This window comes from Gossypium arboreum, chromosome 6, assembly GCF_025698485.1.
Source record: "Gossypium arboreum isolate Shixiya-1 chromosome 6, ASM2569848v2, whole genome shotgun sequence".
Classification (NCBI taxonomy): Eukaryota; Viridiplantae; Streptophyta; class Magnoliopsida; order Malvales; family Malvaceae; genus Gossypium; species Gossypium arboreum.
In genome coordinates this window covers 12557554-12629642 of record NC_069075.1, presented here as the reverse complement: position 1 = coordinate 12629642, position 72089 = coordinate 12557554, and the positions used below count along the sequence as shown (strand labels likewise).

At 32.0% G+C, this 72089-nt stretch overlaps 1 protein-coding gene and 1 non-coding gene across 4 annotated transcripts; one reads left to right on the top strand and one right to left on the bottom strand.

Annotated features, from left to right (window-relative positions):
* Nucleotides 1-16771: 16771 nt before the first annotated feature.
* On the top strand, nucleotides 16772-16878 carry LOC128294680 (small nucleolar RNA R71). The gene has a single exon (XR_008284987.1). It is a non-coding gene; the product is annotated as a small nucleolar RNA R71 (small nucleolar RNA).
* Nucleotides 16879-42176: 25298 nt separating this feature from the next.
* Nucleotides 42177-47148, bottom strand: LOC108486737 (aspartic proteinase). Of its 3 annotated transcripts, none has more exons than XM_017790942.2 (14): nucleotides 46986-47148; nucleotides 45398-45784; nucleotides 45226-45286; nucleotides 44476-44570; nucleotides 44278-44390; nucleotides 44017-44185; nucleotides 43878-43917; nucleotides 43678-43742; nucleotides 43462-43575; nucleotides 43263-43327; nucleotides 42983-43139; nucleotides 42781-42900; nucleotides 42573-42661; nucleotides 42177-42481 (listed from the first exon to the last, which is right to left on the bottom strand). In XM_017790942.2, exons 2-14 carry the CDS (start codon nucleotides 45767-45769, stop codon nucleotides 42397-42399), a joined length of 1545 nt encoding a protein of 514 aa, XP_017646431.1. In that variant the 5' UTR covers nucleotides 45770-45784; nucleotides 46986-47148; the 3' UTR covers nucleotides 42177-42396. The 3 variants fall into 3 exon arrangements, with proteins under 3 accessions (XP_017646431.1, XP_017646432.1, XP_052885635.1); XM_017790943.2 differs by having other exon boundaries at nucleotides 45398-45775; nucleotides 46986-47099; XM_053029675.1 differs by having other exon boundaries at nucleotides 45398-45775; nucleotides 46940-47036.
* Nucleotides 47149-72089: the final 24941 nt, after the last annotated feature.

Below are 72089 nucleotides of genomic sequence, written 5' to 3'. Positions count from 1 at the left end.
CACTCAATAAAGTTTCAGTATTTTTGTAATAGTTCAGATACTAATTATTACTAACTATATTTCTCACACATTAAGAGCCCAAACACAGTCCAAGTGTTGTCTAACCTGACTCTGATACCACGATGTAACACTCTAAACCTGACCTAGACGTCCAGACCAAGTTCGAGAGTTACGTAATGCATTTCATGAATCATGCTAACATTAAACAATCAAAATAAACTAGTAATTATGTAATATTCAACACAACAGTAAATTAAACATGCAGTTCTCCTGATTTCATAACATCATAAAATAAATACTCTTACTAGTAGTAACTATGCTAAGAACATCGTTTAACAATGGATCGAGCTTCAGTGAAATCGACCAAGTTTGATTACCACCTGAAATTCAAATAGTAACAGAGTGAGTTATGAAGTCAGAGTATCAAAAGGAACGTAATACAACATTGGTAACTTATAAAGGATTTTCCAGTTCAGAGATTCGGTTCAACACAAAGACATGTTCATTCTAAGTACAGAATAGATACTTTACATATATACATTGTTCCAGTTCAGAAATAATTCAGATCAGATTCAAATGCAATGTCCCTTTTCCATCCGTTACACATCAACTTCAGCCATCCCAGTACACCACTATGGACAATTAATGCCCATCCATCCCTACACACCTTAACAAAGTTCAATGACACTTTCACAGAAACGCAGCTTAACTGCTAGTTCAATAAGTAACAAGTGCCCAATTTAGAGTAACACTTATAGTGTCATAGCCACGATTTCAATACAGACTCCCCCATCTTCTTCCCAATCTCCCACCACATGATAATGCAGAATACAGTAGTCTATATAACATGTTTAGTTATACCAATACATTACATAACTAATAAAATAGTTCAATAATAGAATAATATCACAGTGCACTTTCAAGCATATGAGCCATAGTTCAGTGTCATGTAAGTGAATTCAGTCATTCATATATCGAGGAAACCAACACCAAAGTGGAGCAACCACCTCAGCCCCAAAATTGCTCTCGGGCCAAACATATTGCCACACTACCTAGGCACATGCCCATGTGCTTTGGATGTGTGGAGTTTAAGCACAAACAGAGTCACATAGCCTGGACACACATTCGTGTCCCTGGCTGTGTGGTTTTATATCATGAACAGTGAGTTACACGGCCTGGGCACACGCTCGTGTTCCTGGCCGTGTGATTTTATACAATGAACAATAAGTTACACAGCCTGGGCACATATGGCTCTTACACCCCAAACAGTAAGTTACACGGCCTGAGCACACGCTCATGTCCGTGGCCGTGTGAACCCTTCACTAGAATGGCCACACACGGCCTAATCCCACACCCGTGTGGTCGCCCATGTGGCCTAAATTTAGTAAACAGTGAGTTACACAGCCGTTTGCAAAGCCTGCCACATGCTCGTGTGACGTACACAGCCTAACCACACGCCAGTCTGCCTGGCCGTGTGTCGTTGACCGCCTCTATTTTTGGAGATTCGAAACTTGAAAAGAAGAGTTTCCAATATGCACCTATTCTGGTTTCGACAGAAAAACGATACGAAGACTACCCGGAACCTAATTATCCATTCCATAAACAATTACATCATCAATTTCAATGTTAAGCAAAAACTCACTTATCGTTAACATACGTTGAAAGGTTTGACACCATTCTAATCCAATTCGCACTCTTACCTCATACGACACAAGAGGAATCAGCCTCACATGGCATATTATTATTTTTGGCAACACCCTTACCTAAACAAAGTAGTAAATTAAGAATTTAACAATAAGTTAACTAAACGACAAAGTCCCATTTTGACAAAAAATGATAACAGAATGAAAAGTATAACGACAGATATTTACAATGAAATTACACTAAATTGGTCTCACAAACAACTAAACTTTACTACTCCACGAGATCGATTGTGGAAAGAAAAGAAAATGAAAAAAATTTTAGAAGAAGAAGCAAAAATTAAAGAAATTGAAGTAAAAGGGAAAGAACGATAACTTTTTCTTTAGAATACTTAAACTAACCACCCACTTCCCGATAATGCAAAAAAAATAAATTTCTAATATGTACAATGGGATTCGAACTTAGAACCAGACAGAATATAGACAGATGCTTAACCAGTAAACCAGTAAGCTCATCCTTGTTACCCTTTCACAAAGACTTGAACTTAAATGGGTAATACAGGTTTGTGGGTTGATTCTAAAACAATAAAAGTTTTAATGATACGACTCAAACTTCAGCCTTTTAACTCAATTGCAGAATACAAAACCACAAATACATAATTCTAATTATTGTAGATTTTCTCAAACAAGTTCTTAAGATTTTGGGGCATTACAATGTCAATTGAAATATGTAATGTGATATTGCCATTAGGGGGAGTCAAAAACGCGTTGCACTATTTTCCTTTAACCAAGGTTTTGTCCCACTGGGTTTTCCTGGAAAAGGTTTTTAACGAGGCTTAGAATGAATTTGGACAAATAGTTGTGTAGATTCATTTATATTTAAATAACCATTTATATAAATTCATTGTGTACATGAAATAAAAAATAAAAATCCTAAAATTCAAGAAAATTTTTAAAATAGAAAAACTAAAAATTTTATAAAATAAAATAGTTTATTTTTAAAAGAAAATTTTATTTTATTTTTATTAATTTTTATTTTATTTTTAAAATTTTAAAGATAAAATTACTAAAAAAAACTTAAAAAATAGTTGTCAATGTTTAAATGAACAAGGACAATCATTTGTCCAAGTTTATAATGCATGTAAAATAAGAAAAAAAATCTTCTTTTTTAATTTTTTTATTCTCGAAAAAATATTTTTTTATTTTTATGACACATGTTAACATTCTATTGGTTGTCATTCCAAAATCTAATGGTGTTAGTGTAACACCCCAAACTCGGCCTAGGAGTTTAGACTGAATTCAGAATGCTACATTGATCACCGAAGTGATCACAGGTAAATTTTACAAAACAAGTTACCATGTCAAATCAAAACATTTACTTATATAAAAACTCGAATCAATAAAAATTCAGGAATAAAAATGAGTAAAACTTAAATCGAAATTTGTACCACAGCTTTATAAACCAAATCATCCAAAGTCAAATATATAAAAAAAACTAGTAAACATAAACTAATACTCCAATTTTCCAAAGCTGTCCGAGACCTCCGCGTACTGAATTCAGCATCCAGAATCCAGAACTGTACCTGAAAGAGGAAACAGAAGAGGGGGTGAGTTACTCAAGCTCAGTGTGAGACCAAACCAAATAAACCACATAAACAGGAACAGGGACAAAACCGAAAGCCTGGACGTCGTTCAGCTTCAGATGTGAAGCAGAACTAACTTACAGAACTAATCAGAACCAGTCGCTATATGCAAAGCAAACTTACCGATAGATGACCGCTGAGCATACTCGCCCAAAATCAATATACCATAGGTACCTTTCGGTTACATGGAACAAGCAAACACACAGAGTCTCACGTTCCATTCAAATATAGTGGCAACAATTCACAAATCAGTCGCACAGTCACAATAACAGTACAGTCAAGCAGTCTCAGACAGAGTCTACAAAATTCGTATAGGCACTAGTGCCTTTCAGTCGATCAGTAACACATTTAGTCACAGTATCATATTCAGTCACGGTATCAGTAGTTCTCAACCATTTGCAAGTTCCAATTCAGTAAAACTGATCAATCAGATGTATATGAATGCAAATGAGTTATAAAATTCCCACTAATCTAGCCAACACACCTCTCCGTCCCCCCCTCACTCATCATCAAAGCTTTAAGCTCGTCCCACCAAACACTCCACTCGACCTCGTAAGGCCTATCCAACCCTACACTCCATATGATGTCATCCTGGGTTACCCAGCAACGATGGGCATCAGCATTGTCCTGACCCTCAGGGAATTGGGACTGCCCACGACCCTCTGGGTATTGGGGTTAACAGTAAGTAGATAAACTGCCAATCACATATATTACGCAACAAAGCTAGCGTATAAGCTATACAGTGCAATGCGGTAAACCGCAGTACATACATGTAGTATGAATTGCTAGATCAGATAGTAGTATGTAGTGTAGCTTACTACATGCAATACAATGCAATGCGGTAATCTGCTATACTGATAGGTTGTAGTAAAACTACCAGTTCGGTCAATAATATGCAGTGAAGCTGATGTATGTACTGTACAGTGCAATGCGATAGTCTGTAGTACAGTCAAATTGTCCACGATCCTCAGGCTATTGGGACCGCCCATGACCCTCAGGTAATAGGGCCATCAGTCACCAACAGACCAGCTGTCAATTTTATAAATCTCCCTTCTCTTCAAAATCCCACCTAAAATAGTTTATGCATATGTATGTATGTCTGCGAATGTACGTATGCAGATGTACCAATTCAGAACGCAATTCCAGACAGTCATTCACAACCAATTAATTAGCTACAGAAGTATATACACTCATACACTCAAATTCAGTACCTAACATATCACACATCCAATCACAACTAAAACATAAACCGAAGTCAAAACAGAGTCGTATCTACCCTTAGTAAGCTTAGCTTAGTTGAAGGTTGGAACACATAAAGTTGCAATTACACTTATATTTGACCTACAATCATTATCTAGCGAGATAAGGCCACACGCCCGTGTGCTCTGGCAGTGTGGAGTATTCCAGGTCGTGTGGGTGTCCAAACACCCGTGAAAGGTAGTACACATCCGTGTGACAGAGGCACATGCCCGTGTGAAGTAGAGACACGGCTGTGTGAATAGGCGGTGTAGCTCACTGTCCAATTTTGCTAAAATAAGATGTAGGGCAGACAAGGCCGTATGAAGGTCTCGCATGCCCGTGTGCCCGCCAGACACGGCCGTGTTTTCCTAAACACACACCTGTGTAGATTCCCCAATTCCCAAATCAGTCATACGACCGTGTGGCCAGGTTGTGTGACCCTATATCTTTAAAACCCTAATCCCCAAACTCACACGCCCATGTGGACCAAGGGATATGACTCTGTGAGAAACGACAAAATCTCCAAATCGGCCACACGGCCATGTGGCCAAGCTGTGTGGCACCAAAATTGGCCCAGAATCTTAATTCCTAAATCCACATGGCCATGTGCCAAGGCACACGCCCGTGTGGCCGTCAGGGAGGTCACAAAACCACTTCAAAATAACCCCGAAAACACCGCTTTAGCCACTAAATCGTCCCCAACTTAAGTAATATTGAAAACATATCAACAACTGGAGTATTTCTCTTATTTTCAACATTCAGAAAACAAAAACCAAAGCGTTAAAAACACTCATACACGATAGGTCAAATCCAAATTCGGGAAAACTAAAATAATGCAGAGAAATTTCGAATCCCATACCTGTTTTCGACGACGAAGGAAACGACAGAGGAGCGAAACTCCAGAATCCGCAATTAACCCGTTTTCACAGAAAGAAAATAGTAAAAAGAAAAAACGAAGAGGGGAAGAGGAACAGAAAAGAACGTGAAAAGGAAGAAGAATAAAAATAAAAATAAATAATAAAATTAAAAATAAATAATATTAATATTAAATAAATAAACTAAATAAGTATTTTAACTTAAAACAAAAATAAATAAAATGTTTTCCAAAACATCCACACAAAGACTTGAACCAGGGACCCAAAGTCAAGCTATCATACACTCAACTACCAGACCAACAGGCCTATTCTGCCATTAAATTACACCGCTAAATACATAAGTGCCACCTCCTCACTGACCCTATGCTCAAAACCCAAAATTTCTAGGCCCAAAATTCAGCGCGTTACAGTTAGTCATGTACCAATAAAAAGTACTATACTAACTTGGCTTATGATTTTCAATTTTAGATATCAATTAGGTCCAAATAAAGTTTAGTAAGTATAGGTAGCCAAATTCAGATACATCTATATAAATTAACCTTTATTCTATATCTTATAAATATTTTTTAAAGTTTATTTTATAAATATTAAATTAATTATTTAATTAGTTTCACTCATTGTAGACTAGCTTATAGGATACTAAATTATAGCACACCACTATGTGGGTGAAAATTTGTGTAAAATATATATTTATAAAAAAAGTAAAAACAAATGATGTTTTAGGATTTTTTGGGGGTTCAAACATCCATTTGATATGGGTATAATTGATGCTTTAGTTAAAATTATAAGTTTGAGATTTTCAAGTCTTATCATTGGTGTATTTGTTTTAAAAATGTATTATGGTTTAAACTTCTTTTCATAGTTCTTATATAAATATATAAAAGACAAAGCACCGTCATAGTAATATTTGTTGGTAAAATTATCAGTATATATTGATTTTAGAAAAAAATATTGGGATTAAGCCGACTTTTTATTATTGAGGGAATTAGGTTATTCTTGTTGGCGGGGCAAAAACGCATCGCATGGGACACACTTTTGAAAAACACTTAATACAAAAAGCACTTTTTATTAACTTGTCATTTGCCTTGGTCAATTGGTTAAATGTTAGCATTTTCATTCTTGTGGCTCAAATTTAATTCCTCTCTTATGCATATTTGGTTTTTTTTTTTAATTCATGTTGTTTCAAGGTTTTATATTTTATTTTAATCTTTAATTAATGTTCTTAATTAATAAACATGTTATTTTCCAGTTTTTCACAATGTTGTTTGAACCAGATAGGATCGACCGGTCAGACCAGCTGGACTAAGAACCGACTGAGGTACCAGTCTAGAAAGTGGCTTTGAACCGGTTAGATCAGAAATACTAGTCCGGAGAGTGGCTTTGAATTGATTAGATCAAGAACGTTAGAATATTTTCAAATATTTATAGTGTTCAATAACTATAAATAAATGGGTGTAATTAATCAAAAAATAAATCTTTTGGTCATTGGTCGAGAGTTATATCACTTTATTTTTGAAAAAAGAATTATAATTATTCAAACAATATTACTTGAATAGTTATAATATTAGATGAATAATTATATGTCTTTTTAAAGATGTTATTATTCAAAAAATTCCTATAAATAGGAATGAGATTTCATTTGAAAATTACACCAACAAGTTCTAAAAATTCTTTCTATCTATCATCAATTTCTAGTATTATTAGATTGTTTTATAAAGAGTTATTGCAGAAGTTCTTTGTAGAAATTGAGTTGCTTTTTATACATTGCTCAGTGCTTAGTGGACTATTCTCATCAGTGCAAAACACAAATCGTCATTGGCTTTATTGTATCCTTGAGACTAATTAGCTAGAAACTCTTTTGCACACCGAATATAAGTGGGGACGAATATAACCTTAAAGATAGTGGCTTGATACACGCCTTGGATTCTTATCCTATTTCTTCATTTTTTGTACGAAATATGTTCGTGTGTTTGAGATTTTCCTCACCAAAGATTTTTACTAACAATTTTAAGGTTATACTTCATGATGACTACCACAACACATGAAAGTGGAACATTAAGGGAGTTGGCTTCCAACTTTGTCAAACTTGATAGATTTGATGGTGGCAAATTCTGACAATGGCATAAAAAGATACACTTCTTATTATCAACTTTGAAGATTGCCTATGTTTTGGATACCCGAAAATTGAAAGAGAATGAAAACAAATTTGTTGTTGCAACCTAAGAAATGCGAAAATGGGACAATGTTGATTAAATATGCATAGGCCACATATTGAATGGTTTATCCGATGGTTTGTTTCGATACCTACCAAAATGAGGTCATCGCTAAGGAATTATGGGACAAGTTGGAGACAAGATACATGACTGAAAATGCTACAAGTAACAAATTTATTGTTAATTTTTTCAATAATTATCAAATGGTTGATGGTCATTCTTTTATGGAACAATTTCGTGATATTGAAAAAATGTTGAATCTATTTAAGGAATATGATATGAAAATGGATGAAATGATTGTTGTATCCTCCATAATAGACAAACTTCCTCCATCTCGCAAAGACTTTAAAAGAAGTCTAAAACATGAGAAAGATGAAATATCTCTTAAGGCTTTGGTAAATCATCTTCGTATTGAAGAAGAATATTGAAAGCAAGATCGGAACCTAGATTCTGAAAATGCCAAAGTGCATGTTACGGAGGAAGTACAAACTACTAAATCTTCCAAGAAAAAGTTCAAACAGACTGATAGAGAACCTAAGTTCAAAAATAAACAAAAGGGCTCATTCTATGATTGTGGTAAGTTGGGACATTCCAAGAATGAATGTCGATTTTTAAAAAACAAATCATCTTCTAAGGCTGATAATAAAGAAAATTTTGTTGCAATGATATCTAAAATTAACATGGCATAACATGATAATGCATGGTAGATTGACACTAGAGCAACCAAACATGTGTGCAAAGACAAAAGTATGTTCACAAAGTTCACACAATGTGAAAATGCAAATTTCTTGTACATGGGAAATGCTTCCACCACAGCAATCAAAGGCAAAGGGCCTATTGAACTACAATTCACTTCTAGAAAGGTTTTAACCTTCAATGGTGTACTTTATGTACCAGAAGTTAGGAAGAATTTAGTGTCTTGAAGTATGTTTAATAAGTTTGGTTCCAAACTTGTTTTTGAGGCAAATACTTTTATTCTGTTTAAGGGAGGAATTTTTGTCGGGAAAGGGTATATGTATGAGAGTATGTTCAAACTCAATATTATTAATAAGAATAAAAAAATTCTACTTATATAGTTGAATCTTCTTGTTTATGGAATTATAAATTAAGTCATTTAAATTATAGAAAATTGAACGATATGCATAAGTTAGATTTAATTCTTGTTTTTAATAATAATATTGAAAATGCAATACATATATATTAACTAAATTTTTAAGAAACTCTTTCCCTAAGGTTAAAAGGAAAACAAAGTTACTTGATTTGATACATAGTGATTTATGTGACATGTATAATACTTCTACTGATGTCCACAAAATCAACTAAAAATCTGACTAAGGCAAGTGCGCCTATCAATTAATAGTATACCTACGGTGAGAAATATATCATTCCCACCAGGACTAAAAGTACTAGTAATTACCGTCTTTCTATTATTTAACCGAATAATTGGAGCGATTGTTTGATAACTAAAATTAACTAAATTAACTAACTACAAATGGAACAAAGAACAAATCAGGAAAATAATTGAGTAAACAACCAAGAAGCGAAACAATACCCAAGAAAGAATTCACCTAGATTTCATCTGTCATTATCAATCTAAATTACGTAATTTCTTCACTTAGTATTTTGATCTATAGAAACCCCTAAATTATGTTAATATCTCTCTTCAACAATAAGAGAAACTGACTCTAGGTTGATTAATTAAAATTTCTTTCTAATTAAAACCCCTATTATCTCGCATTAAATCGATCAATGGATTCCCCTATTAAATGTGACTCTAATTCGGTAGATTTATGTCATCCTATTTCCAGGACTGCATGTAACTCCACTCAATTACTCTAGATCTACTCTTAAATAATGTCTATTCCTCCTCTGATTAAGCACATCAAATATGGATTAATAATCTAGAAATATCAAACCAAGAATTGAGAACAAAATCTAAGTCTTTATTGCGTAAAATAAAAATCAAATGACAAAATTCATCATAAGGTTCATCTCCCTAGGTATTTAGAAAATTAGTTCATGCTTGCAAATAAAAATATCCCAAAAATAGTATAACAAAAAGAAATAAAGAAACTCATTATAATCTCTTGAGAAATCAATTGGGAGTCTTCGATCTTGATGAAAATCTACTTCAAAATTAGATTCAATGGTATTTTTCGAGTTGTTTTCTTTAATATTCTATGACAGCTCACTACTATCTTCTTATTTTTGTCATATATAGGTCTCAAAATACCCGAAAAACCTAAATATCGCATTTTCCCGCAATTTAGAGTCCAAATTCGCCAAATTGACATGGCTTGCCACATGACTGTGTGGCTCACATGGCCGTGTGGTCAGGCAGTGTGGAATGGTTCAGCCCGTGTGGCTCCTATAACTCACTCCGATGTTTCGATTTTTGCTCGTTTTTCACTCCTTTTGCTCCCAAAGGCTCTCCTAAGTATAAAAGCATGAATTTAAAGGACTAGGAGCATAAAATTTACAATTAACATCGAATAATTACCCAAAAACGTATTAAGAATGAGATTAAAGCACATTAATTTAAGCTCCTATCAAATATCCTCACACTTAAGCATTTACTTGTCTTCAAGCAAAATCCTTAACCTACATTCGAGTTAAATTCTCTCAATTTATTGTTTCCACCGATAATGTCTTAAAATAATTTATAGATAATCATGCATTGGAAATTCACACTAAAATGACACTAAAAAACACAAGCAATCTAAGTAGAGAATTTTAAGCTTTAAAAACTTTAGACATCTCCCCTGTCTCAAAAATTACTTGAAATTCAAACTCAACAAGAAATAACATCCTTACTAAAGATTCACTCATAGTATTCAAAGTTTTTAAGGTTCAAATAATGTGCACTCAATAGTCAAATGAGAAATATTATTACTATAGGCTTACTTGAAAATCAAATCTTCACCACTATAAATGAAATGACATACCAATCAAAAGGTCTTTACAATAATGTAATGGGGCTAGGTTCAGGGTATGGAAAAGGTTAGAAAATTCCGTTAAAATCAAGAATTAAGTTGATAAGTTACCAAACTAGAAAAAAAACCAATTTCTGCATTAAAGGAATTTAAATCAACAAAAAAATAAAAAATGAAAACAAGCTTTTCAACAGAATATGAAACTAACGATTAAAGCTCAAATCTTTTATTTTTCTATTTTTTTTCTTGAATTTTTTCTTCTTTTTTTTTAAAGAACAGAGTAAAATTCAGTAATGCAAATAATGAAACATTGTCAGGCAACTAACCAAATCAAATCTCGACAAAAAGGGAGTCAATAAAAGGGATAATTTACAACATAGATATAGTTTACGAGTTAATATTAACGGGTTATAGAAAAAATGTGTTAGGATCAACAGGTAAGCTGATTAAAGGTTAAGTGGGTTAAATCCTAAGTGCCTTTGTCATCTCAGTATATCAAATCACTAATGTGGTCTCGACATGCATAACCGAAACAAGTTCTAGAATAACAAATCAAGTCGATATCTCACGACCAAAAATAAAATGAACACAAATAATTATATGCTATATAGGCTCAAAAGCTCACAAAAAATTATGGTTTTGATGTCAAACCTGCAAATTTAAAATTTAAAAATAATATTTCATTCTAGGGAGAAAACCTAAAACAATAATTTCTGAAAAATAGCTTATCATACTTGACTCTCTCATGTCTTAAAGTATAAATCATATAATTCAAAAAAAAATCCACAAATTAGTTCAAAACGAAATCAATAAAAATTGCAAATTAAAAAGAATAACTCTAATGACAGGTGTGAGAGAATTACTTAAACAAAAAAAAAAGTCAAGGATTATATCACATAAGCATATAAGTAAACTCCCCACACTTAAGATCTACATTGTCCTCAATGTACAAACAGATAGAAACAAAAAAAGCAAAATATCATTAACGAGTGAGAGAACTGAAACTGCCCTGAATTTGGATGAATTTGTTGAAATAGTGAAAACTGAAATCGTAGGCGATTCTAAATGAAGTACATGTCTCTGAGCAAACTAATAAGAAAATAGACCAAAATAAATAAGATTAAAAGATTAAAAACTAGAAAAAAAAACAAATGAAAAAGCATAAAAAATGCATAATATAATAAAAGATATAAGTCCAGAAAATAAAAATGAAAAATAAAAATAGGGATTGGGGTTGGGGTTGGGGTTAGGGTTGGGGTTGGGGTAGGGGTAGGGAGGAACAAAGGAACAAAAAGGAAAAAGTAAAAAATATCTTTAAATAGGAAGAAAAAAAAAGTACATGGCTATGTAAGCCACATGGCCGTCTGGCTAGGCTGTGTGGAATCACTCAGACCGTGTGATAAAAAAATAGGTTAGTTTTGTGTCTCACACGACCATGTATCCAGCATGTCTAACTCTCTATGCCCGTATGGGTTAGATTAAAATTGAAAAAGAAAATTAACTCCAGTACGCACACGGCTTGAGACACGCCTATGTGTCTAGGCTGTGTGTCCCACACTACCGTGTGGATCACCCCAGACCATGTGGACCTTTTTTTTCAATTTTTTTCAATTTTCTTTTCTTTTATTTTCTTTTATTTTTTCAATTTTTTTATTTTTTTATTTTTTATAAAAAAAATAAAATTAAAATGAATAAATAAGTAAAATAAAAACACTCGGGTTGCCTCCCGAGAAGTGCTTATTTAGAGTCTAAGCTTAACTTCCCTTTTTAAGCTAACAGTTAAGGCAGATCATAGAGTTGAAGCTTCTCTCTCTCGTTCTCAGTATTACTATAACACCCCAGATTTTGGGGCTAGAAGTTTTGAGTTTTGTAGTTAGGGTCAGTAAGAAGGTTACGCTATTGTGTTTGGTTGTGCGTTTAAGAGTTAGAATGGGCCTGCTGGTCTGGTGGTTGGTTGTATGTTTGTTTACCTCAATGTTATGGGTTCGAGTCTCTGTGTGTGTGCATTTCAAATAAACATTTTTATGTAATTTTTTTTGTTAAATAGTAGTTTTGTTTAAGATAAAATATATAACCATTTAGGTATATTTTATATGGGATACTATTTTTAAAACTTGCTGGATGTTCTTTTCTTCTTCCTCTTGTTTTCTTTTCTTTTTATTTGGTTTTTTCTTTTTCTTTTATTTTTCTTTCTTTCTCTTGGGAAACAGTTGTTGCTGCGCATATTTCGAAGAATTTCGTTCCTCCATCGTCGAATCAGGTATGGCTTTCATACTCTTTCTATTTTATTTGTGAATCTTAATTCGACTCTTTGGAGAGTCAACAATTGGTGTATAAGTGTTCGCAAATCTATTATTTTCGATGGGATACTGTTGTTTTATGTTTAGAACCTGTTAGTTTTGGTATAATCTCGAGCTGTTGAAGGCTAGGAAGTGCTTCATGGGTGAAAGCATGTTCTTCGGGGCTCTTTTAGGGTGGTTTCGTGACCACACGAGTGGCCACACGGGTGTATGCCAGTTCACATGGCCGTGTACATTTAGGAATTAGGGTTTTCAGGCCAGTATTGGTGCCACACGATCGTCTGCCTGATTTGGGGATTTTTGTGGTTTTCCACATAGCGATGTCCCCTGGGCTCACGAGCATGTGTGTTTGGGAATTAGGGATTTAGTGATTTGATGCCACATGGCCTGGCCACACCGCCGTGTGGCTAATTTGGGAATTTAGGGATCCCACACCAGCGTGTGTTTTGGACACATGGCCGTATTTGGTAGGCAACGGGCCTGTGAGACCCTCACACGGTCGTGCCTGCCTTGTACTGTATTTTAGCTCAATTGGACAGTGAGTTACATGGCTAGTTTACACGGTCGTGTCCCTGGTTTACACAGGCGTGTGCCTCTGTCCCATGGCCGTGTGCCTCCTTCCACACAGGTGTTTTGCCCTCACACGGCCTAGGTTTTCCCACACGACTAGAGCACACGGTCGTGTGGTTCTAAGTAACAAATTTTGGTTATATTGTATGTTTTGTTTTGATTATGATTCTGTGTGTTCCGACCTTTGGCTAGTCTTTCGTGAGGATCGTTAGGATTTTGATCTGGGCTTTGGCTTATAGGTTGATTATGACTATTGCGTGAGATGTTTGATTCTGAACCTGGTTTGTAGGGGGTGTGTGTGTATATCCGAAATTGTATGATTGTCTATTGACGTGTTCATTATTTCTGTGGAATTGAATGCATACATAAATTTGCATAAATTAAATTTTTTGGGTTAGTTGTGAAGAGAAGGGAGACTAAATCTAATCTGATCTGGCAATTCTACTGCAATTTTTGCGTACAGTTATTTACCGAATATACCGCATGTATGTTAGCTTGTTGCATACCATTATCTAATTTGGCAGTTTAAACTGCAATATGACTATACAGCAGATTACCGCATTGTACTGTACTGCATATCGCTAGCCCTGCTGCGTATTATATTCTGAGTGGCTTAGTCTACATTCTTGGAGTGTAGGGTTGGATGGGCCTTGCGAGATCCTATTTGGTGTGGTAGGTTGGATGAGCTTTAACAACTCTTTTGAGGTGTGATCGGGGGACAAAGAGGTGTGTTGGTTGGATGGGTGGGTTTTGGTACTTGACTACATTTATGTGCATCAATTTGGTGTAAGATTTTCTGACCATATTCTATTTGTCTGAACAACACATGTGTCAAGTATTCTGTGTGTACTTGGTATGCTCTGTTCTGGTTGCATGTTGGCGTTGACTCCTTCTCTGGTATCTATTTCTACTTACATCCGTAAGTATGTTTTGTTTTAAACTGCCATCTGGTGTTCTCTTCTGTAATCTGTTTCTAACCATTTTGGAATTCACACTGAGCTCATGTAGCTCACCCCCTTAGTGTTTCCCTTTGCAGGTTCGTTTTTAAACTCTGACGCTGGTAACGGTATGTGGAAGTCTCTGACAGTCTCGGTGAATAATAAATTATCAGTTCTTATTTCCAGTCTTTATTTTTTTATTCGATTTTAAACTATAAGGTTTTGTAAAAATTATGGTACAAGTTATGTTTTTGATCTCGTAAATCCTATTTTGATCACAAATTAAGCTTAGCTTAAATTTTCCTGATTGAAGAATAATGGTTAAATGTTCTTGGTTCATAAAAAGTTGGACATGTTTTGTAATGGAATTTAAGATAACTTGTTTTGCAAAATATTCCTATGATCACTTCGGTGGTCAACATCCTGAACTAGGTCTAATTTCTAGGTCGGGTTTAGGGTGTTACAATTACCACTAAAATAAAGTTCGAGACGATCACTGTTTACCTTGAATGTGTCGTAATTAGGATGTGTCACCTTAATGGTTCAATATGGAAATACGTTTTGTACAACAAATGGATTTGACCCTCTTGACTTAAGCTCTGAAGGGAACATTCGTGGATCTAACTTGTCTAGCAGCACGTTATCCCCAACTTTGAATTGGTTCGTCCTCTTTACATACACATTATGGCATTACTTTGTTACTTCCCTGTGCTTTCTCGGTTTCTTATTGGCCTTCACTCTCTATTCATCTGGTTCATCGAGCTGCACCATTCTCTATTCACTTATCCCTTAGTTTCTATCACCTTGAAACAGATGTTGTTTGAACATGTATTCATTAGTGATTCCCTGCAAATAATGTTGAGCCGCATGATTACTAACATTAATAGAATAACGAGTATCATCTCGCTCACTGGGAACTCTAACAAAATCACGTACTTGAATAGTAACCTTTTTATCACCTACACTCAGCACAAGTTCACCATTACCCACATCAATAACAGTTCTAGCGGTGGCCAAAAAAGGTCGACCTAAGATATGGGTACGTCAATATCCTCATCCATGTCCAATATAACAAAATCAACAAGGAATATAAATTTATCGACTTTAACAAGTACACCTTCATTAATACCCCTAGGATACCTAATTGATCTATCAGCTAATTGAATATTCATCCTGGTCGGTTTTGGTTCCCCGATACCAAGTTGTTTGAACATTTTATAAGGTATAACATTTATACTAGCCCCTAAATCAACCAAAACTTTTTCAACATTTAAACTACTAATAAGACAAGGAATAGTAAAACTCCCTGGATCTTTCAGCTTGTTGGGTAGTTTGTTTTGGAGAATGCCTGAGCAATCCTCATTTCGCTCCACAGTTGACAAGTCATCTAACTTCCTTTTATTTGTTAACAATTCCTTTAAAAAAAAATTCATTTTTTGGCATCTGCGAAAGAGTTTCAACAAAAGGTAAGTTATTATGCAATTTTTTTAAAATCTCAAGAAATTTATCAAATATTCTTTTATGCAGTCTTGCTTCAATGCTGCCAGATATGGAATTCATGATTTGTATTCTCTAACCATCGACTTATGTTTTTTCTTGCTTTCCTCAACCCAATCATTTTTCTCAACAGCTTCTAGATTCAGCTTTTTTTTAGGCTCGATTAACCCTTACACACTTCGAACAGTGATTATGTGGAATTTCTCCTTTGGGTTAGTTTCAGTGTTATTAGGTAAGCTACCTTGTTGTCTTTTCGAAACCAGTTTAGCAAGGTATCCAATCTAATTTTCAAGTCTTTGATTTGATGTTTGCTAATTTTTTAGAGCTATCTCAGTGTTCTGAAATCTAGTTTCGAACACTGAAATAAATTTAGCTAATGTCTCCTCAAGGTTTGGTTTCTTTTTTTGCTGATAAGGTTGTTGAAAACCCGGAAAGGGTTGTGACCATTAACTACCTTGACCACCCCAAGAAAAATTCAGATGATTCCTCCATCGTAGATTATAGATAATGCTATAGGGGTTATTTTGAGGTCTAGAATTATTACCCATAGAGTTGACTTGTTCATGCTCCATGTTAGAATCGAAGGGTAAACATTTCGAATTGATTGTCCCCACTCCAATTGCATCACATTGCATTACTGGATTCATCATGCTGCTGCAACTCAAACCATCAATCTTTTTACTCAGTGCTTCCACTTAACATGCCAACATAGGAACTGCATCTATATTAAAAAATCGACTGCTTTAATTGATTTTGTTCTCATGACTTGCCATTGATAATTATCTAGTGTCATCTCCTCAATAAACTGTTAAGCTACCTCAGGTGTCTTATTATTCAATGTTCCTCCAGCTGCTGCATCAATTAATCACTTAGCCAAGAGATTTAAACTGTTGTAAAATGCTTGAACTTGTAACCACAAATGTAACCAATGATGAGGACACATTCTCAAAAGATCCTTAAATCTCTCCCATGCATCATATAATGTCTCCAACTCAATTTGAGCAAAAGAAGAAATGTTGTTTCTCAACTTAGTTGTTTTAGCCGGTGGGAAGTACTTTAACAGAAACTTTTCAGTCACCTGATCCCAAGTCGTGATAGAACCCTATGGAAGTGAATTCAACCACTATTTTGCCTTGCTCCTCAAAGAAAATGGGAACAACTGTAAGCGTATGGCATTATCAGTAACACCATTGATCTTGAAAATGTCGTAAATCTCTAGAAAGTTAGCCATATGAACATTCGGATCTTCATCTTGCAACCCATCAAACTGAACATATTGTTGCAACATCTAAATTGTATTCGACTTGATCTCAAAATTATTCGTAACAACTATTGATCTGACAGCAACCCCAATCAAAGCACGCTTAGCATAATTATATTTAGTTCGAGTAGCAAGACATGCAAGAGGCTGGGGATTATTTTGATTATCATCCATATCCACAGTAATGTCCTTTTGCTCTTGATCGTCTATTAAAATCTATTGATCTTACTATAACACCTCAAAATTAGACCTAGAAGTTTCAAGGGTAAAATAGGAATTTTAGCTCAATCAGGTAAGAAATTTCATAAATATGGTAACTGAAAATGTTTTCGACTATAGCTTTTAAAAAATGAAATCAATTTTTGAAAAATATGTTCAAAGGACCTGTAATTTGGAAAGTAGACTGATTTGTAAAAAGATCCAAATTTTGAGCTTTTAAGAGGAAAATAAACCAAATTTAAAATAAGCCCATATTTCCCTCTTTTCACTTTAGTTTTGAAGTGAATAAAAGAAAAGAAAAGAAGCATTCTCTTCCTTTTTGTTGTGCAATCCCTTTGAAACCCTAAACCTCAATCACCTATTTTGATCTTTCAAACTCTAATCCTTTAATTTCTACCATCACCCAAGCCATAAATCTCCATAGAATTTCAACAAAAACAGTTAAAACACCATTGATTTTGTTATCTCTCAAGCTTGTGAGTTTTTTGGGTTTTTGACCAAACGTTTGGTTTTTTTTTCATTTAAGGTAACAATTCAACTCATAAATAGTTTTAAATATTATTTAGCCTTTAAAACTAATTTTTTTAGCCATTAAATCACATGTTATGAATAAAATCCAAATTTTGGCTCCTTAATGATGGATTTCAGGATTTTGGATAAAAACTTGGTTTCAAAGTTTTTTTTCAATTATGTTGATGTAATTAGAAGATTTCTAAACTTACATTGAAGTTTTGTTAAAGAATTCTTGAGTTTTAATGAATTTTCGTTAAAATTACCATGAACATGTCAAAAATTTTCATACCATGAATTGATTAGTTTTGTGTAGTTTAAAGGTTGAGGATCTATCGTAATTGAATAATTAGATGAACAGAATTAGTTTTAGACAAAAAGATTAAGTATAAACCGAGATATTTGGAATTTAAATTTGCTATGTCAAAGGTTTCAGTTACTTAAGAACTTAGCTTAGGCTTGTGTTTTTTATTGTTTGAGTTGAGTCCTGGGATGATTGTTGAATGTGTTGTTGTGTGATTTATTGTATTGAAGCTTCAGATTTGTTAAGACCGTCGATGAGTTAAGGGAAGGGTAGTTTGGGCTTTTGACATTTCAACAAAAGCATAATTGGTGAATGTTTGGAATCGCTACTTGTACACACTATTCAATGCGTTAATTGGGAATTTAGTAGTAGCCTAAACCCCTACTCTAAATTCTGAGTGTAAGCTTTCTCATACTCATGAATTCATATGTGAAATTGTGTTGTGAAATTGTGGAGTACAATGTGATATTGTAATATGTGCATTATGCTTATGATGGCTATTATGAAAGAGTTGAATATGGGCATGTTATTCGTGCCATATGACAGTGAATATGTTGTGATTATAATGTGATTATACAAAGATAAAGTGCAATTAATAGTAAGTAAATGTGTGTGCTAATAACATATATTTTGGCCCTGTGAACCTTGAGATCATTGGATATAGTTAGCATGCCATAGGATTGTGAGTACTCACCTATATGTGTTTTGTGATTTGGGCGTTTAGGCCCTGGGACATGTTGGAGAGATAAGGGAATGAGATCTAAGCTCCATTCAATGGGACATGTTTGGTGTGATAGAAAATGTTAGCTATATGCTTCACTTTTTGGATATGTTCGACTCTTTGAGTCTTTTGGTGTGTTGGAGATCCTTGTATCTAATGAGTGGTGATAGAGCCCAATTTTGTGTTTCATAGCTCAAGTTCCAAATTATTAATGAATATGTTTATGAATATTGTTGTAACAGCCCGATTTAAGGCCAAAACAGAACAGTGGTTTTGAAACCACGAATTTGAGGTTGAAAAAAATTATTTTGATTTAGTTTTAGTGTTTATATTATGATTGCATAATTGTGTGAAAATTTCGTTGCGAAATTTTATCGATTGGGTGTTTAATTTGACGTTTAGGACTCAATTGAAATAGGTGAAAAATGTGTGTGTTCTAGTTCATAAAGTACTTGATTGAAATGGGGGTTTTAAGTAGAGGTCCTTAAATGGAATTAGACCATTATACTTTATATGGACAAAAATTTGGACATGGATGGAATTTTTAGAAAGTTTAGTAGTAAAGGCATTTTGGTCATTTGTATATTAAATGAAATAAAATGGGAAAAACAACACAAAAATGTGTTCATCTTCATTCAAGCTTGGCCGAAATTTACATGTTCTCCATAGTTAGGGTTTTTCCAAGCTTTCAAGCTTAATAGTAAGTGCATTCAAGCCCCGTTTTTAATGTTCTTTACATTTTTGAAACCCTCGAAGCTCGGTCTACCTATTTCTACCATTATTTCGAGTTAGGGTTTATGTTTAAAAATTTACACATGAATGATATACATGTATTTTGATGTTTGGTGGTAGAATATGAATGTTTGAAGTTAGGAGGACGATCTTTTCTAAGCAATTTTTAGCGAAAACGAGCAAAACGGCATAATCGGTAAAAATACCTATTGTTCATAACTATGTGTTAGAGTGAGAATTTGATGTTGTCATAGAAGAGAAAAATGTTCAGCATGTCATAAAATATAAGAATAAGGGCTGAAATTAAATTTCTGAGCCTAGGGGAAAAATCATAATTTTGTAAAAGTTAAGGGGCAAAAATGTAATTTTTCCATAATGTGATTTTTGGATTGAAATAAATAGTATGGGTGTTAAATGAGCTAAATGTGTTGTTATAGATCAAGAAAGGTGTGGAATCGACCTTGAACGAGGGAAAGAAAATATTTTGGACTAAATTGCAAAATTCCCATATTTTGCACCAAGGTAAGTTTGTACGTAAATAATACATTAAACTCATTTACATTCTTATATTTCAGCCTATTATATATATTTTAGCTGATTTTGAACCATAAATCGACTATTGAAAGAATGGAAATAAGTAATAGAGAGAGAAATCCCGGTTGAACATTCGAAAAGATTGAATAATATAGATGGAACGTAGCTAGGTCACATGTATGGTGTTGAGTGCACATCATGTGTACAAGAGAGCTACGAGATACTATGTAGTAGCTAGGTCACATGTGTGATACGGGATGTATCCCATGTAGACAAGAGAGCTACGGGAGAGATAAATGTAGCTAGGTCGCATGTTATCCCAAGTGAAGGACACCATGTAGACAAGAGAGTTACGAGATAAATTGGCTAGGTCACATGGGTAGTACTAAGTGTTCACCATGTGTACAAGAGAGCTGAATTATATGATATATGATGGGTGGAGCTGTGTGCTGAAACCACCAAGTATCGAGAATTGATCCGAAGTGTTCAACGGGATGATTTTACGGTGACATTGTAATCATGGACCTATACTTGTGATCTATGAAATGTGGGGAAATAAATTGTGATATGTATGGTAAATGAGGTTAATACAAAGAAAGTGTGAAAGAGTGAATTTGCAATAATACTGTTTTGGACAGTCGCAGTGACGTGAATTTGAAAAATCACCAAAAATAGTATGAATTTAATTAGAGGCTAAATGAGATATTAAATTAAAGCTTAATGAGTCTATTCTCATGTAAGAGAAACAGGCAAGTAAAGGAACTCTATATTTGGAGATATTTATATTTGTGTGTGACTTGTTCAGAATGACTATGTGATCCCCTGTTCTAACTTTGATAAATCATTAAAAAAATTTAAAACATAATTACTAAATATAGTTTATATTTCTAGATTCCTTATTGAGTCTAGTTTTAAATGAAACAAATTTCATGGCTATTTTACTTTTTTACTGGGAGAAAATCAATTCGTAGTGAACAGAGGTCAGATCTATCAAGTTGTATAATAGGGGAAACTTTAACTAATAAACTGTACTAATTGGATAGACCAAAAATTCTAGAAATATTTTAGTAAGAAGTAATATGAGTCTAGTTTCAGGAAAATTTTATGGATTTGAATTTTGAGTTTTGTAACTCGAGTTATGATTTATTTAGTGAACATGACGCAGGAGAGATAGCTTGATCAAAGTGGAGTAAATATTGAAATTAAAAGTAGGTACACTTGAGTTATTGTGTAAACATATTAGATTCTTTAATTATTATTTATATACTTACTTACTAAGCTATAAGCTCACTTTCTTTTCTCTCTTTTGTCTTATAGTGTCATCCCACTTGCACAGGAGTTAAGGATCGTTGAAGATCTGCCCGCACTATCAATACTTTTGGGTATTTGAACTAAACATTTTGAATTATGGCATGTGTAGTAGGCTTCGTTATTTTGTCACGTGTCATAATTGCCTAGGTTTAAAATATTGGTTACATTATTTGACCAATTATTTTGTACAAAGCCATTGAAGTTGGCTAATATTGTTCAAGACATATGTTATAATGATACATTATCTATTTGGATGACATATTTCTATCTCGGTTTTGTTTAATGGTATGTGTTATGTTCTGGTAATACCTCGTACCCTGTTTCGATGTTGAACATGGGTAAGGGGCGTTACAATTGTGGTGTATGCTTAAATGATATGTGATTATTTTGAAAAAGAATCATCAAAAGATGCACGAACTAGTAATATGAAAATAAAATTGAGATGTTGTAATTATGCTAAATGGTTATTTCGTTAATGTTTGATGACTCGTTTGCATGGTAGTTATTCTGAGCATTCACTGAGCTTGTTAAGTTCACTTACTCCTTTTTAACCATTGTAGATTAGTTAAGTGCCGGTGTGAGCGGTGTGGTACCAAATGCGTGATCCAAGTGAGACTTTTGCTTTATCTTCGTAGGTGTTTGCTTATTCATTTATGTTGGGATTTTAAGGCAATGTGGTAGTCATTTTGCTAAATTTTGCTATGGTATTTAGGATGTTTTCATGTCTTACTTGCTTGGATATTTTGACCCATTAAACTTGGTTCCTAGTTGTTTGCTTGGACAATTTTGTGGCATTTTGAATTGTTGTTTCAGATGTTTTGATGTTTAAATGTTGATTTAATAGATGCATGTTGAATGGAACTAAGTAGGAATGGACCATATGTTGTATTTTTGTGACCTACAATGGAGGTATCGGTATTCAGGTTCTAAAAACGATACCTCTCAGATTTTGGAAAGTGTAGGGAGTCAGTTTTGCGATTTGGTATTGATACCATATCACGAGTATCGATACTTGGGGTAAAATTGTAATAGCCTGATTTTCGACCTAGTCAAAAAAGTGGTTTTAGAACCACTATTCTGAAGCCGGAAAAATTATTTTCATATTATTTTATGTGTGATGGCATGATTATAAAGGTGCATGAAAAATTTGGTGAAATAAATTTTAGCGTTTGAGAGTTTAATTGCGAAAAAGGATTAAATCGCATAAAGGGTTAAAGTTTAATTTCACTTGATAGACATACCAAATAGATAGAGAGCCAAAATTTAAGGTCTTTAAAGGACAAATAGACCCTTAAAATGCAGGATGGCCGGCCATAGGGACAAAGAATTATGCTAGTCAATGTTAGGTAAAAATTTGGTGACTTGTTTGACTAAAAAGAAATAAAGTAAACAAAAGATATCATCCATTTCACCTCTTCTTCTTCACTGAAATTCTTAGGAAAAATAACGGTTTTGAAGCCTTGAAATTTCAGGCAAGCTAGCCTCTTGCAAATCAAGAGAAACGTGATTCGGGTCTTGATCGAGAGAAGAACAAAATTTACGAGGAATAGGCTCGTTTCCATCATTTTGTGCCGAGGTAAGTACATATGTAAATAATGTGTCATTGTAGCTTAATTTTAAATGTTTTATTTTTACCATGTATGATAATCTACTCGATACCATGAAAGTATAAATAATGCAATTTAAGAGTAACCTACATTATGAACAAGTGCGACAGCATCAAGTTAGATACAAGATCCCGTCGAACCTCAGAAATAGTATAGGATACAAAAGGTAAGTCATGAGAAATTGAGTGGTCTGAACTCATGAGTTGAGTCTGAGTTCATGAGACAAGTGAAATATGTAATGCGAGTCCGGGTACTGACTTTGTGTGCAGAACCGTGAGTAGCTCAATGAGAGGGCATTACATGATAGAGCTATGGGGTCTGGGTACTGACTTGGTAAAAAGGCCTGTGAGTAGCTCAAATATGAAAGTATTACAAAGTACGAGGTAGCTTTGGCTACTTGTATAGTACGTAGGAGTAAACTATCTGTGTATTCATTGGTATTTCCGAGTGTTCAAAGGGGTAACTCAATGAATGGATTGGTGATACTTCCAATGCGGTATGTCAATAGAGAGAATGAACTTGAGTAATTTTACGGGTAACTACAGGTATGTATACTAAACTCTCGAACGAAGACCTTAGTATGTGATGAGATGTAGTACGTATGCGTAAAAGAAGGAAGAGCAAGATAGTGAAGTTAAAATGATATATTATTTTAAGTATGATAAGCCATTATTTGACGAATGTGTTTCTAATTACACTTATTTGCATATATGATACGAACCCGATCGTATCATGTTTCGACATAATTCGAAAACATCGATCATGGCCTAAGCTCGAGGGGCCTAAGTGTAAAATGAAGCCTGAATTTAATTCAACGAGCTCAATTCAGCTAATTTCCAGCTCAATGAGCTCGTGTGCTCATTCAACAAGATTAATTCAGTTTAAATAAGCTCGTTTGAGCTCAATTTAATTTATTTCCAGTCTGTTCTTTTATCATTCGAATAAATTCAGTATTAGTTTTAAATTTACTTAATTTGGTGCAGCTCAAATAATTATTGTTTGCTTTGAGTTTAAAATCTGGACATTTTAATTAAATTTAAATGTGTCTTAGTTTTTTGCATATTTAATTATCTAATTAAGTTGTCTAAGCTAGGACAAATTTATTTCTTGTTAAAGTGTCCAGCTAAAATTAATGTGCCTTAGTTCATACATGTCTTTATTGTGTCTTAGGCTACTCTGAATTTTAATATGTCTTAGTAAAACATGTTATTAATTTGTTACAGCCTATTTTTAATGTGTCTTAAGTTCCAGCCAAATTAATAAGTGGATTAATATGTCTTAATGCAGCTGAATTAATTTGCCTTAATTCCATTTAATGTGTCCTTGAATTGTTTTGCAGCTAAATGCATGCAAGGGAGCTGATCCAAGATATATGCTTCAAGTTCATGAATAATTAGCTCATTAATTCAGCCAATGTACAAGCACATACATGCATCGAAAGTAGGGGCTGAATCAGTTAAATGCCAGTTGCCCCTTTATGTGCTCAAGACGCCATTAAGAATCAATTAAAGGATATGCATGGCACGTTCACCTTCAAGAACGTCCAAGGGGTGAATTGACACATAACTTCAGCATATTGAATGAATAATGTACATGCACAAAGGGGAGAACGAATCTACAAGGTACATGCTACCATTCATGAACCAGCCCATCATTAAAGCTTCCATTAAGAGAGATGCATGTCCCATGCACCTAGCATTAGGCCAAGGGGGATTAAAGGGATCTTAAAGGCTGGACATTCATGGACTTAAAGATTCTTCATGGCTAAGCATGCATGCACAAACCAAGGGGGAAGAAAGTATCCATTCGGCTTGTGCATGAACCTGCCGAATTCATGAACCATTTTTAATATATAAGTGTGGACATTTTTATTATTGTGTGAACACATAGATGCCAAATTTGAGTAGTCATCTTTATGTCTATAAATAGCTCTCTTGTAAACATTTTCGGGTTAGACAACTTTTGATGAATTTTTTATTATCATATTACTTTGTGAGTGTTCATACTCTCATTGTTCTCTATAGACTGAGTTGACTTATCAAGCAACCCTTGTGGCGTCAAATCCGTTTATTTCTTGAACTTATCACTTGTTTTCAAGTGTGACGTTCTACATACCGAGGTTCCTATCTTCATAGATAGCGGGTCGAGGTTTATCATCAAATTATCGTTACCATTCTTCCCATTCCCTTTCATTATCCTAAGTGCCTATTTTGAGACTTGGGTCAACAATCGCTATTGTTGGTTCATTCTCTAGACTTAGCCATTTATTCCTATCCACCATCCTTTCATTTCGCTTGTTCAGCCAACTAATTTGTTTATCAAATCCCTTAGCCTAATTTTATCCACCATTCTTCTAATCCATTTTTAACCTCTTTGTTTAATCCTACTTTCTATCCATTTTTAGCCTTTTTCGAAACGAACCAAGACTTACCCAATTTATCGATAGGGCAACTCATACGACTCAAATCACTTTCGAGGTGAGTTCATATCAATATATGTACTTACTAAGCTCCCATGCTTACCCTTTTTCCTTTCCATTTCCTTTTAGTGCCGTCAAAGTAGTTCGAGGATCGTCGCCTACATCGGAGAAGCCAGTCACACTATCCTTGAAGCACTTGGTATAACTAGTTTTATCATTTTGATTATGGCATGTATAGGAATCTTTGATTTTATTTTTGTGTCACATTGTTTTGGGGCCAAAGGTGTTGGATTGTTTTAGCATTTGACTCATTTTGTGTAAGGCCATGAAAATGGCTAATATTGTAAGTCTTTATATGAATTCAAGATAGACTTTTGCGAATGTGAAATTGTTGACATGATTAAAGTTGTGAAATGTATATAGGCCTTAGCTATGGTTGTTGGTTGAAAACTCATATTAAATTAGACCTTGATATGTTGATTAGTATCAAATTTTGTTTCAGGGTGGCATAAGGCTTGGTAAATAGCCTTATATTGTCCACATGGGTAGACACACGAGCGTGTGTCTAGGTCGTGTGTGACACACAGCCAGCCCCATGGGCATGTTGTTCGGTCGTGTGTCCCCTGCACGTAAATTTTACAGGTCAGTATGCATGGTAGTAAACACACGGGTAGAGACACGGCCGTGTGTCTCAACAGTATGAAGGGCACAGTCTAGCACACGGGCGTGTGCCCCTAATTGGATGCTAACGTCAGAAACAGAATGTCAAGGTTTTTAGACAAGGGCTAGGACAGGGACGTGTCATGGCCGTGTGAGGGACACGGGTTATAGACATGGGCGTGTGCCAGGCCATGTGAAAACCCCTGTAGGTTTGAATTTAGAATTTAATTCACATGGGCATAGGACGCGGGCGTGTCCCAAGGTGTTTAGACAGTGTGTGCCACACCGACCATCAGCACGACCATGTTCAAGTTCCACACGGGCGTGTTGCCCATCCACACAGGCGTGTGCCCTGTTTCAAAGGTCATTTTCTTAATGTTCATTAGAGGACCCGAATTGGTCTCGAGTGATTTCCAAGAGATGCTTTGGACCTTATAGGCCCCTGATAAGAAGTTTTGGAAAAAGTTTGAAAAAATCTTGAATTTAATCAAGTCTTGGTGACTCGTAAATGTTTGGATGCATGTGTTTAAATTTAGTAACGCCTCGTATTCCGTCCCGGCGTAGGGCAAAGGTGTAGGGTGTTACAAAAATAATCGATACTTTAACAAAGTTACCGATAATTTCTGGGATTTTGATTTTGGACGAAAAATAGAATTCAATTTCGGTATCAATTTTCCAATTGATACCTATACCTTTTTAGTGAAATATCGATACCATTGCTACAATATCAATACCTATGTTCTTTTTTTGGAAATTTTGTTAAATGGCCATAAATCATGTATAATTGTTAATGTTAATTCAATTGAAGTATCTTGAGCATGTTTTAATGATGATTGATGTATATTTGACTTAAAATTTGCATGAATGCTAAAAAGGAATGATCTCTTAATAACCTAGCACTTCTATTGTGTGTGTGATGTGCGATGGCGGTATGACATCCTAATATCCAAGCTCGGCGATTGGGCTAGGTATAGGGTGTTACACTTGCCTTAATTCTCTAACTTCTCTCTGATTTTTGCAGCCAATTCTTTCAATCTTAATGTAAAAAATTAACGGTTCCAACAGGTTTCCTCTAGTCATAAACCAAAAGAACTTGTCATAATCAAACAAACAGAAAAATTAGAATGTAAATATTAAATTAAAAACAAAAATATTAAAATTAAAACAAAATTGGATAAATTAATAAAAATAATTTTTCCTAATACTTTAGTCCCCGGTAACGATGCTAAAAACTTGATGTATCGTAAACCAACTAAAAATCTGATTAAGGCAAGTACACCTATCAATTAATAGTATACCTACGGTGAGAAATGGAATTGTTCCCACCAGGACTAAAAGTACGAGTAATTATCATCTTTCTATTATTTAACCAAATAATTGGAGCTAATGATTGATAACTAAAATTCACTAAATTAATTAACTACAAATGCCACAAAGAACAAATTAGGAAAATAATCAAGTAAACAACCAAGAAGCAAAACAATACCTAGGAAAGAATTCACCTAGATTTCATCTGTCACTATCAATCTAAATTATCCAATTTCTTCACTTAGTATTTTGATCTGTAGAAATCCCTAAATTATGTTAATATCTCTCTTCAAGAATAAGAGCAACTGACTCTAGGTTGATTAATTGAAATTTATTTCTAATTAAAACCCCTATTATCTCACATTAACTCGATCAATGGATTCCCTTATTAGATTTGACTCTAATCCGATAGATTTGTGTCATTTTATTTCCAGGACTGCATACAACTCAACTCAATTACTCTAGATCTACTCTTAAACAGGGTCTACTCCTCCTCTGATTTAAGCATATCAAACATGGATCAATAATCTAGAAATATCAAAACAAGAATTAAGCACATATAATTGAGAATAAAATCTAAGCCTTTATTGCATAAAATAAAAATCAAACGACAGAATTCATAATAAGGTTCATCTCCCTAGGTATTTAGAAAATTAGTTCATGCTTGAAAATAAAAACATCCCACAAACAGTATAACAGAAAGAAATAAAGAAACTCATTATAATCTCTTGAGAAATCAATTGGGAGTCTTCAATCTTGACAGAAATCTGACTCAAAATCAACTTTAATGGTATTTTTTTCGAGTTGTTTTCTTTAATATTCTATGACGGCTTACTACTACCTTCTTATTTTTTTGTCATATATAAGTCTTAAAATGCCTGAAAAACCTAAATATTGCATTTTTCTGCAATTTAGGGTCCAAATTTACGAAATTGACACAACTTGCCACATGACCGTGTGGCTCACACGGCCGTGTGGAATGGTCTAGCCTGTGCAGCTCTTGTAACTCTCTCTGATTTTCCAGTTTTCACTCGTTTTTTACTCATTTTGCTCCCAAATTCTCTCCTAAGTATAAAAACATTAATTTAAAAAATTAGGAGCATAAAATTCACCATTAACATCGAATAAGCACCCAAGAATGCATTAAGAATGAGACTAAAGCATATTACTTTATGCACCTATCACTTACATTAGGTGGAAAGAAATATTTTGTTACTTTTATTGATGATTGTTCTAGATATTGCTATGTATATTTGTTACATTCAAAAGATGAAGCGCTTGATAAATTTAAAGTTTATAAATCTAAAGTTGAAATTCAGTGTGAATCATTTATCAAGTGCTTAAGATCGAATAACGGTGGAGAATATTATAATCCAAGTTATTTTGAGTCCAATGGGATTATCTATCAAGTTTCAGCCCATACACACCACAACAAAATGGTGTAGCTATAACAGCCCGTTTTTAGTCAAATCAAAACAGTGGTTTTGGGACTAAAAATCTGAGGTCAAAATAATTATTTTATTATTATTTTAATGTCTACAGTATGATAGTATGATCGTGTGAAAATATCGTTAAGAAATTTCATCGTTTGAGTGTTTAATTTGATAACAATGACTAAATCACGTAAAGTGTAAAGGTTATGTTCTAATAGTTAAAGGTGTCTAATAGCTATAGAACCTTAAACTAGAGGTCCTTATATGGTAAATAGCCCAATAATTTGATAGTGGATGATATTGGCTTGGCATTATAGAAATTTTGGATAAGTAATAAGGTTAATTAAGTAATTTAGTAAGTAAATGATAATTAAATAAAAGAAAACCTTATAATTGTGTTCATCTTCTTGAAATACACAATCTAATCCTATTTTTCATGGTGAAAGAAAGCTAGGGTTCGGCCATCTTCTTTTCTTTCAATTAGGTATGATTTTTGTCCCATTTTTAATGATTTCTATGTTTTTGAGAACATTGTAGCTTAATCTAGCAAGCCCAGGGACAAATTTGTAAAATTTTTAAAGGTTTAAGTTTTTTCCATTGATGATTATAGGTGTATTTTGATGTTTGATGACAGAAAATGTATGGTTGTTGTTGGATAAACAACATTTGTAGAGTGATTTTTGATAAAATTTCTAATTAGGGTTTAAATTAAGAAATGTGGAAATTTTGTGGTAGAAATGTAAAATAAATGAAAAATATGGACTGCTATGGTAATAATAGAAATTTAGCTAGCATGGGTAGGGACCTAATTGCATGAATTTGTGTTTTTATGAGCTAAGGACTAAACTGTAAAAATGTTTAAATATTAGGGGAAAAAGTGTAAAGTTGTCATAATATACTTGTTGGGCTAAATTTATTAGAATGAAAATTAAATAAGCTAAATTTGATTACATATAGATCAAGAAAAACGAAGTTCAGATCTAGATCGGGGGGAAAATAAAGTTTTGGACTAATTGATCCATTTCGTCGTTTTAACAATCGAGGTAAGTTCATATGTTAATAAGCATTGTTATAATTATGTTTTAAATGCTTTATTATTGAATTTAATTGTGAATTTGATCCTACGGATATGTTCGATGAAGATTCGGCAATGTGAAATCCCGGTTGAACCTTAGGAATAGATTAGGATTCGAATGACATGTCATTAGGGGTTATATGATTTGGGTGATGGTCCATACGTCCTACCGGTGGCTGAGTTATCCAGCATGTGTTACGGATTCTCATCAGCTTGTGTGACCAGCACCGTGTAGCTACGTCATGACCGTCAGCTTGTGTAAGTAGACCCGTTAATAGATTGAGAATGAGCATTATATGTGACATGAGATTGAGATAACTTTGGCTATGTATTGGCACTTAGGGTGCGAGATTCTAGAGTATTCGATAGTATTCTGAATGGTTCAACTGGTATATTGAGGATATGGATGAGTATGAGATTGATACAAGTTGGTACAGGTATGTACATGAACCGTACAAGCATTAAATTGAAGAAACTTGTGAATTTCATATTTAATCTTGTGAATAAACATGTGATAGGTTTGTGTAACTATATGAAATTATTTATGATATGTTTAATTGCATTAATTGTACATGTATGGTAAGTATAGTTTATTAACTGTACGAGCTTACTAAGCTTTATAGCTTACTATGTTTACTTTTCAGTGTTTTATAGTGTTTATCGAAGCTAGCTCGAATTGGATATCATCGAAGATCTCATCACACTATCAAGCTTTCACTTTGGTACCTTTGAAACTTATGTATTTGGATATATGGCATGTATAGGAATTATGGACATTTTGGTTTATGGTTTGGTAATGAATTTAGCCATTTGAGTTGTCTTGTAAATGCTAAGCGTTTGGTTTTGTGTATAGCCATGAGAGTTGGCTTGTTTTCGTATATTTGGTGATGTATATATTTGTGCAAATAGCCTTTGTTATGTTATGTAGTATTTCCATTTATATGCTTGTTATGAATTGATATTTGGAGTACCATATGGTTGAAATTTGAAGATTTGGTATGTATGTGATTAGAGGTAAGAAAGTGTAAATATAAAGTTAACTAGTTAAGTGAATTGAGAACGTGAATTTGGTATAAAATTGAATAGCGTATTGTGGTACTTGTTTGCCTTGTAGTTGATGGTATTGAAATGGCATGAATTATGCTTGGTTTAGATTGGTTTGAATGTCTATTGATGCTATGCTATATGTCAATTGATGTGATTAGGTGGTTTCAATTTGGGTGAGAAAAAAGGCTTAGTAAATAGCCTATTTTTTTCCACATGGGCAAAGACACGGGCGTGTGTCTCAGCTGTGTATGACACACGGCTAGGTAACACGACCATGTGTCCCTTGGTGTTTAATTAGAAATCAAGTTAGTATGCTCCACACGACCCAGCACACGGGCGTGTGACTTGACCATGTGGCATAAGTCAGTATACCCTACAGGTTTGGCACAGCCTAACACATGGCCTACCACACAAGCGTGTGAAGCCATTTCAAAAGGCATATGGGCTAGTCACACGGGCATGTGGTTGGCCGTGCAACCCAAGTCAGAGAGTTACACGGGGTTGGACATGGGCTGGGACATGACCATGGAATACCATTCTGAATGTCCACACAGCCTGTGACACGGGTGTGTCTTTGGCCATGTGAGACACATGGTCAGGCCACACGGGCGTGTGTCCTCTGCATTTTGAAAAAAATTTCTAAGTTTTCTAAAAATTTCTTGAGATATCAGTTTAATCCCGAACCACTTCTAAAGCAAGTTTTGGGCCTTATAGACTCATATTAAGGATTTGATGAATGTTTGTGAATGACTTGTAATTGAATTGATAAATGTATGTTCGATGGTGATATAAGTCCGGTAATGCTCCACAACCCTATTTCGGTGATGGACGGGTTAGGATTGTTACAGTAGCTGAAAGGAAAAATAGAGTCTTGACTGAAATAATAAATCCAACATTATCATATCCAGGTCTCGGACAAGGTTTTTTGGCGAGAAGGTGTTCTAACAAGTTGTCATATATTGAATAGAGTTCCTAATAAGGAAACTAAAATATCTCCCTATAAACAATGGAAGAAAAGGAAACCAAACCTTAATTATTTAAAGGTTTGGAGCTGTAGAGCTATTGTCAAAATTCCAACACCTAAGCATAAAAAGTTAGGTGAAAAAGGAATTGAATGCATGTTTATAGGATATGCACATAACAAGGCATATAGGTTCATGGTAATTGAACCAAATGATTCAATTTCAATTAATATTGTTATTGAATCAAGAGATACTATTTTGATGAAAATAATTTAATTCTATTTCAAGACAATCACACCCACAATAATTAATTCATTCTTTAAATGAGGATGAGATTCTATTGGAACAAATTGGTAATTATGATGAATCTTGTCAAGAATTAAGAAGAAGTAAAAGGATTAAAAAGGCCAAAGATTTTAGATCAGATTTCATTATGTTTCTTATAGAAGGAAAAGGTGAAAGTATATGCAATAAGATACCTTATTGTTATGATACGGAATCTTTTCCTATTACATTTGAAGAGACAATAAAATCTCAAGACTCTGCTTTTTGGAAAGAAGCAATAAATGATGAGATGGATTCAATAATGGGAAATCAAAATATGGATCTTACTTGATCTTCCACCGGGTTCCAAACCAATAGGTTATAAAGGGATCTTCAAAAAGAAAATGAAGGTCGATGGAACTATTGATAAATTTAAAGCAAGGTTGGTAGCCAAAGGTTTTACACAGAAATAAGGTATTTATTACTTTGATATTTATGCTCCAATAGCAATAATTGCTACGATTAGGCTCTTAATATCACTTACCTCAATGTATAATTTGATTGTTCACCAAATGATTGTTAAAACTACATTTTTAAATGGTGAATTAGAAGAGGAAGTGTACATGCAACAGGAAGAATTTGTTGTTCTAGGATAGGAGCATAAGGTATGTAAGCTTGTTAAATCTCTATATGAACTTAAACAAGAACCAAAGCAATGGCACCAAAAGTTTGACAAGGTTGTTCTAGCTAATGGTTATAAAATAAATGAATCTAATAAGTGCATATATAGCAATTTTGAAAATGGAAAATGTGTCATAATTTGCTTATATATAGATGACATGCTCATATTTGTCACGGATTTGGAACAAATAGAAAACACAAAGAAATTCTTGCCAAAAAACTTTGCTATGAAGAATATGGGTGTAGCAGATGTTATTCTTGGGATTAAAATAACCCGACAGGAAACCACTATAGCTTTATCACAATCACGGTACATTGAAAAGGTGCTTAAAAAGTTTGATATTTTCAATTGCATACTAGCATCTACACCCATGGATCCTCAAATAAAATTAGTATCTAATGCTGGTGGGAAAATTGATCAATTGAAGATCCAAGTCTAATCGGTTGTCTTATGTACATAATGGCTTATACAAGACCAAATATTGCATATTTTGTTGGGAAATTGAGTAGGTACACAAGTTATCTAAGTAGTTTGCACTGGCAAGCTTTGAATAGAGTACTTAGGTACTTAAAGAAAACTATTACCTATGGATTGTATTATAATGGATATCCTTCAATTTTAGAAGGGTATTTGGATGCTAGTTGGATTGCAAGTTTGGAAGATCATACATCTACTAGTAGATGGATCTTCATTCTTGGTGGAGAAGCCATTTCTTAAGGTTTCAAGAAACAAACATGTATTACTGATTCCACCATGATAGTAAAATTTGTTGCATTAGTCGTTGCATCTAAAGAAGCAAAATGGTTAAGAAATTTTCTTTATGATGTACCTCTATGGCCTAAACCAATTTCACCTATTTTTATCCATTTTGATAGTAAGGCTACTCTAACAAAGGCATAAAGCCAAGTATATAATGGAAAGCCTAGACACATTGGATTAAGACATAGCTATGTCCAACAATCAATCTCTGACAGAGTGATCAGTATTAATTATGTGAGGTCAAGTGAAAATTTGGCAGATCCTTTAACAAAAAGTCTTGATAGAGATGTAGTCAACAAGACCTCAAAAGGGATGGGAATCAAGCCCATTAATTGAAGTCAACCATGATGGAAACTCGACTGAAAACTTGGTATAATGTCAAGTCTTAAGTTCAATGAGATAAAGTACATCATTAGTATGTGAATGTTAGCACTATAAATAAATTCATCCTAAGATTAAAGTGCTAGGTACCTGTAATGATAAGAGAATGATAAGTAATGTACTCTTAATGGACCTATAACATAAATATGTTAGAGTGTTATAATTATGGGAACACTCTTTATGAGATCTACCTATGTGAGAGGAAGTGTGGTCGCTCCTAAGAGCTCAAGGGCTTGGCTCTAACAGCACTTATGAAAAGAGGACATGGACATATGGTCATAATAGCGTCCCTAGATATTATGCATTGACCGATGTTGAAATCATTGTGTGAGATGTGTTCGGTTAATCAAATGGAATAGCTGGTTCAAAGTTTAGTCTACCATGCAATTCCGATTAATTTTAACATGTTTTCACTAAGTGAATGTTCAATCGTAATGCACCTTCATTTATGCAAATTGATTTCCAAGAATATCAAAATCTAAAAATTTTAAAAATGAGGGAATCGTTAGACATTTTCAAATATTTATATTATTTTAATCACTATAAATGAATGAGTGTAATTAATCAAAAGATAAATCTTTTGGCCATTGGTCAAGAGTTATATCACTTGATTTTTTTAAAAAGAGTTATAACTATTCAAACAATGTTACTTAAATAGTTATAATATTAGATGAATAATTATATGCCTTTATAAAGATGTTATTATTCGAAAATTCCTATAAATAGACTGAGATTTTATTTGGAAATTACACCAACAAGTTCTAAAAATTCTTTTTATTTTATTTGGAAATTACACCAATAAGTTCTAAAAATTCTTTCTATCCTTCCTCATTTTCTAATATTATTAGATTGTTCTATAAAGAGTTACTGTAGAAATTCTTTATAAAAATTGAGTTTCTTGTTATACATTGCTCAATGCTTAGTAGACTATTCTCGTCAGTGCAAAACGTAAATAGTTGTTGGTTTCAATATATCCTTGAGGTTAATTTGCTTAAAACTCTTTTGCACACCAAATATAGGTGGGGTGAATATAACCTTAAAGATGGTGGCTTGATATATGCCTTGGAGACTTGTCCTATTTCTTCATTTTCTATTCAAATTTTGTTCGTGTGCTTGAGTTTTTGCTCATGTAACACCCTAGACCCAGTCTAGACGTCTAGACCAAGTTTGGAGAGTTACGTCACCCGTTCTAAAATTCATACTATCATAACACAATTGAACGAAACCATTCATACGTATCATTAATGATATCAACAATTTAAAACATATAGTCTTCATAAATTCCATAAAACGTAAATCCCTAGTGGTAATGCCTAAAAGAAAAGATAAAAGTTTGACTGAGCTTCCGCGACATAGACCCAATCAAGACTAGGGATCACCTGAAATCCAACCAAAAACAGAGTGAGTTGTGAACTCAGTGCAAAACCAAAGTTAAATTATTCAGTTAGTATTCATTTACAAAGTAGTTATATTTAGAGATTCGGTTGGTACAGGACTATTTACAATTTAGAGTCAGAACAAATCAGTCATACACAGATAGATATTTATATATATGCAATTTCATATATATATATATATATATATATATATATATATATATATATCGCAGATCATATTCAAATGCAGATATTCTTAAACCCCATCTGCTACGCACCATCTTCGACCATCCCAACACACCATTAAGGACATTCAACGCCCATCCATCTCTAAACACTGCGAAGTGTCTATTTGACACGTTTACAGTAATGCAGCTTAGTTGTTGAATCATAATGCATCAAGCACCAAAATCAGAATTATTCATATAGTGGCTTAACCACTAATTCAGAGTAGGTTACTTCCTTCTTCACAACATCCCAACCCATGCATATGCAGTATACAGATATTTACAATGCACTTACAGTTATAACATTCAAGTGTCAGTTACAAAAAATCAGAGAGTTCTTCCTCAATCAAGTTCAGACCATTCATACATTGGAGAAACCATTATCAGTTATAGAACACATTTACGGCCTCATTTACGGCCTCAAAAACGGGTTTTGAGTCTCATTTATACTGCCATACGGCCTAGACACACGACCATGTCCTTGCCCGTGTGGCTCACACGGCCTGGGCACACTCCCATGCCCTCTGCCCATGTGGTTCTAACCTGTAAACAAAAAGTTGCACGGCTTGGACATACGGCTGTGTCCTTGCTCGTGTGACTCGCACGGCTTAAGCACAAGCTCATGTGCTTACTCGTGTGGTCCTAAGTCACAAACATTGAGTTACACAGCCTAGACACATGCCTGTGTCTCGTACCCGTGTGAACCCTGCACTAGTTTGGTCACACACAGTCTGGACACATGCTCGTATGTCAGCCTGTGTGGCCCCAATTCGATGAAAAGTGAGTTACACAACTGATCACATGGCCTGCCACATGTCCGTGTAACTCACACAACCTAGACACACGCCCGTGTGCCTGGCCATGTGGCATCGATAGCCACTATATCCGGCTATCTGAAACTTGCAAAATTAGAGTATTTAGTATGCACCTAATTTCATTTTGATGGAGAAACAATATAGAGACTACCCGGAATCTAATTAATCATTCTACAACCAATTACACAATCAATTTCAACATTTAGCAAAATTAACCTATCATTAAAAACATGTCGAAAGATTCGACGCCATTCTATTCCAATTCGCACACTCACCTCGTACAAAACAGAAGAAATCAAACTAATACGGTGGATTAACGTCTTTTGTAATATCCTTACTAGAAGAAGAAAAATAAAAGAAGGAAGAAAGGAGAAACAAAGAACAAAGGTTTTAGAAGAAAAATGAAAAGAACGAAAAAATGTTTTAAGTTAACCACTACCCCTTCTGACATTTGCGGAAAAAAATATTCCCTAATGTGTACGATGGGATTCGAATTCAGAACCAGACAGAATACGGACAAATGCTTAACCAGTGAACCAGCAGTCTTTTTTAATTGATTGTTTTATCACATTGTGATATTTTACATCAATGAATGGGCCCATGCAAAAACTGTAATACCCCCTACCCGTATTCATTGCCGGAATAGGGTACGAGGTATTACCGGAGTTTACAAATAAATAATTTTTTTTTCTTTTTTTTTTTTAGGAAAACTCAATATAATCCCTTTACAGATATTTAACCTTCCCTGCAATATTATATCAAGACCAATCCAAATCAACCAATCCAATTCAACATATTTTCAAGATAGATTCATGCATTTTTATAAGATAACGTCATCACATAACTAAACCAAGATTTGTTAGCCATACCATTGGCTGACCTTACATTCATTTCATAGAATCATTTACTTTATTAGCTTATACATGCCATTGATTTCCAAAATAAAGTTTCTTTATATACCGAAGTCCTGAGGTTGATAGTGTGATGTGTCTCCGACCAAATCCAACCTCCGAGCTCTTAACACTACAAAACAGGGAAAAAGGAAACGGGGTAAGCACTTTGTGCTTAGTAAGCTCATGTAACAAGAATTATACTTACCTAATATTTTCAATACAATACAATAAACATTCATATATCCATTCAATGCATTATTACCTTAACATTTACAAACTCAACATTTAAGTTAGTACAATAATTTTCATGTACCAATAATATATACCATGATGGATGTGTTCATCAATACCATGATTTCCATTTCCTTGTTATTTTTCCATATTTATCCCGTTGAATTTATCGAAATTTCTATGGATTTTTCAGAGGTACACTTTTAGTTTACAATTCCAGTCCATCAAATCATATTCATGTGCGACATACCCATTTCGAGAGCACACTCCTGAACCTCAACCTTGCAATGGATTACGGTCGAGCTAAATCCTCGCAATATAAACTCATAGAGTATTGTCGGGATTACCACCAAAGCTAAATCCTGCAATGACAATTACTCTAATGAGCTTGGAACCAATTACCATCCAGCTAAATTGCACCCTAATTGATTACCCGTCTGGCTAAATCCATTTTACACACATTCTTCGGAGGGCTATATCAGATAGGATCACCCGTCCGTCTAGATCCTTTTGCCGTCAATTCCTTTTCGAGATCCATCGAATTTTCCTTTCATTCAAACGGGATTTCTTCCCATTTTATCAAATATATCAATGTTTCATTAATTTTCATACAATAAACATTCAAATCATATTCACATCAATAACATACAATCTCAAGCATTTAAGAATATAATTCAAGTTACATGAACTTACCTTGATACTTGTTTGTAAACAAAAAAAATCTACTAATCCCGAACTTTTTCCTTTCCTCGATCTAGCTTCGTATTTGAATCTTCTGGATCTAAATAAATAAATTTAATTATCAATTTAATACATTTCATGTTCATATGCAACATTCTCTATAATTCAACTATTATTTGTAGTTCATTCAAAGCTGTCTACTTGAGTCATAGTCACTAAATTATTTTTATCTTGAGATACAGAACTCCAAATTAGGATCCCATAATTTTCCCTGAAACTAGACTCACATATCTTCTTACCATAAATTTTCAGAATTTTTGATTTAGCCAATCAGTACAGTTTATTCTTTAAAGTCACCCCTGTTCTGCTGTCGACAGTTCCGACCCTTCTTCACTAAAAATTAATTATCTCTTCATACAGAATTCAAATGATGTTCTTGTTTGTTTCTATTAAAAATAGACTCATTAAGGATTCTAGACATATAAATTTAAGCCCCTAATTGTTTTTATTCAATTTTTTATTATTTTTCAAAGTCAGAACAGGGGAACCCGAATTCATTCTAACCTTGTCTTATAAAATTTATTATATCTCAAAATTTACAAATCCATTGCTTACACTATTTCTTCTATGTGAAACTAGACTCAATAAGCTTTAATTCCATATTTTTTTCATCTTCTAATTCGATTTATACAATTTATGGTGATTTTTCAAAGTTAGTCTACTGCTGCTGTCCAAACTGTTTTTGTGCAAGCTGTTTATTACCATTTTTCCCCTAAGCTTTTAATAAATGATAATTTCGTCCCTACTCAATTAGCCTCTCAATTGAACTGATTTTTCTCAATTAATATTTTATTATATCACCTTAAACTATTTTTACAACCTTTAGGAATCATAATTTCAGCAATATACTTGAATTCCAAGCATTTTCACAATTAGGTCCTAAAAATCAATTTCTATTGAAATTACCTAATAAAATCATCTCATAAACAAATTAAAACTTTAATTTCATTCTATTTCATCATAAACTTACAGAACTCAATCATGGTGACTTTCAATTTCATCCATGAAATCAAAAACTAATGAATTTAATAGTAGGACCTAGTTGCAAAAGTCTTAGAAACACAAAAATTACAAGAAAAAGGCAAGGATTAACTCACTTGGTGCAAAAATTATGAAATACCAGCTTATAGAACCCTCCTATGGCATTTTTATCTACTGGAATTGAAGAGAAATGAAGAGAAATCTAGATATTTCCTATTTAGTCCTAGCTTTATTTAGTTAATTTTGCAATATTCCAATTTTACCCTTAGTTTATCAATTTTTCTGCTGATTTCATACCCTTGCCGTCCAGCCCAAATAACTTTTGGGTATAATTTCCTTTTATATCCTTTCTCATTAGACTCTTAAGCTATTTAATCATTCTAGCAACTTTTACACCTATTACAATTTAGTCCTTTTCATTTAATTGACTACCCAAACATTAAAATTTCCTAACGAAATTTTAATACCACATTAATAACATTTCATAAATATTTATAAAATTATTTTTGACTCGGTTTTACGAGATAGAGGTCTCGATACCTTGTTTTTACCCAATTTCTTCAATAATTTCTTTTTCTAACTAACCACTAAATCGGTAAAATTTTTCTATCAATATTTTCATACGATTTTCCTATCATATCAATTTTCATGCAAAAATATTGAAATAAATTTCTCTTTAAATCGGATTTGTGGTTACGAAACCACTATTCCGATAACCTTAAATTTAGGCCATTACAAAAATAATTAGATGATGACAAAATTATCAAAGATTGGGATTCCTTATTTCTGTTCAAGAGCGTATAAATAGTTTCGTGATTTTGGCTAAACGATTGTTGAACCCTTGCGTTGGAATAAATGGAATAAAATGAATTTTTATTGGTACGATCTGACCTATTATCATAAATCAATTGTGAACCTGACGGTCATTTCTTTTTCTGATATAAAAAAGATGAGATTTCACTAAGTCGATTCTTAGGAAATCTTGAATCAGACCATTTGTCTTTACTTCAACAAAGGAAGCACAGACCTCTTCGGCGAAAGAACTTTTGTTGTCTTGGTCTCATCTCAACACTAAACAAGTCCGAACTAGTTGAATACATGTGTCAGAAATTCTCCGAGTCGGTTTGCCATTTCCATAAAGGATATAATTGACAGCTCGAAGTTGCATATTATCTTTTCCCCGAAATGGATCCTGGGGGAAGAATGTTGCTAAATTTAGACCATCCGGTATTTCATATGGGGTTACAGGTCAAACCAAAACAAAATACGGATAAGGATTGTTTTAAACTAACAAAACTTTAGCAACGCAGTTCAAACTTCAGACCTTAAACATAAAAGCAGAGCACAGAACCAAATATATAGAAATCTAATTACTGCAAATTCTCACAATTAGATTCTTAAATTTTGGGGGCGTTACAGCTCACCGGAGATTTGTACTAGCAAAGAACCTGTTGAACTGACTAAAAGACCGGTTGAACCAGCAATTGAACCAGGTTCTTTAATTTCGTTTTTTGAATTTTTAATAATTTTTCGATTGGACTAGTTGGACTAGCAAACTGGTAGCTTGATTGGTTCGACCACCGGTCAAATTTTAAAAACATTAGTTTTTTATTTTATTTTAATTAATAACTCCTTTATTTATATAAACAAAATAATAAACATGTAATTATATAATGAAAAATAATTTTTTATATATAACATTAGGTTAAATATACTTTTTAACTAATAGCTCATTTATTTATATATTAATAAATATGTAATTATCTAATGAAAAGATTATATATATACATATATATCACTATGTTAAATTTATTTTATTTTTAAAAACATCAACTAATTTTTTGATATATTTTTCTTTATATATAATTTTTAGATGTCAAATATTTATTTTTCCCCTTACATTGTGGGTATGGTAAATTCTAATATTGTAAAATCAATTAATTATTTCAAATAACATTATTTTTATTAAATAAGTTTTTTATATGTGAAATATTTATTTTCCTCCATATCATGGGCATGACAAATTTTAGTATTATATATTTTATACGGCATGTTTGAAATAATTTTTTATAATATTAGAATTTATCATACCTACAATATATGTGAAAATATAATGATATTTGAATAATTATATGACTTTATAATATTAGAATTTACCATAACCACAATGTAGGTAGAAATAATAAATATCGATATATAAAAATTATATATGAGAAGAAAATATAAAAAATTAGTTGATACTTTTAAAAGATAAAATATTTTTAACATAATGATGTATATAAAATTATATATTCATTATATAAGTACATATTTATTATTTTCCTTATATAAATAAAGGATTTATTAATTAAAATATATATTTTACATAATAATATTTACCAAAAATATATAATTATATATTTATTATTTTGTTTATATAAATAAATTAGTTGTTAACTAAAATCATGAATTAAAAATAAAATAAAATAATTTTATAAGAACATGTTTATAAATTAAAAGCATTAATTAAAATTAAACAAATAACAAGTATGCTTAAAAGAAGAATAAACTTAAACCACAATGATAAATATATCAACATTTAACTAAGAAAAATATTATAAAACGCTTTCCAAAAACACATTTTATTCGTCAATTGTTCCAAAACAATCTATTTTCTTAAATAATAAAATATTCCGCCTAAATCTAAATTATTGTTTTTTTTCTAAAATTCGCATACAGATAATTTAATCCATATAATTTTAAAATTTTAAAATTAAATATGGATTTTCATTCTCAATTAGAAAACTCAATCGATTTTCATAAGTCGGTAATACAACTCTTAACTTAAAAAAAAAAAAATGGATGATGATCTGGCCCAAGTAGTTTTGGTCGATAATTTGGTATAGTTGAGAATTCAAATATATAGTAACCATTCATTAAATGCAAACACAATATTTTTCACTTCTTCTAAAACCAAATCCTACAGTGCAGGAACGCAAATATTTACAGGCAACACAGCATCATTTCTTTTCAAGGTTTTGGGCTTTCGTTGGATCTTTATAAATTTAAATCATACACATATATAGTTTATGGCCATTGAAAACCTCAGGTCCCCTTTATGCTGCTTCTGCAAACCCAACTCTAAGCTTACCAAAATCGAACACAGTGTGGTAGCGACCCATGAAGACATCTCCCAAAATCCTGCATCAATCAATCCAAGTGTTTTAAGATTAATGATTTCGGCTTGAGATGGTTTCCGGCTGTCCAAGAATACAAGGCAAAGATAAAATACCAGAGAGGTCCACGAGGAGGAGGGACATCCAAAGCAGTAAAGCCACTGATGCATTGAGCTTCAGCACCTTCACCCACCTTCAGAATGTACTGGATTACATCACCCCCAGAAAATTAATGTCAGCACAACGTGTTGTCAATCGGACAATCTGATCTGAAACTGTACAACTGTTATCAAACTACTAATAGAAAATAAGGATGGGGAGTACCTCTTCTGGTGTAAGATCAAAAGCTTTGCCACCAATAGTGAAGGAAATGGTTGGCATGGAAGAAAGACTTCCACAATCGACAGTAGATTCTCCCATTGGGTTTGGCACCCGATCACAAAGCTGCAAAAGTATCAAATGGAAGATCAGACATTTGAAAGAGTGCAATTGCGAAATTCTTGAACATCAGTCTATCACACGTCACCTGATTGGCATAGTCCAATATGCGGTCTTGAGTCTGATTCTCAATCAGTTGGTTCTGCATCCACACAACTGCCATCTCGCAAGCAGGGCACATAGCACTATGAAGAATTCCAGACGATTTACCGTTGCTCTCATCTACCACATTCTCAATGCCCATGCTATACAAAAACATTCGAGCACCATTACTTTTACACTTCAATACATTCTATCTTCAAATAAAGTGGAAATAAAAAGACCATAAATTGGTGAAAACAAGCACAAACTATTAAATGGAGCCTGACCTAACACCATGACTGCCATCAAAAGCACACAATCCAATTCGGGAGCAGATTTTCATGGGTTCTGCCTATTGGAAACATTAAGGAAAATATAAGTCACTAGGTGGAAATAATAGTGAAGGAACAAAGTCACAACTGACGTTACAACAAATGAATACAAACCACTCGTAATCTTACGTAATACAGTAAAATGAGCCTTCACCTGAGATACAAGTAAATCGATGATGGTCTGTCCATACTGTTGAACCACTGCCTTGCACTCCTGGCTAGCCACTCCAGAGGCTCCAATTGCTTGGTTTATCATGGTAATCACAGTCTGCATCAAGAGAAAGAAACAATCAGGAATCGCAACAATAACCAGGATAACAACCAAGATGAGAATGATCACAAAAGGCAACAATGACGCATTACGACTTACCGTAGGACCTGCCAGCAGGGAAGTTCCAGAATCTGCAATTGCTGCACAACCACCAGCACAATATCCTGAATAGTATAAAACCAAGTCAGAAACACAAAGATCCATGCCAAAAACATCATGTTTGTTTGTTTTTTTTTTTTTCTTTAATGAAAGCAATTGAAGTTTCCAACTTCAAAATACAGGTATTCGAAGGAGCATACCAGTTGGTTTGTCACCAATAAGAACATCACCCATGTCAAACTATCAAAAAGAAAAGAAAAATAAGAAAATTGCGAAAGATTGGAGTGTATATATATAAGGCATTTGTGGCACATAATAATTGAAGTTTGAAAGGTCAACCTGCCAATAGCCTTTTTGTGTTATAGGAACGTATGTGTGCTTGCCCTTGTAGTGGTTTGGATCAATCCCACCAAACACAATTTCACCACCCATTTCTTCTCCTACATTGCGATTAAGCCAAAATGAAAATACCTGGTCTTTGATAAGACCTTGTTCGACCATGTTGTACCTGTAAGATAAACAAATGGTTCAGAAGACACTTGTAAATATCCAGAAACATCTTAGATAGGAATAGAAATTAAAATCAAAATGCAAACATACCACACTGGGACAGCATCCCCAACTGAAATCTCCTTAAACCCAAGTCCTAATATCCCATCAAATTTGGCCGCAATAAATGTAACACCTGGCTCCTTAGTAGCCTCTATAAATTCCTGATAATGAGAAAAGGTCACTAGTTACCTAATTCAAACTTTCAAACTGCCAGATCAGACGCAATAGAAGATTAGCACCGCTTACCTGATCTTTCGCAACCAAGTTGCCGACTTTAACACTGTCATTACTAAAGAAACCAGAAATAGCTCCAGTACCATATTGAATAGAAGCAGATTTCCCTGCATCAAACATTATAATACAACTTCTAGATTATTTTAGATTTTATCATCCATGAGATAAATAGACACCGCAATGCAACTTACCAAGTTATAAGAAAACTACAGCAGAAAGAATTCATAACTTATAATTTTGTTAATAATAGGCCAGAGAAATACGAATGAGGTTACAAGCCAGAGAAAACCATCTTTCTACTAAAGTTCGTCCTACCCCAACAACAGGGCATAGCTTGGGGGAGGCAGCGGCCTTGGCCCCACTTAGCTAAATGTGAAAATTGGTTTTTAGCACTTCCAAAAATTAGCACATTCAATTTAATCAGTTTTAGCCTTTAATTAAATGAAAAAAATTGCATTTTTAAAAAATTAAGAATTTAATTTAAGCTTTTAACACATCTCAGCCCCCGAACAAAATCCCTGGCTTCGTCCCTACCAACAGAGACCAAAAACAGAAATAACCATACACTGGACGTACAATTATGATCAACCTATCACTACCTAATCCAAGAGTATTGCAGACAGCAATAATTATTTTTGAAATATCAAAATTTAGCTTATTACTGATCAAAAGAATAAAATCAAGAACTTAAAATTTGTTCTGATAACATTAATATCAGGAAGAAACAATTATGAGTAAAATAAAAAAGAGTACATGGCATACCATTCTTCTTATAAGTACTTGACTCACTTGACTTGTACTTGGAATGGAAGAAACATGCAACCTACACCACAATGTAACGTGAATCATGTTCGCTAAATCAAATTAGCTTTCACAATTATCAAGGAGTTTCAGTTCCTATGCGATCATTGTAAACATAAATGTAGGGGCTTACCGAGAAATAGCACTTAGTTGATGGTACCCACAGATTTGAGCTTCCTGTGTCAAATATCACAGTGAACTTTTGCGGTGGAGTTCCGATACCAATCTCACCATAGTACTGAGCATCCATGTAATTCTTCAGTGCAACAATATCAGTTTCCTCAGAGTCTCCTAGATCATTACGGAAGCGATACTTTTTAGCAATAGATGCTCTGAGAGCCTCTCTATCCTTTGAGTCAAGCTGCGCAGCAAGCCGGTTGTTTGGATCCAATTTCATCTTTTTCAGCCCAATTCTAACCAGCCCATCATTGGATGCAAGTACTACAGAACACAAAAGGGACGAGATGAACAGCGACAGCACAACCCCTTTGACCGTGGTTCCCATATTAACCTACAAACCCTAGTTCACCACTGCATTGTTAGAATAACATGTAGGAGGAGAAAGATACATGCTTGTAAGCATGCATGCGTGGACTGCTAATATCAACACCATCCACCATAACTTTGAACTTGACAAGTTATAAATTCCAAAAAAATCTAATAATTTTTTTAAAACACCTCAGCCATATGTTTGAATTGAGCTAAAACAAGGAAAAAGGAATAGGAAAAATACGAGAACTTGTTTCATTAAGATTGAGTTGAATATCCTTATCTTTCCCTATTACTCAGATTTTGTTTTCCCCAGTTTGGGAAAAAGCCGAAGAAAGATAACTACTTTTCTTTATCAGGATAATTTTTATATAAATTATTTTATAAATATATAACTTAAAATTATCACTATAATCAATCATTTCCTTTCCATGGTTTAATCAAATGGTTATTATAAAAATTCCTTTACTTTCTTTCCTTTCCTTTTACTAAATTTAAGTTTGCAAACAAAAAACATATATCATTTTCTTTTCTTAATATTCATTTCTTTTCCTTTTCTTTCCTTACAATTTCTTTGTTTTTCCTTCACATTATTTACCCAAACATAGTATAAATATCTTCTACTTTGTCTACTTTTCAATTTTAAAATGCTATAGCCAGGAGGTAGGCAAGCAGGACTTTGGCCCCCAAAATGATAAATTTTATTTAAAATTACATCTTAGCCTAAAAAATTAAGATTTAATTTTGAGCCAATATAAAATTTCTGTTTCCCCATCGCCATATTCAGTAAGAAATAAGAGAAAACAGAAGCCAAATGCGATGTAATTCTCCACGCGTCATATCTAAGTCAAATTAAGTCCACATCTCCAGTCAAGTAATGACTTTATAAAAAAATTTCGCCTTAAGAGTAAAAGGAACTCTTATTTACAAGCTAAAACAGCTAGAAATAAAAGGAAAAACAAGTCTTAATTCAATATGTAAAGGAAGAAGCAGCTCACTGCTAACAAGCTAAAAAACGATTGATTAAAAAAGAAAAAGAAAATCAAAATGCAACAATAAGGCACGTAAAAAAAAAACAAATCTTATGATTGAAGCTTCAAGTTCCACACAAAATCAACAACATAATCCGATGAACAAAAAATAATAACATCATAAAAGTAAAGTAAATCCAAAGCAAAAACAAAACCTAAAATGTGAAAAGGGAGGATGGAATATAATGGAACAATGCTCACCGAAATATTGTGACCGCTTAAGGCGAAAGCAACGAAGGAAAGGAAAGTTTGGTGAGGAGGGAAACGAGGCAGAAAGAGAGAATATATAGATATGGGGAGGGGGTAGAGGGAAAACACATATAGTGGGACGTCAAAACTACCCGTCAAACAAGTGGGGCCCTTAATATCGAAAAGCGATAAAATCAGGTATTTTTTAAAGATGGATGATTCTTTTTTTTTTATTGAATCTGAACCCTTGATTGTTTCATCAAACGATGACAGTTATGCGGTTAGATTAAATATGAGATAAATTGGAGGCTCACGATTTTCTTATTCTCTCAAACCCTTTCCTTTAAGGAAAAGCATAAGTTGATGACGACACAATCTTTTACAAAATTAATAAGGCTAAATTAAAAAATAGTCACTTTCGTTTGCTTCATATTATATTTTAATTATTTATATTTAAAATATTACATTTTAGTTATTTATGTTATCATTTTGTTATGAAATAATCACTCTATGGTTAAGCTCTATTACCTCCCTAACGGCAATCCTATGTGGCAATATAAATAGGTTTTAAATACTAACTTGAATACCTTACATGGCAATCCAAATTAAATTTATTTAATTAATAGCTTATTTTTATCCCAATAATTAGACATCTAAATTGGCATTTAAAACATATTTAGACTGCCACGTAAGACCACCGTTAAGGAAGTAATAGAGTTTAACAGTAGAGTGACTATTTCGTAACAAAACGATAATGTAAATGACTAAAATGTAACATTTTAAATATAAATGACTAAAATATTATTTAAGACAAATAAAATAATTATTTTATAATTTATCCTATTAATAATAATGACTAAAAAGGTAAAAAGGACACATTTTAAAGTTCTAAGTAAAAGTAGATCTTGGAGTTGGAGTTGGTTTATGGGATAAAGGTTTTTTACATAATTTAAAGGTAAATTATAGATGTTATTTATTTATTTATTCTTCTCACTATAATTCAATTATTTCATTAAATAATTTTTTAATTTTCTCATATATTTTTTGCATACTTATGCAAAACACGTTAAGATATATCATATAACCACATATTTAAAAAGTTGCGACATATCAAAAATTAATTTTAATATCAAAATATAAATTTCAAAAATGGAGAAAATTAAAAAATATAGAATTATTAACTCAAATTGTAATATATTGATTGGTGTTCATATTTTTCAAGAATAATTTAAGTTTGAATTTTCGTTGTAAAAATAATAATAGACAAATTAAATTTATCAAAACGTTCTTTTATACTATTTGACCTTATTTAAATTAATTAGATTTGAATTATAATATATTATAAAGATATATAAAGTTAAAAGGAGATTATAAGATTCTAATTTCGTTTTAATTTCATTAATGAAATATAAGATAATTATCTTAATTAAAATTGGCAATTGTTAATTAATAAATTCCACATATTTTAATAAGGTAATGGCATTTAATAGTTTATTGATATCACGCAAAACCTACCCAAGCACCCATAGTCTTGCTATAATAAATTCCATAGCTTAGGTTGTCTATTTTGGTTTCACAAGCATTGTATTTGTTATTGGATACCTTGGTGACTCGCTCACGCCACACTTAACCCATTACACATCACCTTTGCCTTTTGCTTGCCTTACCCTCTTTTCTTCTTCACAACTTGTGTATTTCTTGCTTGTATTTGTATCAATAAGAACGTGGGAATGGATATCAACATGATGTTCGACGGTGAAAAGTTTGATGCTTTTTTTATTTCAAAATTTTATAAACAAAGAAAACAGTATTAGGAGAATTCTGCTTCGGATCTATAGGTTTGGTCTGATTTTATTGTGACCCAATATGATAACTAAATATAAAAAAATTAAAAGAAAAATAAATAGCTGAATCTCTTGGGAAGTATAAAACAAAATTTAACAAACTTATGTATAATCAAAGGAGATTGGTAACGAAGAAAACAACAAAGGCGAGGAAAGCATGGTGACAAGGGTAACAGTAATAACAATTACTTAAAGCTATAATGACTTTTCACCCTCAAATTTTATAAATAAAAATTATTTTAGTTTTTATTTTAATTATTATGTGGATAATATGTCAGTATTTAATTAATTTTTTAAAATTAAAAAATATTTAAATTATTTTTATTTTAAAATTTTTTTAATTTTAAAAATTAATTAAATATTAACGTTCACATAAAAGTTCATGTGTATACAGTTAAAGAAAATATTAATTTTTATTTATTTTAAAGTGATTTGATAAAATACAAAATTTAAGAATTAAAAAATAAATAATTAAAATAAATTTTTATAAAGTCAGAGAAATAAATTAATATTATACCTGATTAAAAGAGAAGACAAGATTGTTGGTATTGGCAACAAGAAAAAGAAAGAATGAAGGAATCCAACACTCAAAAATAATGGCCGGCATTGAGTCATGATTGTAAAGAGGAGCAATAAATTTCACCTTTGGTAGTGTGTGAAAATTAGACATAAAACGTTGATATCAACTTTAATACCTGAAAAAGCCAATTTCTTGGGGATAAAATTATAACCTAACTAGTTGTTTACCAATGCGATGAATAATTTTTTTCTATAAACTTTATGAATGATATGAGAAATAATTTTTAAACATATTATTTCACAAAAAATTTTGTTAAAACTAATAAATGATATTATTGGATGAAATGTAAAACAAATCATGTAATTTAAAAATAATTAATATTAGTTCATTATTTAGGATATATAAAAAATTGTTTTTTTAATTTTTATTTTGATAATATTTTTTAATAAGTAAAAGATAGTTTTGAAAATTCAAATGAAATTGGTTATGTATATTTTTAATTTTAAGATAATTTTATATATTTTTAATTTTAAATTAATATTTTTATTTTATTGGAAATATATAAAGATTAATTAAGTAGATAATATTTTCAAACGTAAAATTTAAAATGTTAGATGTTATATTTCTTTTTTGTAATTTTTTATTTTAAATGAATAAATATTTTTTAAATATGTTTACAATTTTTAAAATATATTTTAAGTAACAAAAGTTGTTTTAATTGTTATAAATATTTTATTATTATAGAAGTGGATGCCCATTAGAATAAGAAGTTTGATATAATTTAGACTTTAATGTCTATTAGGAATAGAATTTTATTTCATTTATACTTCTTATGTCTATAAATATAGACTTTGGACAAACATTATAAATATCCCTATTGATAATATAACACCCCTCGCTTGACTTGATCATCGGGTCTGAGCTACATAATGCTACATTTGTTACCGGAGCAGCTACAAACAGTTTTTCCAACATTCATCCAATTATATATGCTAATAAGTATCATTCACATTCAAAATATGTAATACAATCATTTTCGGGTCCGACACGAGCTTACGACAGCTCTTTTGTTAACTCAAGCATGAATGAGGATCAAATTGTGAAGTTTCCAAAGTTTCAAGTCGATGTTGCGACATCATGTCCTCCACGTCATAACATCGTTAAATAGTGAGTCACGTTGCGACTTCAGACATCTCGACATCATGACTTTAGACATCTCGACATCATGATGTCACTTACTGTTGGCCCACATTGCAATGTTGGAGTTTTGAGGTCGCAATGTTGCCCCTATTTTGGCAACTTAACACTTTGGTACCTATTCAATTGCTTCCACAACAACCTTAAATGATTTTTAAGCAACCTTGAACAATTATAATGCTATAAAACCATGTCAAGTCCAATTCAAACATGAGATCAACCAAATCAGCCATTCAACATCAAACAATTCAACTATTCAAAATTTTGGCATACGCAATTTCATATTAACTATACATTTTCAAAACATACCATTTACCTATTCGATCATGTTTTATCTACAATTTTAGAAATAAAGCAATCTAATGGACTTGGCTTGAATTAGCCATGCATAAACTAAACTATGTGCCATATTTAACATTCAACTTACCCTTTCAATTCATCAACCAAACTAGTTAATTCAAATAGTCCAATTTCAAACCTTAAAATGTCAAACAATTCAAGAGCATGATTGTAATTTTCATAGTATCAACATGACCAAATATGCATTTATAAGTTATATGTTATGCCAAACATTCAAAATTGATCATCACTATATTTACCAATTAGCTAACAACTCCAAAATGTCAAAGTACACACTAAAGAGCCCTTATATACATGTCACAACCTTAAACCAAAATAAACATATTACTACCAATTAGGTGATAGTGTGAGCTTCAAGATGATCTGGCTTGACGAGTTTCGCAATGTGATGATCTACAAGGGAGAGAAAACAACTAAGGTATACTTAGTAAGTTTAAATGAAAGATATTATACTTACCTTAATATTATGCAAGTATAAATGCAACCTTAGTTTGGCATATTGTCAGCTAGAACATGGCACCCAAACATCAACAGATGAGCTTAGACAATGTACAAGATCATCAAATGTTACATGTTACTTAAGTATACCAATTTATATGACTTCATTATACTTATTACAATGGAATATTCAATTAGCAAATCATAAATATATATCAAGCATACATGAATCAAGATAATCTTTCTCCTTCATCAATTATATTAATGCATAAATTATGACCAATTTCATTCAATGATAATTCAATTTTATTACCAAATGCATTTCATCCTCTTTTCAAGTTTCCAAGTTCATTTATATCGTTTTGCTCAATAAACCCTAGTAAAATGGACTCATATGCATGGGTAAACTATACCACACTAGTTCTTATGGAATTGTAAAGTTGCTTGAACATAGACGTATGCTAGAAAAACTTAATAATTAAACAAGTATGACTTCATGATTTATTCATTATGGGTTAATAAATAGTCAAATTTCCATGGATTTCTTCTGTAACATCATTGACATTATTTTAATAATTTTAAGTTAAAGAAGGCAATTGATCTAACTCCTTCATTTCATAGTAATTAAAACTTGTGAATTGTTGCTTATTATTCTATTTTACCTTTCTATTAGTTTTTGAATTTACTTAGGTTAATTAGTAAACTAAAGTCACACTTAATTATTTTTAATCACCAATTTGTCAAGTGATAAATTTCACAATATTTGCCTATACAGTCCCTGTGAAGACGATATTTTTTACTTATTACTTTATTAGTTGTTGACGACTGTGTACACTTACACATTTTGAACATTTCACGACAATGACAACATCTATTTCCACTGTCAAATAAAAAATGGTTTAATTATCATTTTGATCCCTTTGCAATTTAAAAATCTAATGATGGGTCTTTTACAATTTAGTCATTGTACCTTAATTAACTATAAAATCAACAAAATTATTGAACCAAAGTTTAATATGTTTCTATATTAACCTCGTAAATATTAAATATTAAAATTTACAGACTTGAAATATGAAAATTGGATTTCTAAACCACTGTTTCTAACACTACTGAAAATCAGGCTATTATATATCGAGCCTTACAAGATTGTTGAAAGGGTTGGACCAGTTGCTTATCGTCTAGCTTTACAGTCGGAATTACAAAATATCCACAATGTATTCCACACATTTATGCTTTGATGATATCGATCCTATCCATCTCATGTTATACCAGTAGAGACAATCGAAGTTCAGTCTGATTTGTCCTTTTTGAAGAAGAACCAATGGAGATTTTAGCTTGAGAAGTAAAAAAGCTAAGAAATAAGCACGTGCCACTAGTAAAAGTCCTATGGAAAAGTCATAGCGCAGAATAAGCAACTTGGGGATTGAAAGAAATAATGAGATTCCAATATCCCTACCTCTTTTCAGGTAAATTTTGGGGATAAAATTTCTTAAAGGGGAGAATTATAATAACTCAATTTCCAATGGTGTCAGAAAATGCCATTTTAGGACTCTATTTTTGTAAATCGAGTCCATAAATATTAAATAAGGATATTTATAGAGTTATTATTTAGATGAAAATTAAAATTTGGATAGTTAATTTAGCTGAAATTGAGTTTAATTAAGGCTTAGGGATGAAATTGTAAATCTAATCGCTATGGATTTTAAATTAGTAAATGGCTTGGAGACTTAAATTGCAATTAACCAAAGGTCCAAAATAACAATTAAACTATACTAAAATAAGGTTAGTGGATGGTATGATGACATTTGATTTAAATAAGTAAATTAATATTAATTAACATATGATTTAATTAAAGTTGATTAAGTTCAATCCAACTGTAAAAGTTGATTTTTGGTGGAATGAGAGATAAATTCATCTCCTCCAACCGGTTGCTAGAAAAAAATAAGTATAACACCCTGAAATTTAGTGGGTTAGATGTTATTGTATTAATCTAAAATAAAACTTGATTAGGAGGTCTAAATTGAAAATAGTGTGTTTTAATTGAGTTAGGACCTAATTGAAAAAAGGGTAAAAAGTGAATTAAAATATTAATAGTGAGTCTATATATAAACTAAAATAAGATAGTATTAAAAACTATAGGTTAAATAAGTTAAAGAAAAGTTAGGTAAATATGTAAAGTAATAAAAAATGTAAGTGGAAGCGAAATGAATATATATAATTAATTGAATAAAATAAATAAGAAATAAACTTTAGCCTTAATGGTTAAGCAATTTGTATATTCCTTAGAAGTTTTAAGTTTAAATTTCACTTCTTTCATTTATTTTCCTTTTATTTTGAAAATTCAGCAAGCCTCCAGAAATATATATTTACTAATGCTATTCATGTCGAATAAATGTTTCGCATGCTTTATAATAATTGATTTATTAATTGCCCCTGTTTTTGCAATGAGATAGAATGTTGAATGAATTATTGAATGAACAAATTGAAAAGATCTAATTGTATTGCATATGCATGCAGGAAGGATATAAGAGGTGGTAGAATGATAGTTCATATTAACTATATAAGTGAATGTTCGTTGTGTATTCATGGCCATAGCAGATTCCAACTGCAACGGTCTTATTGTGTACTCACAAAACGACAGATTTAAACTGCAATTTTATTTTACTGGGCGTCCACAATCCCTCTGACAGTTTTTATCTGAGAGCAGTTGTGGATCCTTAGCCAAATGGAAACTTTTATCTTCACCCAATGAATGTAATGATATTAAGTCCACGAGATGTAGTGGTTTTAAGTGCACAAAATGGAGCAAAAAGGTAGAGGGAGTTCCCTAGAACTCCCTATTTGGAGCGTTAGTGGTTGGGGGTAGGATTAATGAATGATAAACGAAACATCAAAACGAATGTTTCATGACATATTATGCATACTCATTGAAAAGTACATGATGAAACGACTAAAGCGATAAAGGTGCATATATCTAATGTGAATGATATTATGACTCTATAGTTGATTTGTTTAATTAACTTCGACTGACTATTAATGTTCTGCTTGTCTAAGTGACAAAATTGAATTGTCTTATTGATTTGATTATTATGATTAGCATGCATCTTCGAATATTGTAAAGAGACTTCCACTGAGCTTCCATAGCTCACTCCCCTAATTTCCATCTTTTTAGATAATCCTTTCGGCTAAGACGCAGACACGACACTCGGAGGGTCTCGACTTTTGTTTCATATTTATTTTCGTTAATTGTATTCTTTTTAATTCCTTAGGAGATCGAGTTATTTTCCATTTTCTTTCATTATGAGTCGTGATTTGAGATTCGGTTTTAATTTTATTATTAGGTGCATCTCATTTAGATTATTATTTGTTAATATTTTATTAAACCGAATTATTTTATTAAAAAAAAATATTTACGTTTTAAATTCGCTGCTATCTTTAATAAGTTAAACTAGGATATATATTGTAAATCACCTAAATAAACTTGTGTTTTAAATGAAAATTGATTTTGGTAAAGGCCGAGCCACTTCAGTGGTTAACGTAATCTACCAAATTTGGGTCTATCGTCCAGGCTACGTTGGAAGGTTACAATAAGAACCTTGACGCCATTCTTAAGTTTTGAAGCTTTTGGTCCTCAAATTCAAGTAAGTCTTAGCCATTTTTCTTTGATTTTTATAGATTTTTTATATTGGAAGATTGATTAAGCTAACCCAAGGATCAATTTGATCAATTGGTGAAGTTTTAATGAGATTTCATTGTTGAGAATTAAATTACTTAGGTGTTAAATTAATAAAATTTAAGCTTAGCTTAAGAAAAGAACTTAATTGTAAACTCTAATTATTAGCTTTGTACATTAGGGACCAAATTGAATAAAATACAAAAATATTATGAAATTTTGGTAGGAATAGAAAGTAGAAGGTACCTAATGAATATATGTGAAATTGAATTTTAATCCAAAGGTCTAAATCAAAAGTTCAGCTTGTCTCGAATTTAGGGACTAAATTGAATAAATTGTAAAATATATGTGACTTTTAATTGATTGTGATTTGAGCTAGAATTTGATATTGTGTATTGTTGGATTATCATTCATAGCTAAAGATGATGCAAAGCCATCGAGAGGGAAAGGAAAGACGAGAGTCGACAACGAGTAACTTAAATCTCCGGTTTGTATTTTTATGATTCGAATCACTAAAATTATTGCATATTTATATTGTTTTGCATAGTATGGTTTTGAGGTAAGATGAAAGTGATTAATTTAATTGAATTGTTACAATTGATATTGGTTTGTATGTTGACTTGAATCATAGAAATACCATTAAGTTTTATCGTTCAGCTTATAGTTTGTTTTTCGTGCAAATGTTAGGTTTATATCGAGGTCTCAAGCATCGACTTTAGCATCCAGACAAAAATCCTAAACTTAACAATGTTTGTATAGTTTCTTTTGCTGGTTATATGACATATACCTAAGTTGAGTTTAATTCAATTTGGCCATATGTTATATATATGAAATTATAAATGTCATAACTTTTGGATTAGACATGTTTTGTGATACATTAATAGTTTATTTGGTAATTTGTTAATATGCATATGTATATAAATGCCAATTAGTCCAATGAAGGACTTGAAAGAAATGGTTGAATGTTTGTGTGAATAATTGGTACATCTAGACATAATGAACTCATTTGGTATACAGATTTGGTTGAAATTATTACTGAAATTCAAATTGAAAAGTTTTAGGTGTTTGTAAACAAGTATCAAAATTTATCCATTTGAAAATAGTATGTCAGGTCGCGATGTCGAACAATGACCGTCGCGACAAGACTAGGTTGCCATGCCACAGTGCAATGTAGAGTTTTGGTCATTGTAATGAGGCCTACTCATTATGTTGTGTCACAACATCAACCAGATGTTTTGAAATTGTTACAATTTGGTCATTTTCGATCTCGAGTTAACTTTAGAGCTTTTGTAAGCTCGTGTAAGACCCAAAAATAATTTTTTAATGTATGGCACACATGTTTTAATTGAAATTAATTATTTAATGGTGAAATTCGTATGAAATTTGATTGTAGTTGTTCTGGAAACAAATGTAACATATTGTAACTCAGGCCCAGCGATTGGGTCGGGTATCAGAGTGTTAAATTTTTAGAAGCATTTTTCCTCTTAATTTTCCTGAAGGAGTTGTGGGAATTCATTTTTTATCATTCAATTTTCCAAAGATTATTTCTTGAAGAGTTGATTAGAGTCATTAATTGAGTTTGTTGGAGTTTATATCTCAAATGGTTCAATTAAACACTTATCCATCTGTTTGTCTTATCCATCGGTTTATTCAATCCATCTTTCACTTTTTATTCTATCATTTATTTCTTTATTTATTATTTTGAATATTTATTCTTTATCCTTAAATTTCTTATTTTAGTTAGTTTGTTATTTTTTTTCATAAATCTATTTGGTTTCTTCTTTTTAGGTTAGATTTGAATATTTCTTTCTCGAGTCGAATAACGTAAATACAATCTTTTTCATTTTCGTCCTCTTTTATCAATGAAAAAGAGATAGAATTCGGTATCGATTTATTCTATAAACATGGAATAACCTGACTTTGATACCAATTATTGAAAAATTTAGTTTAGAAAACAACTTTCAATTACAGTGGCAATTTAAAATTTTGAAAACTGAGCCAGTATGTGATATTTATAGTAATAAATTTTTCCCGAAAAGTACATGTACTTTGTGCAAGATGGAATTATATCATTCTTTGCCTTCAACTGAATGAACTTTTCTTCTTTCCTCGTACCTCGAATTGTGTCGAGTGTAGGCTCAAGCAACACTAATCAAAGATAAAATAAGAAAGATTTAATTACTTTCAGTAGGAAAGTAATTCTCTCAAATAGAAATCGATAGAAATTTCAATTCCCAGAAGATAGAATTTATTTTTAAGAACTAAATTCACACTACTTCTTGGCAAAATAACAATATGTGAAACTTATGTATAAATAGGTTTACTAGTGTCATTTATTTATAAGGAGAGATGGGAGAATGTTGGTTGAAAAATACTTAAACAAATAATATTTATTTAATAGAAAAATACTCTTCTAGTATAATTAGAAGAGAAGGGGTGGCACACCCTCTTAGATTCCTTTAGGGTTGTTGCCCTTCACATGTAACGTGAGGCAGATTGGGTCTCTCATGTATTGATCCAATTATATGTGCTTCCTAAACTTCTAACCCAGCACTTATAATTTAATCCAACTCAATATATATTTTTATTTCCCAAAATAAATATTATTTAATTAATTAATTAGATTAACTAAATTAATTTTCCAATTAAATAATTCTCTCAACCCAATTCTAATTCTATTAAAGTCATGACAACTTTACTGTAAAAGAATCTATAAGGAGATATATTTAATTTCCATATTCAACGGACTCATAGTGATTCATTAATTTAACTCCATTTTGAACTTCAATTATTTAATTATAATTAATTAAATAATAATTTGAAAATCTTAAATTAATTCTCAATTCATTTTCATACTTATTGAGAAAACGCATTCATTTGTGAATATGACCTATTTCTCTAACTTCATTATTTCTCTAACTTCATTATTTCCATTTGTTTCTATTCATTTGGTTCTATATGCAATTTATTTCTAATTTCAACGAGCGAGCGGAGAGACTGATTGGGAATATATAATTAGGGATCAAATAATTTATAATTAAGTTCCCACTTGTCGCCTATAAATTATAAACTTATGTAGTCATGAAGTCATTCCACTATAATATCGTGATTTAGCTCTCCCTAATTACATACCATTAAAAAGCTACTTAATTAGTGTTCATCCAATGACCTTGTCATAAGTATATTACTCTCATAGGATATCCTTAATCTTTTTTAGATAAATTTATTCTCCCAATATGATCCTATTTTATCTTATGGTAACCATTACATCTTTCTTCATGAAAAGACAATTACTATCAAATAGTAATCAAGTCATTTATCACAAAGAAAAATGACACGTGACCATGTTTACTTTTCATTTAACATGTAATGTCGATGAGAGGATATCATTTACCCATTAGTTGGGCTATAAATTCCACTATCATGAATGGTTTTATATACTGTAGAAGTCATATACCAATGCACCAATGGTTGCTTCCTTATCTATTTGAACAGGGGTTTTTACTTACATTAAAGTATATAAATAGCGCATACATAGTCCATCATCCAATTAGGATGAAGGTATGCCACACTATGAACGTTACAAGTGAATAAATCCATAAATGGATCTAGGATTGATTCTACATGGGTCCTATCCAATGTATTGTTAATTCAGTCAGTCACATTTATGTCTTTATCTTTTAGGAGTCCTCTGCTCCGATGCTGAAGACAAATCATCTCTCAAATTAGACTTGATAGTGTCATATTAGTCTTTCAATTGGTTTGCTCATTTCTGGTTAGACTAAAGATATGTTTAGGTTCATCTACTAATACAAGTTGTCTTTTCGTATTACGATTCGACTTCATAATACTGCTTAGTATTAATTAAACATTAGATAACCAGTAAGTCAATATTTACTTTCATTTTACTTTGCATGCAAAAACATTAAGGATAATATACAAAGAGTATAATGTAACTAATAGATATTTTGTTAAACTAGTTTGTTCAAAAAATACAAGTAAACTTAGACAAAAATACTACACTAAGGGCACTAGGTTCCAACAATTGTTACAACAATTATATGAATCACTATATAGTGGAAGTTTGTATTAAAATACTTACAGATTTATAATGCTAGAAGCATGTAGAAATTTTCGGGGAATTGTTCAATGTATTTGTGTAAATATTTATTGAATTGATTGAACAAATGTATTATTATAGAAAGATCGTTATCAAAGTTTGTTATAATTATTGTTAGAACTCTTGAAGAGATCAAAATATATTTCCCCAAAATTCTTCCTCACCTATGAATTTCAAAAGAATGGTGATTTAAACGTTTAGCAAACTCATTCAAGTAATCATTTGAAAAGCTAGTATTCAAGATGGAAATATGTAAAATATGAGATGTCATGTGATGTTGTCATGAATGAGAGTAAATATACGTAGTACTCTTTTTTCCTTAATTGAGGTTTTGTTCCATTAGGTTTTCTTAGTAAAATTTTTAATGAGGCAGCATGTTATGTGTATTATAGATATGTGTACTCTTTTTCCTTCACTAAGATTTTTTTCCCTTAGGGTTTTTATCTTAGTAAAGTTTTAGTGAGGTACATTATCTAAATGGACATCTAAGGAAGAGTGTTATAAATATTTTATTATAATAAAAGTGGATGACCATTAGAATAAGAAGTTTGATGTACGTTAAGACTCTAATGTCCATTAAGAATATAATTTTATTTCATTTATACTTCTTATGTCTATAAATATAAAATTTAGAGATATATTGTAAATATCTCTATTGATTAATAAAATTTGTATTTCTCTTTGTCTTACTGTATTTTGTATTTCTCTTTGTCTTCTTGTATATTCTCTTTTATTCTTTATTTTATAATGTTAACAATATATTTTTAAAATTTTTTAGAGGTAAATTCATTAATTTATTTAATGAATGGAACCATATAATTCAAAGAAAAAATAGTAAACACTCGTCGTAGATGATGAAAGGCAAACTCCATCAACACAACAAAGGCTTTAACCTTAGTATCAATAGAACATTATGATATGTTGACAATTGCCTTTGTCACAACTTAAGCATGACATATCTAAAGTGTTTGCAAGCACTTAATATGATAAGGAAATCGGCTCTGGGTGGTCCAAAGCGGCGAGCAAAAATTGATAAAAGAATTGAGCATTTACCAACTAGAGAGGATGACAACAAAATCATCCCTAAAATCACTTGTAAAACTAAGATTATATGCATGCTACAAGAGCAGACAAAAACTTCTAAAATTGAAGACTTATTAAACAATGGAAAAACAAACAAAAAAAATTTAAAACTTAAGACGACACGAGTCCAAAATGACATGTGAACTAATTTATTATTCTGAAATATTCTCAAAACAAAAGTAAATTAATAAGTTGACGAAGTGCCACCCACTTTCTAAGAAAAACTACTGGTGGCCGGTGGAGTTTTAGCGAACGATAAACACCATCATCTGTCCATCACAACTTGTAAAGACAACAAATATACCAACAAAATAGATTTACAAACTGAAAAGAAAAAAAAACATGTGTAGTGAATGAGAAGAAGAAAGAAAGAAAGAAAGAAAGAAAGGGTTAATAGGAGAGAAAGAATGATAGCTAGCCCGGAAGCTGGAACCATCGTTGAGTAAAAACAAAAGATAAGAAGTAAACGAATTGAAGAAAAAAAGAAAAACATTTTTAAGGTTTTTCTTATTATTATAATTTTAAATCATCATTGAAAAAACCTTTAATGATAGTAAATTATTTTTATAAAAAAAATGCACATTATCAGAAAAAAAAGCTACACAACACATTATATTTAGAATTATTAGGTATATAATTTCACATTGATTTATGTGTGAAAATTAGACAAACGTTGAAAAAGCTAACTTTTTGCAGATAAAAATATAAGTTAATGGGTGGCAGCTCAATTTGAAGATCGGGCTTCAGGCGTTTTGCATGGCCTGGGTTTTAAAGGGCCCTTTCATTTGTTTTACGTAACAAATCAGTCTACCCACATGCTGCCTAATGCTTTTTGCCTTCGTCCCTTTCAGGAGCTGTAGGCTTTCGAGGTTTATACAAAAATTTTCGATAATTCCAATCTTAAGAAAAAGATAACCTTACCCAAATCTATTTAGTCCAAAACTTAAATCATAAAAATGAAAGGGGCCTAAACTTAAAATTGACCCAAATACAATGTAAGTATCATTGGATTACTCTGTATGGAAAAATACTCTCATATGTGTACAATCCACTTATACTAATTTTGGGTTAAAAAAGAAAGGCACCAAAAAGAAAAGAAAAGAAAAAAAAGAAGCAAAAAACATTCAACCCAGTGTCTTTTGTCTTTGGTTAAGGGAGAGGGAAATGTTGGGAGTGAAAAAAGGGAAGGTGTAAAATGGCAGACAAATCCCATAAAATCAGTATATGTTTGTTTGTTTGGAATTAAGTATATGGTTTATTATAAGAAGTAAAAGGGTGGAAATTGGCTTAAAAGAACTTGAGTTGCCAATTTTGTGAATCAAAGTCTATAAGGTCGTTATTGTAGTTTGACCCTCCACCACCACACCATGCACCCACTACCTACATATTTCAACTTTACGTGTAAATCAAAGACAACCATTTATCTGAAAACTACTTTGGGTGAATAACTTGGATTGCATAACTACAATTTTTACTTGTTTGGACCAGAAAATTCGCCTCAAATTTAAAAGAGTTTAAATAAAAATATTTAGTTTGAGAAATAAGTTTGGGAAAAAAATTATATCTATTTAAAATATAGGTTAAACTCAGGCTTGAACATTCAATGCCCAAGCCTGATCCATTTTTAAGTTTATAATACTTTTATTTTTATATATTATATAATTTGTGACATATTAAAAAATAAACTTATACTAAATATATAATACTACTCTAATCTAAAATATTAAAATAATGTTAAGATTACTACATAAAATTCAATAAATAAATAAATAATATTAATTATTAATTATTAAAATAATATAATATAAATATTTTTAGAAAATAAAAAATAATAAGGGTGAGCCTAAAATGGACTTAGATGAATCTTTTACAAATAATGACAAATTTAGATAAAATTTTAAGATCATATTTCAGATTGGGTTAGATTTGAACAAGTATAAAGTATTTTAATATTATGCTTAGACTAGACTCGATCCAACCCATTGACACATTTTTACCTGATATTGCTAGCAGGTGTCCCCATTACGAACTTGTTCATATTTCAAAAAAATCCACTTATCTCTGTTTTTTTTTTTTTTCCTTTTCCGTTGAGGATTTGAGCTGATGAAAGGTTTGGAGGACGATAGGAGGTGCAGAAGGGAGAGAGGGTGAGTTATGGGTGCGTTGGAGTTAATAGTTCAATCGTTTTCGTCTTTTACCTTTGTTTCGTCGGTTTGTTGTATATGAAAATCTGATTGTGCCAGTCTTTTGCCTTTGCCTTTAACAGCTCAATTTTTTGCTTTCTCATTTTTAATTACGTTATCAATTATTATTTGGGCTATATGGGTAAGTGGAGCTTACCAGCATTGTGTAAGTAAAATAAATATTTATGAATGAGTTGGATTGTAGTTCACCTATCACTATGGTTTATATAATATATATATAATAAACAAAATTTGTAAAAAATTTGAGCTCATTAAGATATCTTTTGTTATTTATTACAGTATTAATTTTGATATTTTGAAATTTTTATTATAACATTTATCACAGTTATAAAAAAACTTTGATTTTATTGAAATATTTGGTCAAGTAAATTTACTTCATAAGAAAATTTATCCAATAATTTTAAATATGTTAAAAGACTTTTTAAGTTAATTCATAATAATATAATAATAAATAAAAATGTTAAACTTTATATTATTTTTCATTAACTAGAAATATGAAAAGGAAAATTCTATTACTTAAAGAAATGTTCATATCAGCACATTTTTTTTTGTTAAAATTAGAGATTATGAGAAAATTCTCGCGTGCTTATACGTTGATAATCTTGTTTTTATTAAGAACGATAATGTTATGTTTGATGTTTTCAAAATATTTGTGATACATGAATTTGGGATGTTTAATTTTGGGAAGATACATTTTTTTTTTGGGGGGGGGGGCCTAGAAGTGTGATGTAATCTAATGATGGTTTTTTTGTTTCCCAAAAAAATTATGAAAGAGAAATTTTGAGTTTGGCTTGAAGCTAAATAAAGGATGAGAGGGGAAGAAAGTGGATAGCACACTTTACAAGCAAATTGCAGGGTTAGGGAGATCTTGCTGTTAGAAGATCGGACATTATATATTATGTGAATCTTATTAGTAGGTATATGGAGAGTCTAATAAAAAGGCACATGTTAGTTTCCAAGAGAATTCTTAATTACCCACAAGGAATCAAGAATTTTGGGATTTATTACAAAAAAAAAAAAAAGGTGAAAAGTCAAATTTAATTATTGACTTCACTCATAATGCTTATGTAGAAGACCAATATGATAGAAAGAGTACTTCAGGCTATGTTTTTATATTTGTTACAGGGGCTATTTCATTATCATCAAAGATGCAATCCATCGTCACATTATTAAGCGCATAAGTTAGATTTGTTGTTGCTATATTTTGTGCTTGTCAAGCTATTTGGCTTAGGAGAATCCTCAAAGAGTTACGATTCAAGCAAATAAGAGTCACTATAATTTTTTATGATAACAACTCAACTGCTAAGGTCAAATAATCCTATAATATATGGAAGAAGCAAGCATATTGATGTTAAATATTATTTTCTACTATATCTTAAAGTGACGAAGGACAATTGAACTAGAGACTTGCAAAAGTGAAGATCAAGTTGTTAATATATTTACCATGTCTCTCAAGTTGACATTATTTATTAGATTCAGAAAAATACTTGAGGAATCAAGTTTGCATCAAGTTACAAGTATGTATTAAACTAAAAAACATAAGGGACGAATTATTGAGATTTATTAGGTGAATAACACAATATCCCTAAACTTTAAAATTTACCAAATGATTTTTTATTTGATTTATTAGTTTTACTATTTTAGCTAATTTAAAACTTGTTCTAGAAGGCTCAAACTATGTGAATAAATCATCAATTCATTTATCTTTCATTTGAGTATGTAACACCCTTTTCTTTCTTTTTTTTTTCTTTCTCTATTTGTATGTGTAATAAATGTATGTGTACCTTTCCTCATATACAATATGTTAGAACATTGAAGACCAATATAATTGTACTTTGTACATAAAGTCGCAAATTAATATGATATTTTTATCATATTAGTCGAAGATATTGTTTTATCAAAATAGTTTTAGGATTATTGTTTGGTATATTAAAGGTGGGATTTTCTCAACTTTACAAGCGAAATTAAAAAAATTATTTTATTTACTTATTTAAAATATCTACCAATGAAATGTGATAATTTCTTAATTTTACTTATCAAATAATTAAAAAATCACATCTAATATATCAATTAATTATCTACAAAATTTTTACATAAAATAAATTATTAAATATTTTAATTTAGTCAAAACTTTAATAAAAAAGATATTAAGATTTCCTTTAGTATGTTTTAAGAAAGGAGGACAATATTCATAACAACCACATGCATCATTAATTAATCAAAGTTTGGTGTGGTGTGTTTACAACCAAAGCCAACCCATTTTTCTTTTGGAGATACTTAAATAATACCTCCTATTACTTTAACTTTGATAATTATTTGTTGTCAAACCTCCTTTAGAGAAGAAATCTTGAATATTTCCAATAAGCATGTTTTTATATACATCCAACATATAATGAAAAAAAGTTTATATAAAATTTAAATGAATTTTTGGTAGAAATGCTAATTTTATATATTTAAAATTTATTTTGTTATGGGTATAAATTTTATTATGATAATTTTATTGATTTTATATAAAATATAAAAAGCACACACACCCACACCCACACCCACACCCACACCCACACACACATATATATAATTCATTAAGAAAATTTCAATAATATCAATTAAGTTGCTTGCCTTAATTCGCTCCTAATGTTTGGCTGTTTGGTCACATTGACCTTTAACATTTTTTTATCACTTTCATACCTAACGTTTTTTGGTCAAATTGGTCTATTTTAACAGAGATGTTGACGTGGCCGTTAGGTGACTAACGGTGCTGATTTGGATTTTTTTTTACTTCATCTAGGCGCCAAATGTATGTAAATGTTGACGTGGCATTATTTTGTCTTATACCATGTCAACAAATGAATTTAAAATTAAAAAAATAATAAAAAAAACCCTTAAACACACACAGACACAATTAAAACAATGTAAGAGCTCCTAAATGGATAACCCTATATCTCGAATCCTCTTATTCTTTACTAAAATTCTACAAAAATTGAAGCTTAAACTCTAGTGGGTTAGTAAAAGAATCGAAAATATTGTTTGAAAAAAGTGGTTGGAAGCAATCAATGGAGAAGTAGCCTTATTCGAAGTTGGTTTCTTCATCATGAGGGGAGTTCATTTATGATGGAGAGAAAATAACATGTTACTGTAACAAGTTAACTTCGGGAGAGACTTCATGGAGCAATTTAAACCTAGGTAGAAAGTATTATGGTTGCTCAGATTTTCAGGTAAGCATATATTTAGCCAATTTGTTTTAGGGTTCATAAGAAATTATGGATATTTTTAGTTTGTTTGATTTTTGTGCCAATTAGCCAATCTGTTTTCGGGTTCATAAAAAATTGAATATTTTTTTAGATTGTTTGATTTTGTGTCAGCTGGAATAAATTGGTGCTACAATTCGTCATACCATTAGATTTTTAAGTGAATTGTAGGTTTTATATAATAAAAATTCAAAATTTTTTGTGTAAATTGTAGGTTGGTGGATGCGAATTTTTTAAGCGGTATGATGATAAGTTGTATAACAGGGCAAAAGAAGTAATACATGAATTACGTGATAGCGAAAGAAGACTTGTAAAAGAGAATACAAAACTTAAGAAGTAGATTATAAAGTGTAGATTTGAGAGTGGTAGTAAAAGCTATAATATTGAGATGTCTAAGAGTGGCAGTGTGCAAAATGTGGGTGATGACAGCCAAACAAAAGAGGTCAATCATGCTGTTGTGGATCACATTGAAATAAACACAAAGATTAAGAGCTTGAAGTAAAAATTTAAATCACTTAAGAAAGAGAAAGAGTTTTATAAGAAAATGTTTATTTGCAGTGTATTATTTATCTTATGAGTCACATTATTTAGGAATGTTAAATTTTAAAAAGTATGGTGTCATGTTCTTGTGTTTTGTATATCTAGTACCTTCAAACTTTATTGTTGACATTAATTGTCACATTCGAATTTGTGTTTGTAGCTAATTTGAGGGAAGTATAATGAAAGGTTTACGAGCAAAATGAACAAAAGAAAATTTGTTGAAAAAAGAAGTTACATGTATTAAAATGTTGGATATTTGACTTTGTATGTCATGTTCAAAATAGTAACTAACAAAATGACCCTAGACCCACATAGTTGCCTATAGTAGTAATGGTATACCACATCAATTCGTTACATATACCATCATTATTGTACCAACTTCAAGCAAGTCCTAGAAGGCTGAAATACAAAAAAAAATCTTAAGCAACTATTACATGTAATGGAAAACAAAAAAACATGTTAAGCAACTATTTCAACAAACAAACAAAATGTTTAGTCAGAATAACATCTCAATTCATTTCATCTTCTTTGTTGCAATGGATTCTTGTATGCTAATAGGCTCCCAATATACCATCCTTTTTTAGCTTCTAGTTCTTATACTCGTACCAGACTGAGAAAAAAAAATCACAACAGTTATGCTTATCATGAAAACTTTTCACTTGCATGCACCTAGACATATTACTGTAACTTGGAAAAATTCCCCATTTGCACTTTTAGATGCAATGCATTTAACTCTAAACCTATTTGGTTCATTCTTGATTATCTTAAGCTCCCTTCTACAACACATTAACTACTTAAAAATTACAGATTTGAATTGCTCACCATTTTTAAACAACATCCTAATACAAAAGTGTGAACTTGCTGAGTTTGGATTGTATGTGAGGAACCTATTTCTTCTTCTACAAGCATCAGTATTTCATCATCATCTGACCTAAGTATACTCCCATGATCATCACTATCAAAATATTTAGTCTCATTTCCTTCTTCTTCCCTACCAACTCTATTATTTAGTCTTTCAGCTTCAACTTCTTCAGGGACCTCAGCCTTAACTGCTCTCCAAAGCTTTCACTTTCAATCTCATCAAGTATTGTTTCCTTAGCTTTCCCACTAGTTTTCTCCTCCACTTCCCTCACTTTTTGCCTAGGTTATTGAAGCTCTTCATCATCATCACCGTCTGAAAAGTACATCACCTTCATCAAATAAACATTCTCATCTTTTGAATCACTATCACTTTCATCCTCAACCCCTTCCTCACCAACTTTTTCAATACTACTATTTAAACCTCCATCACCCTCTTCTAACCCTTCAATAAATGTATCTAAACCATCTAAACCTTCAACACCTTTACCACCCTCACTAACATATCTTAAAAATCGAGTTAGTAGAAATTGGGTTAATGGACCGAGAGAGTGGTCGCCCGAATTTTAGTTATTATTTATTTATTTTAGGTGATCTTTTGATATTAATAAATATCAAGTATAGTGGTTGAGCAGTGGTGGAGCTATCTATGATGACTTGTGTTCGAATCCCTTCCTTCACACTATTTTCTATGTGGTGCAATTTTGCCTCAAACCTTAACAAATGACACACCATGTTTTTAAAATAAATGTGGTAGGAATTAAAATAGGGAAGTAAAGTGGTCATGTGGTTAAGTGCTCTTAAGTTATCCTAAAGGTCTTAAGTTTAAGTCCCCTTATTCTTATCTTCTTTTTTTTTTTATTTTTTAACACAATTTCCATGTGCATAACATGCTTGCCATCCACCCCATTGTTACCATGTTTAGAAGGATTCCTTTTCCTTATTATGAGTCAAACTTATCATATGTTGAGGTAACATGATCCCATTTTCACTCTATATCTCCCTCCCTTGCCAAAACTTCATATCTTGCCTCTTGTTGTGGTTTATTGAACCTAGTCACAGTTGACCAAGCTTTCACCACCCTTTGTTGTCCATACCTCCTTCATTCTCCCTTATTCCTTTTTTTTTTCATTTCTTTCACCTCTATTTTCTCTCAACTTGAAAAAAAAAAAAGAACCACCACCCCTTTTCTTTTCTCTTTACTCTTCTTCCACCACAACCGACCCTTGTATGACCACCAACACACCTTTTAACCACCATAAGCACTGCCCTTCTTCGTTCCTCCTAACTTCTATCGCCAACCGCCGCCACAAGCTACTGCAGGTCCTTCTTCTCCACCTTATTTTCTTTTCTCACTCCTTTCTCCCCCTCTTTTTTGTCAAAACCCCATAGCCCTCTATCGTCGGACTGCCACTCTACCATCACCGGGCTATCGTCAGATCACTATTCTACCACCGTTGGACCACTACCAAGCTGCCATTGCAGTCATTGTCGGTGGCCGAGATTCTTCATTTTTCTTCCTCTTTCATTTGCTGACTCTCTAATTAAATAAAATCACATTTTCTCTTCGCACTATCAATCATTTTATATCACTCAAATCATCAATCTCATTCCTTCCTCGACATCGACCATTTCGTATTGAATCAAATGTAAGTGTGGTTATTTGGATCGTAAAATCCTTCACTTAAAGGTTTCATATCTTGGTCGAATGGTATAGTGCCATAGTGTCAATATAATATTTTATTTTTTTATTATTATCATACTAATACGATTTCATATCGACTTTAAAGAGCCAAATAATATTCGTAGAGGAGACCCTAACTTCACAATTGGAAACCCTCATTTCGAGAGTCTTAAATTGTGGGGTAAGTGTTGATGAGACTTTTAATAATTGATCTTTTAAGTGATGAAAATGTTATCAAAACATCCCAATTAATAATCGTTACTTATGCGTTGGATTGTCTTGCAAGATAGATTGAGTGAAACCGTTAAAAGGGATTGTGGCAATCGGATCTACAAAAAAGGTATGGGATTTAAACCTTTAATTTGTGTGTAATATGTTCACTTTCATTTTAATAATATGATACTAGATAATTAATTGAGATTACATTAAGTACTCCAATAGGAGTTGAAAAACTCATCAAGAAGAAACCCATTAGTTTCATGAAAGGCATGTTTTGTAATGTGTTGATGCATGTGATGATGACTTGTGTACAAACTCATCTCTATGTTATGTAATACATGGCTTATCTAGTATGTTGATGATTTAAATGTGTGATATATGTGTATGTAATGAGATCCATGATTTAATATGAAAAGTATATTAAAGTATGCTTTAAGTGAATAAAAGCGAATATTATGTGCTATATGAAAATATGGGCATGTTTACATGCATGTGTGTAATATTGAGAAATATGTGTTACGTGAGATTATGAAAATTATTACGTGAAAAATGTAAAAAGTGAATTATATGTGTTAAATTTGACAAATGGACATATCACATTCATGGGTTGAGTTTTGTGAAAGGTGGAAGTTATGTGGCATTTTATCTGTGATTATGTGGCTGTTATTGGCAATTATGTGGTAGCTTGTCCATAAATGATGTGTTATTAGATGGACAGGTTCTTGGGAACTCGATATTGGTGTGTAACGGAGATGGGTAAGAAATTCTTCATAATTTGCATTGTTACATAAGCATGTCTCTATATATTCATGAATGTGTATCTATGGTGATTTGAGATTTCTACGAATATGATATACATATTAAAATGAATGTGTTGTTATGTAACAATATTTTGATGATCTCACACTAGGCTTGTAAGCTCACCCATCTTATGTGTCTGTTTCAAGTTATCCTCGAAATCAGGATTTGGATGTAGATTTTCGGTGATGCTCTCGGATGTGAACTTTAAATTATTGACTTTATATCATTTATGGATTTTTATAGACTTTGATTTGGGTTTGTTTTAATCATTATTTTGGGACTTTATTTTAAATTGTGGATTATGCCATGGGGATTTTCCTTTCTGATATTTTAGAATTATTGTATGGATTGCTTATGTTGGATTTCAGTTTTAAATGATCATTAAAGATTTTTAAGAGTTAGTATCCGCTGCAAATGTGTTTTCAAAAATAAGTTATAATACAAGTATTTTAATAAAAAGGAACAAATAAATTTTATTGAAAAGAACATGATATTTTCAAAATGACATGTTTCAAGGACAAATGAATTATTCTTATAAAAAAATTTTGGCCACCTTTATGGCCCATATAATTGCTCAAATTGGGTTGTAACATCTAGGCCCGATTTGAGGGGTTATACTTACTACCTTTATCTCCAGCAATCTCAACACTTTTCCCATTTAAACCTTCACCACCTTCAACCTCACCACCATTTCCACATTTAATGCCAACAACCTCAACACCTTTCTCACCTAAACCTTCACCACCCTCACCATCTTTATTGCCAGCAACCTCAACACCCTTACCACCTTTACTGCCAGCAACCTCAACACATTCGTTACCATCACTAGCACCTTCCACAGTTGCTACAACTAACATTAAATCATCATAACCAAAAATAGCAGTGTCAATCTCATGCTCTATATATAGGTCTATCTCCTTATGCTTAACCCAGTAGTTCAACATGTTAATAGTGTTATTGTCATTCCACAAAACCCTAAGGTTATCCTATAAAGTCCTACTGGTTATCCTGTAAAGTCCTACTACTAGGTACATGGAAATAAGTTAATTGCACTATATTAAACCCTTTTAGCTATTTTACACAACTCAAAATACGTTATTGTATCTAGATCCTCTTTAAGCCTCACCATCTCACCACCTAAATACCTAACATAAGGATCACGTATAGATTTACAGCCAACATACAAGTTTATGTAGTATTCCTCTTCTGTAGACATCTGCAATTTAAACAATAAAAAAACATATTACAAAAGTTAGAAAATAGTAAGATTCCATACTAATAGACAAACAAAGTGCAACCAGAAAAGGTATACACAAACAAAATATTAAATATTATAAAAAATACAAAATGCATATAAAGTTAAATGATTTAATAATTATATAATCAAATCTAATAAGGTTTATATATTTAATAATATAACAACAACAAAAGATGGAAGGACTACTTCAATAAGTTCATCTACTGAATTATAACCCCTACCTAAAATTCGTACACTTAACCAAAAAGTATAATGAAACATACAGATTTATCAAATGAAATAATCAGAAAGGCCTCTTTTTTAGGTTTTGGGTTTATTGAGGGATTTTGATTTTGTTAGTAGCCAAAAAATAAAATACATGAAATTCCTCTTCCAATTAGTAGCAAAACCCTAAAGCAATGTATTAAAAATTGAAAACCCTAAATAAAAATCTCCAAATCAAAATACCCTAAATGAAAATCCCCAAAATCAAAACTCCTAACCCAAAATCCCTAAATCCGACAACCTAAATCAAAATCCCCAAACTCAAAAACCCTAAACATAAACCGAAATAACATACATAATATTTTCAAAGTGAAATTTTTTAAAAACATACCCCAATATCATCCAAAATCAAATGTGATTTTACAATAACCTTTGGGTAATTTTCTTTTGCACAATTTTCTTACTTTCTCAAGCTAGGGTTCACTGTCTGCTCTCTCTCTCTCTCTCTCTTTTTATTAATTGATTCAAGAGTTTTTTGTTTTTAGGATCGATCGGTCTTCTTTTTTTTTGAATATCTGATTCTTTTTTTCAATTAATTTTAATTTTAATTAGGTGTCAAATGCGTTGGGGGCTAAGTGAAGTAAAAAAAAAATTCCAAACTAGCATCGTTAGTCACGTAACGGCTACATCGGCATCTCCGTTAAAAACAGGCCAATTTGACCCCCCCAGAAAAAATATTAGGTGTAAAAGTGATCCCCAAAAAAGTTAGGGGCCAAAGTGACCAAACAACCAAACCTTAGGGACTATCTTTTATACTATGTCATATTATAATTATATAAAAATTCATTTATTAGTTCCACATCTT

Bases quoted from the DNA above. Each gene is read 5' to 3' on its own strand.
- LOC108486737 (XM_017790942.2), bottom strand. From the start codon at position 45,769: ATGGGAACCACGGTCAAAGGGGTTGTGCTGTCGCTGTTCATCTCGTCC. The intron at 44,571-45,225 runs GTATGCCATGTA...TGTTTGATGCAG, and splicing joins AAGTACTTATAAGAAGAATG to GGAAATCTGCTTCTATTCAA. The intron at 44,391-44,475 runs GTAAGCGGTGCT...TCTCATTATCAG, and splicing joins ACTTGGTTGCGAAAGATCAG to GAATTTATAGAGGCTACTAA.